This window comes from Lactuca serriola, chromosome 3 (assembly GCF_051521515.1).
Source record: "Lactuca serriola cultivar US96UC23 chromosome 3, Lser_US96UC23_V15, whole genome shotgun sequence".
Classification (NCBI taxonomy): Eukaryota; Viridiplantae; Streptophyta; class Magnoliopsida; order Asterales; family Asteraceae; genus Lactuca; species Lactuca serriola.
The window spans coordinates 303,026,852-303,088,233 of record NC_136410.1 but is presented as its reverse complement, the minus strand read 5'-3'; the positions used below and the strand labels follow the sequence as shown (position 1 = coordinate 303,088,233).

The window sequence follows — 61,382 nt, the reverse complement described above, 5'->3', positions numbered from 1 at the left end:
ACTTCTAATGACGTTTAGTATTTGTTGAAATCATATGTAGCTTAATGTTTGATTTTGATCAAATTTGAACCCATAAACTTAACTGTGGTTTACGATAATCTTAGTAAGTTTTGCAAAAAGGAAAATTGGAGATATATGTAAATTATCGATTACGTAGATTTGAACTAATCCCAAAGTAAGACATTTCGATTTGAAAGTGGGTCTGATACAATTCTCAAAATTCTCTATAATAAATGAAGAGTTTTTTTACCACTTGTTGCATTTTCATTCAATTTGACAAATGTTATTTTGAATTAATTTTTTTCCACATGTCATTTTATAAGTTTTTTTTTATTTTATTAAATTTTACATAATATATATATATATATATATATATATATATATATATATATATATATATATATATATTAACCCATATAATATATGAATTTCACTAACTTGTTGAAAATAAATGGAGGTTTAAGAGAAATAACAAGAACCGGAGAAAGAGACAAGTTGGATGAATTAAATGAGTAAATGAAGGTATATTTGTCTCTCTATTATTTTTTTCAATGGATAGATAAAAAAACTTCAGTGAAAATATGAGGTCTCTTAAATAAAATCAAGCAAAATAAGACACAAACTATAACAGTTCCGACTTTCTATAAAATCCTGCCTTCCAAAAATTACATATAAAGCATTTACGTTTAGTCATTCTCATACCCAGCAATAAAAGTACCGAATCATCAAATATTGTATCTTGGCCTTGCGAAATTCACTTTAATACACTGCAATAACAATAAATGTGTATTTAGTTAGATGTAGTCGAACTACATAAGTCTGATAAAAATTATTTTAAGGGCAATGTTTTGAGTAAGAAGAGAAATTAATTTGATTCCTATTTTTTATGCCTATAAATATTTATATCTAATAAAATTATGATAAGTGAATATATCAAATAAAATTAAATTGGATGATGAAGAATACTTATAGGAATAAAGTATGAGGTAATTTAATTTCTCTACCAAGAAATATAACTTACTTGTATAGGTATGCAGCGATCCCAAGAATTAAACATAAGAGTATGATATCCACACAAAAGTTTCTGCTAGATCTCAACTAAAAAATATTCACCGACACATGCAATTAAATAAAGAAATATATAAATAAATAAAAGAATCTCAAAAAAGATTTATATAATTTGTTACCTTTGTTACTGTATCCTTGAGTCTAACATTGGTGTTTCTCAAATCGGAAGCAGCCCTTTCGACCTGGAATTATGGTTGTGTGACACTGTGACTACAGAATTTTATTGTGTTTCTTACGGATAAAAAAATGGAAATCATGTAGTTTAGTTTTTAATTTTTATAAATGGCAAATTAGATAAAAGTGATTATATTTTAGCTATCTTGTGATTTAAACACTATATTTTTCTATGTCAGATCATTTTAACATTTATACCAAGTTAAAACGGTGACAACAAGAAAAAATTTAACAAGTTTAATGATTTTGATAAATATGTTAGACACTAAAGTTTGACACTAAATCCTAGCAAATTTTTTATCTATGTCAAAGCGATCGACATTAACAAAAAAAAATTGTCAAACTTAAATAATTTTCATTGAGAACTAAATATAGTAATTAAACCATAAAATTGACCGAAATATAGTAGCGTTTATTTATTTGTCATTTTAAATTGTAAAAAAGTCACTAAATTTCCCGAAAGTTTTGATTTTGATATCATCTTGTTTTTTTCTCAATTATGTCATTATTATTATAATTTTGTTGCATATCAATCAAATGATCGGTTCTTTCTATTCTCCAATAATCAATCTGCCCAAATTACAATAAAGTAACTTAGCTAGTTTACCGAAAATTTCGATTTTAACACCATGTTTTTTTCTTAATAATTTCATTACATTTAAGTTATGGGTAATATTTTCATCTTTACTTTATTATGCCTACCAACTTGAATTTATACTAATATCTTGAATGACACAATATCTTGAACTAGCTACATCGTGACATTAGCATCATATTTCTTGCATTGATCAATGCATGGTTAAAGACTTATTCAAAAAGGTACATGGTCAAAGAGAAGAGACGTTGAGTCCTTTAAAATGAACATTTCTAGATTATAGAGAAGATGTGTTGGATCTCCATCATGATAGCTTGGTCATAACATTATATGTGACTAACCATGTCAGAAGAATCTTAATAGATTATATTGGTAACTTGATGTCTCCAAATGTGTTCTTGGATTCTGTATTGAATCCTAAAGGAAGATTGGGAATCAGAAGACTAATATGGCTATCGGTCCAGTGCTAATCAATCATTTGAACACGATGGCATGAAAGGAGGGGGTTGCAATGCACCACACAACTGCCAACTAAGACCGATCTCTCTTCTCACGCCAAAAAAAAAAAAAAAAAAAAAAAAAAAAAAAAAAAGGTAATCGGATCTCGTCTTCCCATCTTATTTGATGTTCCGTTTGGTGGAAGCTTTGATCCGGATGTGTAAGTTTAAGATACGTAGATGTCGCTGCAGGAATAGATGCTAGTGGAGGTGCCAGTGGTGATGGAGTTGGAGTTTGGATGATGGTAATGGTGACAAGGAGGAGTGTCGAGGTATGTTCTATGAAATGGGTGGATGTTCCCTATCTGAGAATTTGTGGGTCTGATTAAAAACCCATGTTTCTATTCTAAAAAAAGGGTATGCATTTAAATCTTTATGTAGGAAATGGATTGATTACAATGTATGGAAAATGTAACCGGTTACTGGAAGGACGCTAGGTGTTTGATGAAATGTATAGTAAAAATATCATCTCCTGGAATGTTATGGTAGCTTCATACGCCCAAATTCGGATGTTTGATGATGCGTTGGAGATTTGTAAGACGATGATGCAATGTTCTACCTTAAAAATCTAATGTAGGCACCATGGCTAGCCTTTCCCTGCTGTAACAATTTCTACCCCGTCTACCAACGAGGTGTTTATGAAAGAAATGTTCACGAATCACGGTAAAGAGAGTTTAATTCCTTGGAATGTAATGATAGTTGTGTATGTCAATAACTCGATGCCTAGAGATGTAATTAATCTTTATCAATAAATGGAGAATTACGTAATCAACCCGGATTCAATCATAGTTGCTATGATCGGAGTGTGGTGGTGGTGGTGAAATTGGGAGAGAGAGAGAGAGAGAGAGAGAGTGTGAGTGTGTTTGTGTGTGTGTGTGTGTCATAAGGACCATTTGTATGCAAAAAATAAAGGGTATTTTTATCATTTACAATTACTTACCAGAATATATTAACAATTTAGTCATAAGGACCTTTTTCTTGTGCAATATTTGCTCCAAAGGGACCATCTCAAGGAAAAACTTTCCTAGGGACCATATCAGGAAAAAATTGTAAAGCTAAAGGACCACCCATGTAATTTACTCTAAAAATAAATAAATCACAAGATTAGTTTTTATCATATGAAATCAAGATTGAGTTTGATCCGATTAGGAGTTGTTTCTTTTATTTTTCGGTTAAATTTTTTATGCATAAGGTACATGAACGGGTAATGATGTATGTATGGACAAAATCTTGTATATTTCATTTTTAAACTAAAAAATTGTCTTAATAATACTAAATATTAGGTCTGACAATCGTATTGTGTTTTGGTTACCAGATCACGGGTTGGCATGTTGGCGTAGAAATTTTTTTTATCGATTTTAACATGAGAGAAGTAGAAAAAAATCGAAATTGGTATACGTAAACGGTTGGTGTCTAAATACATTAAGTCATATTCTTTTGGCTTAACTCATTAAGTCATGTTTTTTTAGCTTAACTCATTAAGTCATTATATTAATAAAGTCAAAATGAAATAGTCATATGTATTTATTAAAGAATATATATGAATCCAGATTAAGTGTTTAGTGGGATATTGATTTGGTAAGAAATTTTTTTTGGTAGAAATGTAAGAAATTTTTTTCGGCTTATTTTTTGACGAACAAAATAAATGAATCACTAGATGAATCGATAATAAGATGATTCACCAAAAAAAAATTCCGAAAAAACATTTCGACGATTTACTTTTACGATGATTTTGTTGATATTCACCAAAATTATAATAAAAGTGAATTTTTTTATTTATTTAAAAATGAATCATGAAGATGTTTTTTGGGAACTTTTTCTTGTGAATCATTTTACTTTTGAATCATCTAATTATTCATTTCGTTTGTCTGCTAAAACAATATGTATATAAAAAATTTGTTACCTTCCTACAAAAAATTTCCGTTCTTATTTAATCTTAATTAAACTATAAGAATCGTTAAATTAAGATACTCACATAATAAAACTAAGATTTAATTTGGTTCATTTCAACCCGAAAATAAGATTACCTTGTCATCAATTTCATCTATCAATGGCACTTGTCTATCAACTTCCTGTACCATTAAAAAACTTAAAATTTAAATTATTTTTATCATATATATATATATATATATATATATATATATATATATATATATATATATATATATATATATATATATGTAACTTTTTTTATTGCGTACAAATGATTGATATCACCATACCTCTTGCATGTCCTGAGCCATGTTTTTCAGAGTACCAAGTCCTTCTGCAATCACATCCAACCCTTCGTCCTACATATAATTAAATTCATTGAGTATTTGTCAATATTGATGTCTCAAGAGATATATTAAAGCATCCTTAATATGAGTTCTTTTAGAGAAAAAAAAATTTGTTTTGAAACAATGAAAAAAACTTCACATCTATTATGGAAGAGTTCAGTTGTTTTCATCCGAGATTCAAAACCCAATTTTGACAATCATCTTGTAATTTTTTTTTCTAGCTTATTGCTAGTTTATAAAATTCAATTGTTTCAAAACTAACCTTACGGAACATGTTTTAATTTTGTGGATGTTGTAATATATTTAGATATGAAAAAAGGCAAATAGTCATAAGGGAATAGTCAATTTTAGATCAAATATTGACCTAAATAGTAATTTCATGTTGTTATCTTGATAATTGACTCAAATTCAAATTAAGTTGCAATCTTCGCATTTCATATTCTTCTCTAAATTTATTGGTGTCATCAGTATGTTGGTAGTAGTTGTTATCAAACGTTTCATCTGATATTACCATAAGTCAGTAATCAAAATAAAATATCGATATATAATTAAAAACCAAACACAAAACATACACATCCAATAATCACCTTGCATTGAGTCAAATATGATTTTTCTATTTGAACTTGATGATTCCAAACCAGTTATCGGTTGAGTTTTGGTTGTTACACCATCAGGGACAACTTTAATTCTCTCTTTAAGTGCTAAGACCAACTCATTTCGTGCCTGAAGTTCATCCTTAGAAAGACCTTTTACCTACATCATGTATATTTTAATCGGTATTGATGTGATGAATTGAATTGTGTAACGGAAATTGACATAAATCAAACAATCCTGGTCCCATGATTTCTATAAATGAGAACGTACATAGGAAGAACCGTATATAAACCTAGAAAAGTATAAATCATATCATATCATATCATACTATATTATAAAGGAAACATTTTTTCTTTCACCACATTCATTTGAAACTCTCATTCATTTTTTCTTTCACCACATTCATTTGAAACTCCCATGACTTTTCAATTTCTTTCTAATAATGATTATAAGTTAGTTAATAAGATTAAAGAAATATCAAATCTAAAGTGTAATCATATATAAACTAAATTTCAATATTAAAAGAATATATTTACTTCTACTTATAAAGTTATTTTTTAAAATATCACATACTATATTATAAAGGAAACATTTTTTCTTTCACCACATTCATTTTTCCTTTCACCACATTCATTTGAAACTCCCATAACTTTTCAATTTATTTCTAATTATAATTTGGTTAATAAGATTAAAGAAATATCAAATCTAAAGTGTAATCATATATAAACTAAATTTCAATATTAAAAGAATATCTTTAATTCTACTTATAAAGTTAATTTTTAAAATATACTTAATTTATTAGTTTTAATATATTGTTGGATGTAAACCATTATCATTTTAAAGCTACAACTTTTGAACAATTTGTATAAAATATTTAAATTATAAACTTAAATATAACATTACAGGACCAAGCTAAATATAAATTTTATTTTAACTTACACAACTCAAATAATATTTTGTAAATAGTTAAGAGTGATAAATTATAATGTCATTCTAATAATGATTATAATTTGGTTAATAAGATTAAATAAATATCAAACCTAAAGTGTAATCATAAATAAACTAAATTTCAACATTAAAATACTATCTTTACTTCTACTTATAAAGTTATTTCTTTAACTTTTAACATATTATACTTAAGTTATTAGATTTAATATGTTGTTGTATATAAACCATTATCAATTTAAAGCTACAACGTTGGAACAGTTTGGACAAAATACTTATACTGTTAATTTAAATATAACATTACAGTGTCAAGTTAAATATAAATTTCAGTTTCACTTAAAAAACATAATGAATATTTTATGAATAGTTAAAAGTGATAAATTGTAGTGCTAAATGCAAAAACTAAATTATAATATCAATTTAACTAAATTATTTCCTAAAGATATTTCTATAATTGTTAAAAAATTTCAAATAAGTAGCTTAAAATAACTTACAATAACAATAGTTAAAAATAACTCTATATAAATGATTATATTGTTACTTTTAAAATAAAAAAACAATGTCTGATGTTTTAAATAATTATAATGACAGAAATTAAAACGTTAAAAAAATAAATTTTAAAAATTAATTAACAATAACAAAGACTATAAATAACATTAAGTCATACATTATATTTAATTTTATTCATGTGTAACTTGCGGGTAGAAGTCATTCAAATGGTTGAGATTATACAGTTATAATAAATGTATATATATTATCATATAATTCAAAATAATCAATATATTATATCAATTTAGTATATGAGTTATTATATCAAATTAACAACAACGTTATTGTTATATTTAAAAAAACATATATTTGTAAAGATTTCAATTATATAGATGTTTCTGCGCAACACGTGGGCATTCGTCTAGTATAATTAATAATCACAACTTAGAAAAGTACAAATACACCAAAGAGTATGTCTATTAAAAACATCAACAATAGGAGTTTATTATTTGTTCCATATATATATATATATATATATATATATTGTTGTAAGACTTGTCGAGTTGACCGATTACTCGGTACAGTACTCCCTATTCTGCCCCTTACGGAGACGAGTTATAGAATCCGAGTATTCCTCGATCTGCCCCTTATTGAAGCGAGAATGTTGTAAAATTCGGTCAACTCGGTGATTAATATGTATAATATACTTAATGATTTATTATTTAACACACACACACACACACACACACACATATATATATATATATATATATATTAATTTTTGTGTATTCATATTTATCTAATTTGTTATATATTTCAATCCATTTTATGATTTTAACTTATGATTTTGACATATATAATTTTCCTAAAAATATTTCTACATGAATTACCGAATCCGAATACTTTCTGAGCACTCAGTACTCGCAGTCAACCGAACAATTATCGAGTAGCGATGTCTACAACATTATATATATATATATATATATATATATATATATATATATATATATATATATATATATATATATATCAAAACTCTTATATTACTTTTATATTCATGAAAACCTTATATTAAGATTTACTTTTAAAATTAAAAAAATTACAGGGCTTAAAGAAAAATGGATGGCTCAAAATGTGGTGTGACATTTTGTTTTAGAGTAAATTACACGAATGGTCCCTATGGTTTGGGGTAATTTATGCGTTTAGTTCTTAACTTATTTTTTTAATTCGGAAAGTCTCTACTGTTTGTTTTGTTATGCAATTGGTCCCTATTATTTGTTTTTGTTATGCGTTTGGTTCCTGTCTTACCTAAAAAAACTATTATTTAAATAGGAAAAAGTGGTGGGATAGGTCAGGTAAGACCAAAGCGCCTTTGGCCTAGCGGTAAGGAGTGACTTTCTCGAATGAGAGGTCATGAGTTCAAGTCTCACTATGAGACGTAGGTGGTGTTTAGGGTTAGATTAGGACTAGATTAGTTTGCCGTTTCTAAAAAAAAAAGTCAGGTAAGGTGAGGGGGTGGAGTTAGGGGTGTGTCTATTTAACTAAATTAAAAAATCATGGGCAAAATAGTTTTTTTTAGGTAAGATAGGGACCAAGCGTAACAAAAACAAACAGTATGGACCTTCCAAATTAAAAAATAAGTTATGGACCAAACACGTAAATTACTCTAAACCATAAGGATCATTCGTGTAATTTACTCTTTGTTTTAATATGACATGGATATTATTAGGCTAATATCAATTAGTTAGGGAAAAAAATAAGATGTTGATTCCATACACATAAATGAAATAAGAAAGAAAAGTAGATGTAGGTATACACATGTCTTCAAACACATTAGAGTAAATTGACGTAACATTTTTAGTTGGATATTTCAAATGTTCTAAATAATGTGCGGTATGGACTTGACGGTAATGTCAAAGTTAAGTCATGTCAAACATTGATGAACCATGACGTTTTACAAGGCGTGATTATTTTATATAAATTAATAAAGATAAATAATATATTTATTGACTTTTATTAAATATATAAAGTTTTTTGAATTGTTATATTAATCTTTAATATAAAAAAAATTAACGAACACACAATTATTTTAGAGCTGATCAGAAAAAACAAAAAAAAATCTGCACTTTGAAAAAAACTCGCACAATAACGTGATATGACGCACTTTGACACGTAATTTGGATGTCACGCTTAACAAACTCATCATGGACATTTTCGTAACGACTATGTTATGCCTCGCGTTATGATGCGCTTTTTAGAATCATGGTCATTTCTTGCAAATGCGTAGAATTTTGTTATATATGAAAATTAAAAACTAATATAAATGTTTTTCTGAACATAAAATTGAAATGTATGAGTTTTTTTAAATATGAAATAACTAAATATTAAAAAAAATTAAAATAATAATAATTTTAAATATTATATTCGTGAATTAATTAATCCTTTGTTCGAAGCAAAAACGAGTGGCATATAGACTATATAGATCACGAATTGGGCTTTCGACCCAAGCGCTTTAACATGTCCCTAGTCGCATGCTAAACATGGCTCATGCAAAACTTGTCTTACGGCCATATCTCTTAATTCTTAAACCATGTTTTCGTTTTCTTTAAGCTATAACATATTTTTAATAATTTTTTGACTTCCATCAACTAACTATTTATAAGAATATACTTCTTAATAATTTTTTACTATAAGTTACGAAACTTAGTACAAATCAAAAAAAAAAAAAATATATATATATATATATATATATATATATATATATATATATATATATATATATATATATAGAGGTTATTTGGAAAACAAAAAAACCCTAAAAATCATAAAAATGCATAAAAAAAATACCTAGAGATCACAAAACTTTTTTTTGACATTTTTTAAGAAAAAATCGCAGCTTTTTAAAGAAAATCGCTGAAAAAAAAATTGAAAAAAAAAACTTTTTTTTATTAAAAAAAAAAATTAATACTTTATTTTTTTTCAGCGAATTTTTATAAAAAGCTGAGATTTTTTCTTAAAAAATGTCAAAAAAAAGTTTTGTGATCTCTAGGTATTTTTTTTTATGCATTTTTATGATTTTTAGGGGTTTTTTTAGGGTTTTTTGTTTTCCATAGAACCTAAACCTATATATATATATATATATATATATATATATATATATATATATATATATATATATATATATATATATATATATATATATATATATATATGATTTGTACTAAGTTTTGTAACTTATAGTAAAAAATTATTAAGAAGTATATATATATATATATATATATATATATATATATATATATATATATATAATACTTGCTAAAACTTTAAAGATACGAATTAAGGAATGTTAAGAAATTTAATTAGAAGCAATGACAATTTTAAAATATTAAATTTATGTATGTAAATAAATTTACATTTGCTAAACTAGATACCATAATTAATTAATTTACATCAATAGTATAAATATATAATATAAATAAAAGGTCTAAACATAAATATTTTATTTAAAAATGGTAGTTGTTTGTATTATTTAATAGCTAAGAATAAAATCTAATAGTTATTTCTTCGTAAAAAAACTAATTGTTAAAAGATATATATATATATATATATATATATATATATATATATATATATATATATATATATATATGGGAAATGTGAATATACCATTAAGGGTATATAAGCTTAGGTACCCAAACTCAATATAATTAATCGTTTTGTTTGATATATTTATTATAATGTTATTATACTTCAACCCTTAATTTGATTTACTTTGAAGATTTTCAAAATTTCAGTATTGTCTTCTTCTTATATCACATCTTTTTGTAGAACACCTCATAGGCTATATATATTATTGTTGAAAATGAAAATTATGTAAGAGGAAGGTAAATGTGAAATTTATAAAAATCTTAGAAGTAAATCAAATTAAAAGTTGAATTATAAGAACATTGGACAATTACAATGTATATGTATGATGCAAAACAATATAAAATAGTTAGTTTGAGTATCTAGGTTTATATACCCTTAAGGGTATATTCACTTTTCTCTCTCTCTCTCTCTCTCTCTCTATATATATATATATATATATATATATATATATATATATATATATATATATATATATATATATATATATATATATATTCTAACAATTTGTCAATCTAACCAAATAAGTAACATTAATTGGAAAATTGCATTTAACTAATAATAGTACAAAAAAAAATTACAGTACCTTAAAAACATATATTGATATTTGAAGAAACCATCTTAATACTCGAAGTTGCTTCGACAGATCATTCAAAGAGTAGTTTTTATATATGTGCTTGATCATTGTGGAGAAGTCTTTTCCAGGAGGGAGACAACTTTGTGATAATTACCTTTACCTGGAAGATCCCCTGATAAAGAGATAAAAAGTGTGTTCAACTTGTTACCGAAGACCCGGAGTTCATGCACTTGTTCTAAGAGTGGTCTTTCTTCGACTATTTAAAACTCTAATTATTTAGACACAAGATACTTGTTAGTACCTTCCTCGTGTGATTTGTACTTGAGCTCTAAGGTTTTTTGGAGCTCACTAGGATCTAGGAATGGTGCATATAGATCATAGAGGTGATTAGACAAGGAATTATTGATGTAACCAAGACATAAGTCCTTAGACTCTATATAGAGCTCGTAATTTTCCAAGTCAGAAATTGTTTTACAATCTAGAGCATCTCCTATTTCGGTGATCGTATTAACTGAAATTGGGGCAATTTAGGGTTTAGAACAAGACGAAAATAAATCATAACAAGCATAAACTTAACTTGTCAGGCCAACAGGAGTAGTTTTGACTCTCAAAACGGTCAAGTTTGACATGTTCTTGATTCATCAGTCTAAAATTTATAGAAGAAATTCCAATGGCTTTTTGTCTGAAAATTAATCACAATATATATATATATATATATATATATATATATATAAAAGATTTTTTTGTTTTAGACTTAATAGACAAAGAATATGATTATTAGAATTGTGAACTAATTCCAAATTGTTAGTAGAGTCCAAAGCAGACAACCCGATAAGTAATATCGAGAATTATATGTCAATTAGTCGCAAATAATATGTTCAGTTGTTATTATTTGTTTACTAAGTTTCGTCCATAAATCAATTCAATCATTGGTGATCAAATATAATTATAATAAAGGAATAAGGAGACTGCCTTATTGTCGAATGAATTAAGAAGATGAAATTGAAATTAAAACCAACCAGGAAGTTTCAAAATTTTAACTGTAACTACATCAAATAACTCTTGTACTTAAAGATTTTTATGCATTCTAAAGGTTGTAATCTACAACATAGAAGCCTAGGAGTTAATGATGTTATTGTTCGTTACAATAATAATGGAAGAACCGATATATGCAAAATGATTACTAAAAAATTGGAAGAAAAATGAATTGTGGAGGGGAAAGGAGAGCTGATATATATATATATATATATATATATATATATATATATATATATATATATATATATATATATATATTGGTTTTTGGTGGTGAATAATGGGACCTAAAGGGTCCGGTTAATAGTGGATTGATATCTTAGTTCGACTTCAAAAAACCTTGAAGTAATTTGAATTCAAATTCAAATACAAAGGTTATCTGAATGCAAACTTGAGGTTAACTAAATTCAAACAATGAGTTTATCCGATCTATAAAAACTTTTTGGAGGTTATCTACAAAGTCAACCATAGAATAACTTTTGTCGGTCGATCTAAACCCCATCCGACTCAAACCCAACCAAATTAAAGCTCTTCAGGTCTTAGTGATTGATAATCTATTGAAACTTCGTGGAGGTTATCCACGAAGTCAACCATCGGTCAACTCTAATCGGATCAGTCATAACCTGATCCGACCCGAGCCTAACCATAATCGTAAGCTCTTCGATTCTCAATGACTAGTAAGATCCGGAGACTTTCTAAAGGTTGTACACAAAGTCAACCATTAGTCAACTCTGATCAGATCGATCCAAACTCGAGTCAACCCAGACCTATGTAAATAGAATTTTATCGGATCTCAACGCCTAAAGTGCACCTTCTTGGTTAACCTCATGTTTCGTGTCCTCGACTCGGCTCGACCTAGCATGCATTTTGTCTTAGTTCATCCCGTAACCTTCACTAAAATATGTAAAGGCTTAAGGCAACGAAAGCCTTATAAAACCATAAAGTTTATTTTTCCCACTAATATGAAATAATAAAAAATTGTTAACTTACATATAATCTCATTAAATTTTCAACACAATTTCATAAGGGTGAGTAAGGGTTAGTTTGGGTCAGTTTTGACCAAAAACATAAATCGAAACTGATATAATCGGCTTTTAAAGAAATGGAACCGAACCCAAACCCAATCCATGGGTTTGGTTTCTTGGTTTCTCAGTTTTTTCGGGTTTATCCAGGTCAATTTTGGTTTATTGATACCAAGCACCTTAACCAAATTCTTGAGATGAGGAATACTTGCATAGTGGATTAAAGGTTGAGATGTTTCTTATATTAAACAGTCTGGGACTCCACTAATATGAGTTACCTTATGTGAACCGTTTAATGATACATTGAATATCCAAGGAACAAAGATAAGAAAATTAATGGAGAACGGTGTAGGAAAAAAGTTGAAAATAAAACGGAAAGCAAAAAATGAAGAAATTTTGGAGAAGAGCTTGACATGACAATATCACTTTTAAATGACCATGCATCTAGAGAAGTGCAAAAAAAAGCAACATATTTTGAAGTGAAACACCTCAGAACCACGTTAGAAAGTACAATGTTATAAATTTGAGTGGTATATACCATATCGTTTTTTAAGTTGTTAATCTCAGCTTGAATATTCGTTTGTGGGTGCCAAAAACTAACATGCCATTTGTTTTATTTGTATACAATAAATCAAATATCTTATGTACAAGATCAACAATCTTGTACATTGGTTCTCCCACTACATAGTTTCAATTTTTCAAAGGCTTACGCTAAGGTGATCTGCTTTCTCTCATTTTTTTTTATCAAGGAGGGTCTCCATGTTACTTTTTATAAAGCTATGGAGAATGGTCTTTTTTCGTGTCTGTCCATTGGTTTTACCATTCCCTTGGTTGTGTCTCATATATATTATGCAGATGATGCACTCTTTATTGTTGAGTGGAAAAACTCAAAAATTTCTAATCTGATCTGTATTCTTCATTGCTTTCACCTTGCTTCTGGGATTAAAATAAATTTGAATAAAAGTAAATTAGTGGGTATTAGTGTGTCTCGCGTTTTGGTTGAATAAATAGCTACTTTTATAGGTTGTACTTCTATAAAGACTTTGTTTCCTTATCTTGGTTTGGTTTTTGGTGCTTGGTTTGAAGTGATGAAAAGAGTCATTTCCAAACTTTCTAACTGGAAAGTTAAAAATTTATCAGTTGGAGGAAGATTGACTCTGTTAAATTCAATTTTGGGTGCTTTGCCTACCTATTATTTTTCTCTTTATAAGGCGTTGATGGGTGTGCTCTCCAAGTTGGAGTCCATAAGGAATAATTTCTTTACTGGGGCTGATTTGGGTGAAAATAAAATGATTTGGGTCAGTTGGAATAAAGTCATGACACAAAAACAATTTGGAGGTCTCGGTGTTAGTCGTCTTTTTGCTTTGAATAAAGCTCTCCTCTTTAAATAGGCTTGCCATTTTTTCAATAACACATAGGCTTTGTGGGTTAAGGTTGTGAAAATCATACATGGTAATGATGGTGGCCTAAGAAAGCATTCTTCTACTTCTTTTGGTTCTCCTTGGATTTAAGTGGTGAAATCTATGGAAAATCTTAAGGTTAAAGGGATTGATCTTTTGTCTCCGTGCAAAAAGAGAGTTGGTGATGGTTCTGGGTCAGTTTTTGGGAGGATATTTGGATTGGGAATTCTTCTCTTAAACAAGATATTCCTAGGATTTATTCTTTGGAACTGTATAAACAAATTATCATGAAAGACAAGATGTCCCATGCTGGGTGTGTGGGTTCTTTTCGTAGATTGAATAGAGATTGGGGAGCTGAGAATCCTTAGTGGCGCGATTTTAATCAACTTTTGTCTTCCATTATACTCTCTGATATCAAGGATAGATTGGTCTGGTCGTTGGATGGTTTTGTGTGTTTAGTTTTGCTTCTACTCGTAGTCATATAGACAGATTTTTGTTATCAGTGTCCTCTCCTACTAGTTGGGTTAAAATGGTGCCTATAAAGGTTAATGTTTTTGGTTGGCGGCTGAGACTGAATAAACTACCAGGTCTAATTTGGAGATGAGGGGAATCGACATTTCGTCTATTTTGTGTGATGAAGATGTGGAAATGGTAAACCGCATGTTTTTTCTTTGTGACATAACTTCTTTTAGTATGTCCTATATTGGTAGATGGTGGAATATTTATATTTTAGTGGTGGCTTGGTTTGAAGACTGGCTCGCTTGGCTTTCTTCTTTTTAGTTATAAGAGTCTAAAAAGGTTTATTTAGAGGTGATTTTTTTAACTACGTGGTGGACGATTTTTGATAAGATTGTTACTCAATCGTTCTTTTGGGTTAATTATAGAAGGAGAAGGGTGTCCTTGAATTGGGTTGGGTGGTTAAAAGATCCTATGACTATTATTGTTTAATCTTTTTTTCATGTTTTGTATTTTTTTTTTTGTTTTCCGGCTAGCTTCTTACTAGTTTGGTGTTTTTATAATATCTTTGTCGTTCAAAAAAAATTATACATAATGAATCCTTAAACATAATAATTTCCTAAAAACATAATTATTAGAATTATAAGAAAAAGCATGATAATTATAGTACTACTTTTTTTTTTAACAAAAATACTACATTTAAGAATCTATTATTATGTAAAATTAAAACGACAAATACCAATTATGTTCATGAAAGATACTTTTTTTAACAATTTAAACTAATAAATTATCATTTTATTATTTATGTAAAATTTTATTATTTAAGACATAATGAATTGGTTGTTTTTATGGTGGAGAATAAGGAATCAATAACAAAGAATTTAATAGAATAAGATTGATTGGCACTCAATTAAGTTAAACTCGATCATAACAGGATGGTGTCCAATGTCATTTTTGAATGGGAAAACAATAGATTTTTTAAAGTTTAAATTAAATATATTATTAAATTTAATTGTGTTTAATGTATTATAGGAAAAAAAAAATAACAGAGTCGTATGAAATACCACTAGACTGCTAATTGCCTTAGCAACAATTTGTAATTTGATGATTCACCAAATGGATGTTAAAACAACATTCTTAAATGGTGATTTAGAGGAAGTGGTGTATATAAAACAACATGGGGGGTTTTATTATGCCTGGAAATGAGCATAAGTTGTGCAAGTTAGTTAAATCATTGTATAGGCTAAAGCAAGCACCGAAACAGTGGCATCAGAAATTTGATGATGTTGTCTTGTCACATGGTTTCAAGTTGAATCAATCAGACAAGTGTGTATACAATAAGTTTGATGAGTCTGGCAAAGGAGTGATCATATGCTTGTATGTAGATGACATGTTAATCTTTGGTACTGATCAAGGGCAAGATGACATGACCAAAGAGTTTTTATCATCTCAGATCTCCATGAAGGATATGGGGGATGTAGAAGTGATTCTTGGAATAAGAATCAAGCGTGAACATCAAGGAATCTCAATTTCACAATCTCATTACATTGAGAAAGTGCTTAAGAAGTTCAATTGTTCTGATTGTTCTCATGTAAGTACACCTTTTGATCCAATTTTGGAATAAGAATCAAGCGTGAACATTAAGGAATCTCAATTTCACAATCTCATTACATTGAGAAAGTGCTTAAGAAGTTCAATTATTCTGATTGTTCTCCTGTAAGTACACCTTTTGATCCAAGTATGAAACTTATGTCAAATACTGGTGAAGCAGTTTCAAGTATTCAGATGTTATTGGGTGTTTAATGTATGTTATGGCCAAAATAAGGACTGATGTTGCATTTGTTGTAGGAAGCTAAGTAAGTTTACTAGCAATCCTAGTACTCATCACTAAAAAGCGGCAAGGAGAGTGTTGAAGTATCTAAAGAAAAACATGGATTTTGGTTTGACTTATGTAGGGCTTTTTTCAGTTATTGAAGTATATTCAGATGCTAGTTGGATCATTAATGTTGAGGACCATTCTTTTTGCAAGTGGTTGGATGTTTCTTCTTGGTGGAGGTGTCATTTTATGCGATTCTAAGAAAGAAACATGCATCACAATTTCAACTATAGAATTTGAATTTGTATCCTTTGCAACTGCTGGAAAAGACGCATAATGGTTAAGGAATTTGACATATGAAATTTCTTTGTGGACAAAGCCTATATCACCTATTTCTATACATTATGATAGTGCTTCCACCTTGGCAAAAGCATAAAATCAAGTGTATAATGGAACATCGTGACATTTGGGTGTTATGCACATTATGGTACGTGAGCTCATTACTCACAGTATCATTTCTGTTGAGTTTGTTCGTTCTCAAAAAAACTTAGTTGATCACTTGATGAAGGGGTTATCTAGAGACTTGGTAAAGAAGTCTGTTATAGGGATGGTTTTAAGGCCCACTTGATATCTCTATGGGTGAGATACCAAGTTCCCTTCTAATATAATGTTAGAAGTTGAATTCAATGTGGAAAGCTTACATATGGAGATTGAAGCACATTTGTTTACTACATCCCAAGGTATGTGCTTATAAACTGTATTGTTAAAGTAGGTTCATTAAGTTCTTAATAGTTCTTTTGAAAAAGTGCATTAATAGGTGCATGATATAGAAGGACTACATATGTGAGTGTGAAGTGATGTCGCTTCAAAAAGATTGGGCTAGGCTTTTATGTACTCATGAATGTATAGGACACATGGATGTAATAGTGTCAAGTATGAAACATTATATATTGTGTTTAACTTATGTGTATAGTATCTTCAGTTACTCAAATGAGTTGATGAGTTTAATCCTTCAGTTACTCGAGTGTTTGACATGTATATTATACTAATGTGAAAATTCAATTTCAAGATATTTTCATTTATGCATAAATTTGATTTTGTGTTTGCTTTTAGTTAATTAAGGATTATACTAAAATGGGGGAAGAATGTTGGTGATTTTAATGTTATCAACATAATTTGGTGTAATTATTACTAATAATGAGATAGGCAGAGTTTAATTTACTAACCAGGCTTGGAGGTGCGATGTACACACTCGATGTGATAATGAACTCGGGAATACAAGGGTCTGGGGGTAATGCCCCTGGGTGTAGGGTACCAAGGGGTTGTAGCCTCTTCGTAGAGTTTAGGGGCAGCACCCTTAGCAGGGTCCAATGGGCAAAGCTTCTAGCGGTGGTGACATCACTGTGATGTCAGAATTGGTTATGTCTTATAACCATATATCTAACCACTTGTTTTGGCTCCAAACTGCATGTAGCTACCACCAACTATTTTTCCTTCTTGTATAAGAGCATATTACATGTTCCAGAAAACGGGTTACAAAACTTACTCTTGAAAGTTATACTTATGGTTCTCTCTATCTCAAAAGAATACAAAACAACAAGGGATATTTTTCTGTGTTTCGAATTTGAAAGTGGCCTGATTTCCAAATTGCATCTATTGGATTATTCCAAATCAGATTTTGTGATACCTCAGACAAAAGGGTCGAAATCACAGATTTTGGAAATGATTGCAATCACGATCCCATAAATTATCCAAGTTAATTGATATTCTAAGACCCTGAAATCTTACATAATGGTGGATTTTTTTTCTCATTTTCAAATCATAACATTTACTTATTACTTCCTATTTAGCCTCAACGTTTTCTTTTGTTTCTTATTTGATATTATGTTTTGGATTATTTTTGATTTATTTTTAGTCATGAATTAGTCAACAATAGATATTTTAAAACGTAATAGTTTCAAATGAAAAATGAATGCATTGAAGGCAAGAATAAAACACACAACTTCTCCTTCAGGATGGGGTGTGTTAGTTGGTGAGTACACTATATGTATTTTATTGCTGGTTAGACATAAAGTTAGATCACGACTTTAATAAATATCTTAGATGGTGATTGGGTACAACTAGGAATATCTTTGTTATAGTACACTAGGTGTATTTTACTATTGATTAGACATAAATAGATCGTGAATTTAATAAATATCATAGATGGCGATCGAGTACAACTAAGAATATCTTTATTATAGGCCAAACTTTACTAAAATGTGTATTATTATATTTCAACATCAACAAAGAGGATACACCATCATAACATGGTAATCGCTTCGTTGCACAAAAAAAAAATCAAAATATAAAGAACAAAAATCAAAGTTGTTAAAATATTTAAAAAGCATATAACTAATGAGAAATTAAATAGCCTTCTACCTTTTGTTCTGCTATCTTGTAACTATTTTAAATTTATACACTTGTCATCATTTTAAATAGGTAGAAAAAAAAGTAAGAACAAAAAATAGGAAGCTATTTAATTTCTCATAAATAATTATTTTTGTGGCATTAACCTTTAACTTTAACTATAACGTTTAGTTTAATGTATTGGCCTAACCATATTGGAAATTTACAAAATGTTTAAATTAATATGTGCGAATGGAAGCCGTTTAAAAAGAAAAGATAAAAAAGAAACAAATAACGAATGTTCCGATAAAAAGTAAAATTCGCTTATTCCTTAATTATAAGTTAGAAGTAATGTAAATATATATGTCCTTAAATATTTAAGTTACGAGCATGTAAACCTTTTTGAAAGCTAAACGCTGTAATTTGGGAATTTCTTAGAGTAACCGAGCTTTCGTCCGTCGAATCTCGGCGTTCATCGCCACCGCCGTGGCCCTGTTCTTTTCCGCCGCAGCAACCTCCGATTTCTACACAAACCAAAAACAAAACTACATCTTAAACAACATACACAACGTGATAATAAAGTCTTTTGATATCGTAAAGATCTAATTACCTCCACAGCTTGATTCATATCGGATTCAATGGCGGTGTAAAGTCCGGCGAATGCATCGTTCCGATTGATATTGTTGGTGGCATCCTTTTGCTTGTCGACGTCGTATTTCTCGTACTTCTTGCATATTACATCTACTCTTGTTATCAAATCGATTACTCCCATCTATACCTGTAGAAACTTTGACTTGATTCTACAGATCGATTGTGATCGTATATCCGGTAATGTCTCTGGATACAAAGAGTTCGAATTGAGAAAATTTTGATCTTAAATCGACTTTCTATTCTTTTTCTCTCAGTAGATAATGGAGTTGAGAGTGAGGACAAAGCCGGCGATTTGGCGGAGGAGCGGGAGGAAACCGACGGAAAGAGCAAAGTACAAGTTCTCAAATGGCAAAAGTTTCATTTTTACCCCTACAGCTTTTTTGTTATGAAAATATATTCGAACATTATATACTCCTATACAATTTACATTATAATGCACAGTAGTTTTATTATTATTATTATTATTATTTAAATCAGGTTAAGAAAGATTTATAACTTATATGCTGCATTTTAAAGTAAAAAAAAAAAGTTTTAGCTTGGTTTATCCTAAATAGAAGGTCACTGTTCGATTCTCACATCTTTATTTTTTCAATTCTTTACAAATACTTTTATAATTTACCTTATTTCTTACACCTATTAAATAAGATTCGAAATAAGGTAATTCTGGTTATAGATGTTTCTAGCTTATTTGCTTTTGAATTTTCACTACGCTGCTGCTAATTTCTATCAATTTAGTTTAGGTTGGGTTTAATTTGGATATTCATAAATTGTTGGATACTTTGCCGGTATATATATATATATATATATATATATATATATATATATATATATATATATATATATATATATATATATATACTACCCGTGCAAAGCGGCGGGTGGCGAATAATTTGATCTCTTTAGAGTTAAAACTATTTTGCGTTCACTTCAAGAAATGGATATTAAATAACATCTATTTTTCAAGAGCATTATCATACCATATTAAGGGGGTGTTTGGCTAATCTTTTTTAAAACAACTTATTAGGTTCCACATCACTATAAGTTAAAAAAGTGTTTGGATTAAAATAACTTATTCCGGTGGAAACCTCTGATACGTCATTTTTTCATAAGTTACCCTACACTTACTTATTAACTTATAAGCTAATAAACTAATAAGCAATAAGCTTTTTTGCCAAACACCCCCTAAATGGTTATTACTTCCATTTATACATACCCAAACCACTTGTACTGTTTTTCGTACTCTTTTTTTTTTTTCGTTTTCCTTAATTCCTTTATTAATTTAATGTCCTACTAAGTAAAATGTTAAAATATATAAATAATAGTTTATAAAAATAAACCTTTAGAATATTAGGTGTTGTGATTCAAAAGTCGATAAATAGGCTTTTGAGAAGGTCAAAATACTCAGGTGTCAACTTGTTCATTGTGATTTTAAACCAAGTTTGGTCACAAATTAAAACATTTTCAATGATGGTATGTAATTCAAGGATTCATATTGATTTAGGTTCTCAAAACCTTAAAATATTGAACAAAATCTATATAAAACCTTATAATAAGGACAATAATCACCGTAATCAGGAAGTCAATGTGATGAAACTTGATATTATAAGGACCAATGATGAAAAAGGTTTCATTTTCAGACTAAACAAGATAAAAAATATACAAACTACCTTAATCATGTCAAATCTTGTGTTTGACCGTTCTTTATTGCAAAAGTAAGATGTCAAAATATACAAATTAATGATAATACAATGCTCTAACTGGTCCTCTTGGTTGAGTTCTTTGAACCTGCAAAGCCAACACATTAAAGAAACATAGTAAAAACCTTTTTAGGAACAAACCTGATATAATAAAGCCTTCACCCAATATATTTATAAGATAAAAATACAAAAAGTTAAAAATGATGAAATCAATTACAAGTAAGGATTAAAATAAAAACCTGTTAAGAAAGAGCCATCTGCAAGAGGGATATTTGAATCAACATGTATTTTCTGATGGTTTCAAATTTTGAATTATCCTAAATTTAGGGAAGGAGATAGAATTTGTTGAGAAATATAAGGATTCAAAACACAGGTTAAAATTTAATATTATTTTATTGATGACTACTTGTACTATTAGCTTATTGATTTGAACATCTTAAAAAAATAATATTATTATATTCAATCTATTTTTAGAAATAGTGAGATTTCTTTTATAAGATAGTAAAGATATATATATATATATATATATATATATATATATATATATATATATATGTAAATGTTTTCAACAAGTATTGTGTGCATATATGAACCAATCAGAATTTAGTACAAATTAAATTTTTAAATAAATCAATAAGGGTAAGTTAATAATATTGCATGTATATTAAATAAATTCCAAAATTAAAATCAAATTAAATCCTTATAAAATTGCAATCAGTTTTTTTACCTTACAAAATCCACCAGAACACAAAAAGGAATCGACATTTTTGTTTCATGTTCAATCACCGATCGCCGCCACCTACTCCTTCCCCTTCGTTGCCACTTATTATGTCGCCGGCTGCCTTCCTCCTTGTATCCACCGCCCACCTTCGGTCCTCCTAATAGCGATCATGGGGCTTCTAGGTCTTCTCCATCCTTTCCATCGTTTTATTGGAAAAGACATGATGGCCGATCTCAAGTATCTGATGAAGCCTAGCACCATCCCATTTTGATTTGTTCCAGTAACTTAATCTTCTCCATCTTCCACACACAAACACAATTCCAATGTTGATTTCTCTTATTTCATGTCCCTTCAAGTAGCTATATTCAGTTTTATTGCCAATTACTATCTTCCTGGAATTCTATCTTCATTGAATAAATGTTTATGATATTTACCATGTAGTGTTGAGTGATCAAATCTTTCAACTTCATTCTCATTATCCTCAATCGATTGAATTAGATTAATTTTATGTTCATGTGTTGATTAATTACCACAAGGATTTTGTTATCTGTTTTTATCGTTGGAGTTATAACAGAAGCTTTAAAAGGTGCAATTGGTCGATTTTTGGGATATTATTTTGAGATGATTTTCACATTAGAAGCTTTAAAAGGTGCAAACGAGCATAAACAAGTAGTTAAATGTTATCAAAAGGTAAAAAACTTTTTTTTTTGATCTAACTGTAGATAATAACTCCAAGATGAAGTTATGTATTCCTTTTTGCAGGTAAATATAGGTGTGGAGGTTGAGAGTTTAATCATATATTCTTTTATTCCTTTTTACAGGTTTGCACCATAATTTGAAGTTTTGAATCTTACTATTATCATTGGCTTTATTTTTTGTATCTATTAAATTTGTTCCAAGAGGTATAATTCATGCGTTTCTTTGAACAATCATGACTATTTTTCTAACATATTTGCTCAATTTATTATTGCTGATTAAGATTGGTTTAATTGGTTTTAGGTGTGAGAAGAAGTGCACAACAAATGTTTGTGGAAATGCCTGAAAGAGAGTCTGACCATGTGGCATGCATTACAACAGAATTACTAAAGTTTTTTTTTTTATTCGGGTATCATAATTTTCGACATGCCTAACTAAAGGAATGGTCATGAAATAAATTTATGTTACTTGCTAATTTACTATGTTGTATGTATTCTTCCAAAATTTATAATGTTGTATGTATTCTGCCAAATTATTCAGAATTACAACTTGTCATTTTAATGATTCTTTTAGAATCTTTTTTGCCTATTAAAATGTCATATATTTTGTCGGTTCATTTGGTGGATTAGTGTTTTTGTTAGATTTTGATGATTTTTTTTTTCTTTTTAGGTTTTGAAGAGTTTGTCATTCATGTGGAGAAGAAAGAAAATATGGAGAACAAGAGTGTCTTGTAGTAGAATGTATTTCGCCAGAAGTTATAAAACGAATCTTAGCAGCATTATTCTTTCAGAATGACTTAGTGTTTTTTGTTTGATTTTGATGTTTTGGATGCATTTGTGATAGGAATGACTGAAGACATTATAGGAATGACGTGAAGAATGAATCAAAGATTGATCACATTCAAAGTTTAAAAATGTTGTTTTTTTAAAAAACTACACTTGTTATTCTTTCAGAATGTTGACATTATTCAAGAATGTTCTTTTTGTATCAGAATTATAGATGTAATTATTTGATATATTATTAGTTCAAGAATCGATTTTGTATATTGTTTCATAATGTACTTATTCATGTTTTCTTTTTATTAATGTATTTTTAAAGGATGTCATAAATTGTTATTCTAACAGAATCGCATTCTGACAAAATAAAAATATTCTGATAGAATAAAATTGGTTATGTTAACAAATTAAGTTAGAATTAAAAATGAATTAATTAAAAAAATTTAGATTTTTAAAATTAGTAGAATTAATTGTCCCTAAAAATCCAAAAGTTTCCTTTTATAAATATAGTTAATTGTCCAAAATGTCATTTTGCTAAAATTTGTGTGATTATATGGTACATGTTATCTCATTGTAATATCATACACCCTCAAATCATGTCTATTGATTAATTCCATCTGTTGATCCAGATTTATGCACTCTGGCACACAATAGTTACTAAAAACAAAATAATATATATATATATATATATATATATATATATATATATATATATGGTGTGGTTCAATAGAGAACCATAATTAACCAAGGAACCAATTTTTTTTCAACTTTTAGAACTTATTTTTTATCAAAAAAAAAACTAAAAATATAGAAATTCATAACTTTTTATCTTTTTTCCAATGATATAAAATTCGATTTTTTTACGTCAAATTCACAATGTGAATCTTTGAAAATTCACAACGTGAATTTGAATTCACACGGTGAATCCGAAAAATATTTTTCACATTCACAATATTTATATATGAATTTAAATATTTTAAAATTTTCTTTATAAATTGAAAAAAATAAATATTTGGTTCCTTGAAGAACCAATATTTATGGTTCTCTATTGAACTTTTCTCTCTCTCTCTCTCTCTCTCTCTATATATATATATATATATATATATATATATATATATATATATATATATATATGAAAACGTTGTTTTCCTCCATCCTTTAAATTCAAATTTACATGGTTCAATACAAGACACGTAATCGAACTACAAAACGTCGCAATGATGTAAATTGAAACCATAAATCCATTCCCGTCACAACCGTAATTGAAACGACACATCGATTTCCTTCCCCTGTAACTATCACGATTCTCCTCCCCACAATAGTACCACCCACATCATCCACAAAGAAATAAAATTAATTGTTGTCCAAAAATCCCCAAATTTTTACTTTATCTCATCCCTCGTGATGAAAGCATGTAAAATTATCGTATATGGCAGTATCGGTCCCTTCTCTTCCTGTTAATCTTTCCAATCCCAAACATTTAAGATTGCGTTAGTCGATCCTCTGTACAAAAAGTAACGAGTTTCTTCAATCAACTGCATTCCATATCAGATTCATACTACATTTCTTTTACATCTTCTTCTTCCGGATGAGCAACGCGTGATCGATCATCTGTACAAAAAGGTAACGAATTTCTTCAATCCACTACTTTCCATGTCGGATTCATACTACAATCTTTTCCATCTTCTTCTTCGGTTCTTCCGAACGAGCATGTGTAACCCCGTAATTTAATAGGAACCAGTGTCTTCCCAGTTACGGAAGTGTTTAGTGGACGAGTCAGCAGTTGTACCCTTGGAAGACATTCAGGTTGATAGCATCCCGAATTACATTGAGAGACCGGTCGCGATTTTGGACCGGAAGACAAAGACCATGAGGAACAAGGTAGTTCAGCTAGTGAAGGTGTAGTGGCAGCACCGGAAGGGTTCAGAGTGGACGTGGGAATCCGAGGAGGAGATGTTTGAGCATTACCCGAAATTGTTTTCAGATTCAGTGGCAACGGACTTCGAGGACGAAGTCTAATTCAAGTGGGGGAGATTTGTAACGATCGTCTTCCGAGGTATAAATTTATTTAGATTCTCAAGTTTTATGTGGGGTTATAATAGAATTGTATATGGGATTGGGCCTCTTGTTTTGGGCCAAGCCATAGTATGCCCATAAGCCGTACGCGGGGCGTAAATCCGTTGTACGCTGGGCGTAGTGACTTAGTGAAACGCGGGGAGGAGAAGCGTATGCGCAACGTACCATATGGTACGCCCAGCGTACACGGCCAGAGGAAAAACCCTAATTTTAGGGGTTTAAGGATATATAAACCCCATTATAGCCACTTTCCTTGTTTTCCCATCAACCTCCTCACTCTCAGAAAACCCTAGTTCGTCCCTTTCTCCTTGTGTGTGTGTGTTTGATCTTTTGGGCTCATTTTTGTGAAGAAAAGTTGGAAAAAAGAAGAAGAGGAGTGGAAGAAGGAGAACTTGAGCACCTTGAGCTCATAGATCTGGGATCATTCATTCATTTGGCATTCAAAAGAGGTATAAAGCTACCAACTTTCCTTTTGTAAGCTTAGATCTAAGAGTTTTTGGAAGTTGGACCTTTTAGGTCCAAAGGAAGGACCTTTATCATACAGCTTCGTTTTTGGAGCTTGGGATTGCTATCCTTGAAGCTCAAGTGCCCCCATAGCAATAAAGTTTCGATTTTTGAGGCTCTCATGAAGCCATGCATGAGATCTAGCCACCTTCTTGGTTATAAATGGTTGTTTTTAGAAGTTTGAGCTTAAGGGAGTCTTGTAAGCCATCAAGTAAGCAACTTTATGGTTTCAGACGTGGGATAAGACCTGGATCTAAGATTTTAGCTTCTGACCCGGATTATTAAGCACTTAATGAGACTTTGGCTTAACAAGGCTGTACGCTGGGCATACAAGGAGGTACGCGCCGCGTACCAGCCAGTAGCCAGTACGCTCAACGTACCTCGGTGTACGCCCCGTGTACGCTGCCAGTTTGGGCTTCGAGCGTTTGGGCCTCGATGTGGGCTGAGTTTTGGGACCTAGGGTCTTTGGGCCTTAGTGGCCTTCAGAATTCTGTAATATAGGCCAAAGGTTAGTATTGGGCTTGGGTAAGGCCCAATAAAGGGCTTTGGGCCCAATGGAGCAAATTGGGCCAATAATGGGCCTTTAGTGGGGCCATGGACGGGCTTAGAAGGAATTGAGGGTTTTTGGGCCATGTTGTGACCCATACCATAACAGGGGTAAAATGGTCATTTTACCCATAGGAGAATCCCTATTCGGATTTAGTATTTTATTTCCCATGATAGCTGGGAAGCAGCAAGAGCAGCGGTCGGGGATTTCTCATTCAGGAGTTCAGCAGTTAGCATCATGAGGTGAGTTTCCTTCCAGTAGGAATAGGTCTACGGCCACAATGCCAGTCTGTTTAGCTAGCAGTAGTTCTGGACCTCAGTCCGATGCAGTAGTTAGATTGCTTGATGTCTTTGTGATTCAAGCATGTTTTGTGTTATGTGTTCCGGACCCTGGTCCGATGCAATATGCAGTATATGTGTTGATGCTAGTTGATATGTTTATGCTATGTTATGTTCAGTCAGTTCCGGACTTCGGTCTAATGCAGTCAGTTTCGGACTTCGGTCCGATTCAGAGGGCAAGGCCCTGGTTAGTTTCCGGACTTCGGTCCGATACAGAGGGCAATGCCCTAGTCAGTTCTGGATTTCGGTCCGATGCAGTTTCTGGACTTCGGTCTGATGCAGTTTATGGACTTCGGTCCGATGCAGTGGGCAAGGCCCAGTATGTGTTTATATGTTGTTGTATGATATGTGGTAGTTTGGGGAGCTCACTAAGCTTCGTGCTTACTGTTTCAGTTTTGGTTTCAGGTACTTTTGCAAGTAAAGGGAAGAGCTCGGGATGATGACATCGCACACACCACAGCTTCAATTTGTCCTGGGAGTTAATTTAGCTTTTCATTGATATGATTTGATTCAGTCTTGATACAGTTCTTGTGAAACTTGTTATGGTTTTGAGATATTGGCGTATGGATTTTATTTTATGGTATTGATACAATGATTTCAGTAATGATTAAACAAAAACTTTTGGGTTGTATTTTGGGATGTTTCATCAGGAAGTCTTACAACATGCCAACCAAATGTATGTTCCTATATCCAAAAATCAAGTTACAATTTTTGTAATAGCTTACGATTTTTAACAAACAATAGGCTATTAATGAAAATTTGAGTTCAATTTTGCAGGTCAATTATCACACCAAAATTTCAGGAAGTTACAGAATAATAGAAGCCACACATGCAATTTTTACAACACTGATGGTCAAACTTCAGTTCAAACCTAATTTATCTCCCTTGTTGGAAATCTATGAACCATAAAGAAGGTTTGTTATTATTTTACAAGTATTTATATTATGGAAGGTTAATGTAACATCAGTGTACTAATTCAGCAACTTTTGTACATATTCAGGATAGTGAATTGTAAAAAATTGCAGGGGCATGAATGTATCAAAAGAAGTGGTATAGAGCTTCCTGTCAAAGGGAATTGTCACAACCACACAGGTATCAACTAAGTAAGGTCTAGAATAGATTTAGTAATTATATTACATTTCATCCAACCTTAAATACCTTGCTATAATTTTATACAGGCTACAAATGAATGTGATTTTTACAGTAAATGACTTGTGTCGTGCATGTTTCACTTTCTTATTTGCACAATTAATTCTGCACTTAAAAGGTTTTTCAATCCGTTTTTACTAATTCATATGATTATTTATAGGGATTAAACAATGTTATAGATAGTGTTGCTATTGAAGTTGCAGTTGAACTGGCAGCATATCTAAGCCATCACATGATTACAATGCATCAACACCTGACATTTATATCATTTTTTGTTTCAAGGAATTTACATTTATTATATAAAAAATTATGTTAATTAGGTAAGAAAGAAAATGGTAAAAGGAATTGACTTCATATAAGTATTTTTCTTATCATTTTATTACTATTTTCTGGAACGCACATGTATGGTGTGAGAAAAGACTCAAGCATATATCAGGTTTACTTATATTAAAAAACAAATTCATTTCTTTTAGTCTACACTATCAAAATAAGGTTAATAACAGGCATAGTCACTTTAGTAGTCAAAATAGTTTTTTGCTTATCCGTAAAAAGACATTTCAGTTCACAAAAATAAAAGATAAACATTTTTTTTAATTAAGATCATATGACGACTTGATGGTTGTTTTTCCAATTTGTAGGGAAAGGAATGCTAAAATCACAATAATAGCCATGGACATTTTTAAGGACTTTTGGAGTGAAACAAATACACACAATGGACTCTTCAATGAACAATCGGGAATATGGCACAACTATCTCATCATTGATGGTATACGAATTCAGTAATATACCTAACTACTTAATTAAAAATTTCAATTGAAATTAATGGAAGTTTGTATATTTCCCTTTTTTTAGCGACACAAACATAACTACATAAATTATAGACAACTGACTTTATTTATGAAGTATATGTAGTACTGATTTCTTTTTTATTGGTTGAGAAAACTTAGGGGTCTTTGGATAGGAAAAAAAGAGGTGCTTATTGCTTATTCCCACAATAAGCTACTTTGAGTGTTTGGATTAAATCCAGCTTATTAGGCTAAATAAGCTAATTTTAATAAGCATCATTCCCCATGCTTATTGTTTATTGCTTATTGCTTATTCCCACCACAAATAAGCTATAAGCAATAAGCTAAAAATCTAATCCAAACACCCCCTTAATTACATAGAAAAAGGGTTTTTTCCAAAATAGACCTTATATTTGCAGTTTTTTTCTATTTAAACCAAAAACTTTATTTATTTCCTAAAAAGACCACACCTTTTGATGTTCCTTGTTATTTATTATGTATAACCGGTTGACTAGTCAATAGCTGGTATCACGATTCACGAACGTATCCTCCTGCGTACCCTTTCTTTTCTTGCGTACCTTTCTTTTCTTCTACACTCGCTAGGTTTCATTCGTTCACTTCAAGATACACAAGTCGATATGAAAGTCTAGGGCTTTTTCTGAAATCGCACAACAAGAAAGCCATAACATCCGATTCTTAGTTCCATAAATCGCACAAGAAGGCTATGGCATCCAGGAATCAATAAAGTAAGTTCTTTTCTCGGTCTCACGCTTTGTTCAGCCCGATTTTGTTTGACTTCTTAGCTTCTTATTGCTTAGATTCCCATGATTATAAATCAATTTAATTAAAAATCTAGATTTGTGCATACTAAAAAAATTGATTTGTAAAGTGGGTTTCTTCTCCTCTATCTGCGAAGGAATTCCCCATCAACAACTATTTGGATTTTATTTTAACCAACAAATTCCACACTCCTTTCAAGATTGTTTTGTTTCTTGCGAAACATGAAATACAATTGCTTGAAACAGATAGAACTACAGAATCAGGTTCCTGGCGCTAGAAACAAAGTTGATTCCACACTTCTTACGAATGAGTTATATTTATATTACCACTTACAATATAATTTGAATGCCAAAATCAGGTTCCTTACAATATAATTTGAATGTCAAATTCAGTTTTTTTTTGTATGCACAAGTCTAACAAAAAGTCTTTTTTAGTATGCACATATTTGTAATGTGTTGAAAACTTTGTTATATGAAACCGAATTGATGTTTATTGATGTTAATTCAGGTTTATAAAACTGAATTGATATATGAATATAAACCTGAATTGATCATTCTTTGCTTGATTCACCAACTTGTTAGTCCACAAAAATGTCATCTTCTTCAAGTATCAAGAGCATCAGAAGTAGAAGGATAGTAAGGAATGGTGAAGTTGAATTGTGCAAGTGTAATGAAGAAGCTCCTATGTTTACATCATGGACTGCAAAGAATCCTGGTAGAAGATTTTATGGATGTCCAAATTACAAGGTAAAATGTTTGTAAAATTTTTTTTGGATGTCCAAATATAAACCTGAAGCTATACCATGTAATGATATGTAAATGTTGCTTCTTTTGCAGGATGAAAGTATGAATTGCAAGTATTTCATGTGGATTGATGATGAACTTACAATCCAAAGGTACAAGGATCTACTCTTCAATATGCACCATGATATGAAGGGTATGGAAGATGAGATCAAAGAATTAAAGTTAAAGTTGAAGAAAAAAGCGTGTTTAGAATGTGAAGAACGAAGAGTAAAGTATGTTAGGATTGTGGTATTCTTGGTAGTTGTCTTGACATTTATCATCTTAAGGTTGTGTTACTTTTGATGAATTAAGGTTGTCTTGACATTGGTCATCTTAAGGTTGGTTATGTTTTGTATGACAAAATAGTTGGTTATGTTTTGTATGAGAATATAAGTACTTTTCTATATATGTTATTTTCAGTTTCCAATTTTACCCTTTTAAGGTTTACATTCATTCATTATTAAATTTTGTAGTTTTTTATATACAAAATAATGTTGTTTCAGAAAATGGTGTGGGGGCTGTTAAGTTAAAAATTGGTTTTTCCTAAAAGCGTAACTTTATTAAAAAAAAAAACCTGTTAATATAAGGGTTGTTAAGTTAAAAAAAAATTGTTAATATGGGGGCTGTTATTGGGCCTTTATTATAAACTAATATGATATAATTTGATAGATATTTGAAAGTAGAATGTCCTAATAAGAAAAAGACAAAAAGGAATGTAGAAAATAAACAAAGTACACAACATTTCATAAACAGTTTACAAAGGGGAATGTTAATCCAAAGTGGATCAGTTTCTAAATAACATGTGGGTGTGAACTTGGCCATCATTAACACTTACAAAAAGGCCAAATAATAAGTTGCAATAAAAAGACCAAAATGGTCATATTAATGGTACTATACAAAAATACCCCCACCCCCTCTACAAAAATACAATCACCTCTACTCTATTAGTCCAATGTCATTGGTTCGGCCGGGGTCGAACCAGGTGCAATAGTTTCAGGTACAAAAGTTACATCATCCATTTGTGTTTCTTCAATGCCTTGTGCTTCAAATGCGACATCATCCATTGTTGGTAGTTGCACAGTTTCTTGGGTAATAGTTTCTTGGGTAACATCATCCCTTGTACCCATTAGCTCCTCAATTTCTTGGGAAATGTATCCAGACTCCCTCAAATCAGCAACTGCTTGTGAATATGCACTTAGAACTTTAGTTTTTTTTTTTTTGTTTTCTTGGTCATTTTGAAGTACCTTCAATCTTCTCCACACTTGGCCTTCCTATCTTCTTTTTTGGTTTGGGCTCAGGCTCCTTTGTAGGATTCTTACATGACTTTTTATTATGTCTAAACTCTTGACAATTGTTACACTTAACAGTTCTTTTCCTAGATCCGTTGTCTCCTTTCTCACTGGCATGCTTCTTCCTGTTCATAGTAGGCCTCCCAGGCATCCGCCTAGACATAGGTGGCAAAGGTTTTTCATAAGGAGTTGTTGGCCACAGGTTGCTACCATTCATAGGTTGTAAAAAAGTAGCATAACTCTCCTTGAATCTTTCACTTGAAAACCAAGGACTGATGAAATCCTATGGATTTTGCTGATTGTAAAACATTGCAGCTATTGCATGAACACAAGGAATCCCTGATAATTCCCATAGCCCACAAATTATGTGTTACAATCCTTTATAACCAAAGCCCACAAAAAGGATTTACATAACCTAATTGAAAATTTAAATTATCGCAATTAAATACTGCATACCTTATAAACTATTATTATATAAAATAAGATTATACCACAACTCCTTTCATATATAATTTTTATAAAATGCAATAATATAATAACATAATAGATTTTTAAATATATGTCACTAACAGTAAATTTACTTAAAAAATAATTTAATAACATAATACTTTTTTATAAAATGCAATAATATAATACCATAATAAATGTTAATTTTCCTTTCTTAATCAATATAAAATACAAAATTACCAAAGTACCCTAATCTGAAAAAAATACCCAAATTACCTTGTACAGTAAGTCACTTGTAACATCCGGATCCCCAGGTATATTATTTTATTAATTTATTTTGGAGTTTGTGGAGGGACTCGGCGAGTTGGTGCTTAGACTCGCCGAGTAGGGTCGCGAATTTCTTATCCGGATCATGACCAGACTCGGCGAGTCCGCGCTGTTTAATGAAACCCTAATCTCTCGGATTTAGGGCCTATTTAAAGGCCCTTAGGGCCGTCATTTGCGGCTATCAATCCCTTGAGAGAAACCCTAGAGTGCTTGAGCGTTTTGAGAGAGAGAGGGGGAGTCATTTTTGACCTTTGGGGTGTTGTTTAGCAAGAAGAAGGAGGTTCTAGCCAAAAGGAAGCAAAGGAGGTTGCCATTCTGTGGATTTGGAGCTCAGGGCATCATATTTGAGGTAGTAATTCGGCTTCCTGAAACATCCCAAAAATACAGTCTGAAATTTTCGTTTTAAAATTAGTAATAAAACCATATTCATCAATCGTCATATAAGAATCATAAAGAATGTATCTCAAAATATCTTAACAACAGTCAAATATATCATAGTATAACATCCCAAGCTGAACAAATGGTGTGTGTACTGCAATCTTCCCGAGCTCCTCTTTTGAAAACTGAGTACCTGAAACCAAAACTGAAAACCGTAAGCACGAAGCTTAGTGAGCTCCCCCAAACTACCACATACCATACAATAACATATAAAGCATCTACTGGGTCTTGCCCACTGCATCGGACCAAAGTCCGGAAACTAACCAGGGCCTTGCCCTCTGCATCGGACCGAAGTCCGGAAACTGCATCGGACCGGAGTCCGGAACTAACCAAGGCCTTGCCCTCTGCATCAGACCGAAGTCCGGAAACTAACCAGGGCCTTGCCCTCTGCATCGGACCGAAGTCTGGAAACTGCATTGGACCGGAGTCCGGAACTAACCAGGGCCTTGCCCTCTACATCGAACCGAAGTTCGGAAACTGCATCGAACCGGAGTCCGAAACTGATTGGGACCTTGTCCCCTGCATCGGACCGAAGTCTGGAACTGACTGAACATAACATAGCATAAACATATCAACTAGCATGAATACATATACTGCATACTGCATCGGAACAGAGTCCAGAACACATAACACAAAACATGCTTGAATCACAAAGACATCGAGCACTCTAACTACTGCATCAAACCGAGGTCCAGAACTAACTGAACATAGCATAACATAATCATAGCATATAATATAAACACATATACTGCATACTGCATCGGACCATAGTCCGGAACACATAACTCATACCATGTCTGTATAACAAAGACACCAAGCATACTGAACTACTGCATCGGACTGAAGTCCGAAACTACTGCTAACTAAACGGGCCGGCATTGTGGCCGTAGACCCGTTCCTAATGGAAGGAAACTCACCTCACACTGCTGAAGTCCCGTTGACACAATCCCACACTGCTGAAGTCCCGCAGACTCCACCCCAGCTGCTGGCTGACAGATTCCCGAACTGTCAACACCAAATAACACCCAATTAATAATTGGGTTCTAACACATAACTAAAAATACATGCTTTGGATAATTACTACATTACCCCTAGCTTGGCTTACCCAATCCCAAGGCCCAATCCATAGGCCCAAAGTCAACTAGGGATCAAAGTCCAACATATGGCCCAATTTTCCAAATTGGGCCCAAACCTCTACATGGACTTCCCTTAAGGCCCAATTGATCAATCCAGTCCAACATGTATCATTCTAGGGCCCAATATCATACAACCATCTAGGCCCCAACTATGGCCCATCTATGGCCCAATTTTCCAAATTAGGCCCAATCCTTCATATGGGCCTTACCCTAAAGCCCAACTAATTACTCTAGTCCATTTGATTATTCTCGGATGGCCCAACACAAAGCCCGAGTGAAATTAGGGTTTCACATCAAATGATAACTAGGGTTAAGTGTTTCTTACTTAACCCACTAAGGACTTAACACACTAGGGACTTAATCCATTAAGTCCATTATTGCTTTGATTAATTTATGCTAATAATTATTATTTAATATTCACTTATTAAATAATTCTCGCGTGCTGATAATCTCTCAAATATTAGTATTTTCTCAATTAGCCCATTAAGGACTTAATCCATTAAGTCCTTTAATCTACTAGATAAATGGCATGGAATAGTTTGGGCTTAATTCACAATCCAATCCCAATGGCCCACAAGTGGCCCAATTAGTCTAAGGCCCAAAACTCATAATTAGGGTTTTCCACCCAAACATGGCCCAATAAGCCCAAAACTAATCTCTAGGCCCATTAGGGTTTGTTAGTGGGGCACCACTCACTACCACCTCGAGTAGTGGTGGTAAATGGTGGCACACGGCGGCGGCCACCACCCTAAGGTGGTGTTTTTCCATATCTTTTCATTAATCTTTTGGAAATTACAATTACAATGCTTTATACACACACACACAACCACCCTAGTGGTGGTTAGCGGTGGTACAAGGCGGCAGCCACCATGGTTGGCGGCCATGGTGGGCATCTATTTCGTTTTCCGACCATTAACACCTTTTACAACAAAACACACACACCTACAAGATTTCTATTTGCACAAAGGTCCAGCCACCCTCCCTTGGTGGCTCACGGTGGCGGCATCACACTAAAAAGGCAGCACAACGGCGGCTTTCGCGATAACAGCCACCACCTCACGGTGGTGGCAGCGGTCCTCTTGAAATGACCCAAGAACCAAGCTCTAAACATCCGACTAGGAGGCTGCTATCGTCGGAGCAATCTGAAACGGTGGTTCACGGCCCACCGGTGACCACAGCCGCTATACATGGCATCAACCCAACAAAAGGAACGAGAGGGAAAAAGAGAAGAATTGACTGAAGGTTTCTCGGCAGCCCAATACTTACACAGCGACAGAATAACGGCAGCCAGCGCCTCCGACAGCCAGCGTCGCAATGGCGATGTTCGTATGACACGACAGCAGCGACCACAACGACTGAAGGTTTCTTCCCGGTCTTCGATAGACTCTCGGTGACTCACGTTGTTGCTGGCAGCTCGTCTCGATGGTAGCAGTTCCATGGCATGGCGGCGACCTCTTATGACCGGAGATGAGAAAGTAGGAGGGGTGGCGGCTGGAGGCATATCCCTTAGGGTTGAAGATGCGATGTGGGGGAGATAAGGGATACGAGTATATCCCGTGTCCATTCAAACTTCCGTTCCTTTATCCAAGATTAGTCCCTCCCCACCAAATTCATTTCCAACTAAATCCGAAACTTACCCATTAGCCCCCATTATTTCAAAAGCTTTACAATTTAAATCCTAATAATTACCAAGCATACCCTTACTTCTAAAATTCTTCTCAAATAAACTCTGTAATTTACTAAACAACCCCCAACTATCAAAATTCTTCACACATTAGCCTGGGACTCATATTTATTAATTTATTTAAATAAAACGGGGTGTTACAACTCTCCCCCACTTAAATTAGATTTCGTCATCGAAATCATTCCTTTCGCTTCAAACCACTCTAGTAACCCGGTCACCATCCTGGGCACACCCTAGCCTTTCTAGGGTAACTGTAACCAACCCTCGCGACAAGATCACATCTATTCCGGCTGATATCTGCTGCCTTGAGATGGTCTGATTCCCTGACAGACCACTCATACCAAAATTATTATCGATGAAACCAGCCTGCTTATCTCTCAACTGACTACTCAACTTCTACTAGCTTGAAAATTCCCACTACAAAACAGGTTCACAAACTTAATTATCCATGTAGATCACTTATACTTGGCCAATGCTCAGCTATTTCCACTGTGAGTGACTTGTCACTTCCCAATAAACCAGCTATCCTGTCTGTACTTGCAACTTAGGGCACAATTACTAACATTGCACAAAAGTTGTAACTGCCTGAAACACTGAACTATCTGAACACTGAACTGCTTGAAACACTGAACTGCCTGAACACTGAACTGCCTGAAACACTGAACCGCCTGAAACATTGAACCGCCTGAAACACTGAACTGCTTGAAACTATATGTTGCCACATGGCTGCTTCCCAACATCTACCGAGACCTACCTGGTCTCAATTTTCCACCAATCATCTGAACTATCACGTTCCAGCCCAACTACAGAGCCAAAGGACTCCCTACTTAGCCGCCTCGCACGACTTCTGAACGAAATCCTTCTATGGATCTAGCTGCTACTAGTTATCTCGTCACTGTGGCCCTAACGGCCTTCTGCTCTAACTGATTGGTTCCATGCGTCGAATCCTGACGTCACCAAACCCAAGGCTAAACGCGATTTCTACATCACCAATTGTAGCCTTATGTCATAAATGACCTTAAGCAGTCCACTGTTTCCTTGCTCTCATCTCTATAGCGACGCTTCTACAATCTTATCACTGGATTAACCAGGTCTCATCCGTCTGGGAAATTCCGAAATCCAATCCGTGGATTTCCATTTCCTCACTGCTATACCCAAACTGGTGGGTACTACTGATCTTTCCGCGTCCTAACAACACACTCACGCTATCTACCAACCTAGTGAAGGCTGCGGCTACACCCACAGACTTACATCACTCTAGCACTATCTGCTAATCTTGTGAATGCTATGGCTACACCCGCAGACTTACAACACTCTGATACTATCTGACTGCTAGTGAATGCTATGGCTACACCCGCAGACTTACAACACTCTGATACTATCTGACTGCTAGTGAATGCTACGGCTACACCCGCAGACTTATAACACTCTGATACTATCTATACTGGGTCGAATATGCGCTTGACCCGCACTCAGCTGAACTCCTGTCCTGACTGGAATCCCCAACCGGATTCCCTAAGGCTTGCTAGCAACCATTCCGAGAATGCGATTTCCTTATTAGCAAGCTTTTCCGAACTTCCATCTCACACTATCCTCAAACCATACAACCGCTTGGGCTATCTTCCTTCCCAATAAAGATGTGAAACTTATCCTAGTCTCGAAACTGCTCCCGCTTCTGAATCCTTGGGCGATTCTCCACCACTTTGATTCAGCTAATGCCCTATCGCACACAAAACTGGAAGAATTCCCGATCCTTCTCACCACCCATGACCAATCTGCTAGAAACCACACTTACCATTGCTAGTGTTTCAACACTAGCTAATCCAAAAGATCACACAACTTCTAAAAAATCAAATAAATCTCCGGTAGTAACCCGCTAGACCTAGGAAGCTCCGAATCTCAATTGGAGACCTCGGAATCTCCCACTGCATCACGGCCTCTATCTTGGCCGGATCGACTAGAATATCCTTCTGATTGACAAGGTGCCCAAGAAATTGCACCCCGCGCAACCAGAACTCACAATTAGAGAACCTTGAGAAAATTCTCTCCCTCCTCAAAGTCTCTAGCACCTCCCTCAGGTGCTTCTCGTGCTACTCCTCAGTCTTGGAATAAACCAAGATGATGTTGTACTCCCTACTCCTGCAAGTGCTACACCGAATCTGGTCCTACTAGTCTCTCGAAAGCTAATCCGAAATCTTGGGTCTCCTCTCGAGACCCTTCAATATGAGCAACTGATCTGGTTCCCTCTTACCAATGTGCTCCAAGTCCTTATCCCGTTCTCAAGCTCTAGAAGTCATATCATTCAGGGTCTTGCACCCCGAGATACTCATGATCTCTCCGCTATCATTCTACAGTATGTTTTGATAACTTACCTTCTTTATTTCCTCATCTGCTGCATACTGGTACCATATAAGCTCTTCCCCGAGACTTGGTAGTGATCTCTGCCACAGTCTCAGTCTTCTGGTGGAGATCTAACAACACTTGTGCCAACTGCTGCGCCTCAATCGCCTGGGTACACTCTGCCCAGAATCTGGTCTAAAAGTCATCCCATGACATAGCATTAACCGCATCATCACTCAACTCACTACCAACTTCTTCCTATCTATCTCGTGCTCTATCCCTTAGGAGATAGGAAGTAAGTTAGATCTTGTCTCCTTTCGAGACAATGTCTGGTACGAAAAGCGTTGGTGACATCCGCCAACCATCTACTACTAACAATGGGTCCGCTAACCCCCATGACAATTTGAAGCCTCACAAACTCTAAATTCTCAAAACATCAACGTACAGGTCTCTATCATGACTGTTATCTCAGTGCAAAATGCACTCGTCCTCTCATCACAAATCTCTATAATGCCCTCCTTGATCACACTGAGGATCACAGGAGTCTAGTCAATGATACTGCGTGAAATTCTCAGATGAAATGAACTCCCTCATCTGATCATCAATCTGCCCGGCTCCAGAGTCCGAGCCTGATCCCCTGTCGACACCAGAACTACCATCTGGTCTACCACATAGCGTCACTATACTCGACAACATGTCATCACTAACATCACAATACTCATCCAAACTCGAGGGATCTCACACACTACAAGTTCCCTGGATTCATCTCAGTCTTCCTTGATTCGAGTAGGGATCATCTGCTTTCAGTAGTATGGGCCCATACTACCTTCCACATCTATCCGTACTTTCCTCAAGAACTGCCTCGACTCCACCAAGTCACTCTACTGCTACTGATCTCTGCTACTACCTTCCTAGGCTTGCCCTAGGGAAATCTCTGCCTCCACCCAAACCAGTCCTCAGCTGCTAAAGGTCTCCTTGTAATGCCAATTAGCCATTACCTGAATACCATCACATCTGACGAGGCTCAGATAATCCTTCGAGTAAAAGACTCGTCCCTACAATGGTTAGACTCAGACAAGAGCTACGCAATAGGGCCAAATCCAGCACTCTGAGATTATTCAACCCTGATCACATGTGACGTAAAGTATTCACCTAATGGCTAACTCCCATCACTCAGAGTCCCACAAAGCACAAAGCAAGCAACATTCAGACACAGGAAACCACTCAAGCAATTCTATTCTCATGACAAGAAACTGTACTAGCATACAATGCTAAGTTCATACTATCAGGCATAACCTAAACAGGCTATCCTACAACTCTCTACTCAATACTAGCATGCAATTCTCATAAAGCTGGAACATATAAAGCAAGCACATAAGGCATCCTCCCAGATCCTTAGTCCTATTCTAACATGTTGTTCTACTGAAACTGAAACTGACAATCATAACATAAACTTGTATGGGTAATTTGGGAGTACTTACTTGAGCTCGGCTGATTGCATGCACCACACCCTTTTCTCTTTTCAAAACTCTTTTCACTTTTTCTAAAACTCTTTTCTTTATACTTTTTCTAAAATTGTTTTCTTTTCTCAAAATTCTTTTGTAACCATGGTTTTTCTCTTGAAAACTCTATACCACTTCCTTAGTTTGAGTTCAGACACACTCGGGAGTGCGCCCGAATCCCTCAAACCAAGGCTCTGATACCAACTTGAAACATCCCAAAAATACAGTTTGAAAATTTCGTTTTAAAATTAGTAATAAAACCATGTTCATCAATCGTCATATAAGAGTATAACATCCCAGGCTGAACAAATGGTGTGTGTACTGCAATCTTTTCGAGCTCCTCTTTTGAAAACTGAGTACCTAAAACCAAAACTGAAAACCGTAAGCACGAAGCTTAGTGAGCTCCCCCAAACTACCACATACCATATAATAACATATAAAGCATCTACTGGGCCTTGCCCACTGCATCGGACCGAAGTCCGGAAACTAACCAGGGCCTTGCCCTCTGGATCGGACCGAAGTCTGGAAACTGCATCGGACCGGAGTCCGGAACTAACCAGGGCCTTGCCCTCTGCATCAGACCGAAGTCCGGAAACTAACCAGGGCCTTGCCCTCTACATCGGACCGAAGTTCGGAAACTGCATCGAACCGGAGTCCGGAACTAACCAGGGCCTTGCCCTCTGCATCAGATCGAAGTCCGGAATTGATTGGGACCTTGTCCCCTGCATCGGACCGAAGTCCGGAACTGACTGAACATAACATAGCATAAAATATCAACTAGCATGAATACATATACTGCATACTGCATCGGAACAGAGTCCGAAACACATAACACGAAACATGCTTGAATCACAAAGACATCGAGCACTCTAACTACTGCATCAAACCGAGGTCCAGAACTAACTGAACATAGCATAACATAATCATAGCATATAATATAAACACATATACTGCATACTGCATCGGACCATAGTCCGGAACACATAACTCATACCATGTCTGTATAACAAAGACACCAAGCATACTGAACTACTGCATCGGACTGAAGTCCGGAACTACTGCTAACTAAACGGGCCGGCATTGTGGCCGTAGACCCGTTCCTAATGGAAGGAAACTCACCTCACACTGCTGAAGTCCCGTTGACACAATCCCACACTGCTGAAGTCCCGCAGACTCCACCCCAGCTGCTGGCTGACAGATTCCCGAACTGTCAACACCAAATAACACCCAATTAATAATTGGGTTCTAACACATAACTAAAAATACATGCTTTGGATAATTACTACATTACCCCTAGCTTGGCTTACCCAATCCCAAGGCCCAATCCATAGGCCCAAAGTCAACTAGGGATCAAAGTCCAACATATGGCCCAATTTTCCAAATTGGGCCCAAACCTCTACATGGACTTCCCTTAAGGCCCAATTGATCAATCCAGTCCAACATGTATCATTCTAGGGCCCAATATCATACAACCATCTAGGCCCCAACTATGGCCCATCTATGGCCCAATTTTCCAAATTAGGCCCAATCCTTCATATGGGCCTTACCCTAAAGCCCAACTAATTACTCTAGTCCATTTGATTATTCTCGGATGGCCCAACACAAAGCCCGAGTGAAATTAGGGTTTCACATCAAATGATAACTAGGGTTAAGTGTTTCTTACTTAACCCACTAAGGACTTAACACACTAGGGACTTAATCCATTAAGTCCATTATTGCTTTGATTAATTTCTGCTAATAATTATTATTTAATATTCACTTATTAAATAATTCTCGCGTGCTGATAATCTCTCAAATATTAGTATTTTCTCAATTAGCCCATTAAGGACTTAATCCATTAAGTCCTTTAATCTACTAGATAAATGGCATGGAATAGTTTGGGCTTAATTCACAATCCAATCCCAATGGCCCACAAGTGGCCCAATTAGTCTAAGGCCCAAAACTCATAATTAGGGTTTTCCACCCAAACATGGCCCAATAAGCCCAAAACTAATCTCTAGGCCCATTAGGGTTTGTTAGTGGGGCACCACTCACTACCACCTCGAGTAGTGGTGGTAAATGGTGGCACACGGTGGCGGCCACCACCCTAAGGTGGTGTTTTTCCATATCTTTTCATTAATCTTTTGGAAATTACAATTACAATGCTTTATACACACACACTAACTAACCAACACACACACACAACCACCCTAGTGGTGGTCGGCGGTGGTACAAGGCGGCAGCCACCATGGTTGGCGGCCATGGTGGGCATCTATTCCGTTTTCCGGCCATTAACACCTTCTACAACAAAACACACACACCTACAAGATTTCTATTTGCACAAAGGTCCAGCCACCCTCCCTTGGTGGCTCACGGTGGCGGCATCACACTAAAAAGGCAGCACAACGGCGGCTTTCGTGATAACAGCCACCACCTCACGGTGGTGGCAGCGGTCCTCTTGAAATGATCCAAGAACCAAGCTCTAAACAGCCGACTAGGAGGCTGCTATCGTCGGAGCAATCTGAAACGGTGGTTCACGGCCCACCGGTGACCACAGCCGCTATACATGGCATCAACCCAACAAAAGGAACGAGAGGGAAAAGAGAAGAATCGGCTGAAGGTTTCTCGGCAGCCCAATACTTACACAACGACAGAATAACGGCAGCCAGCGCCTCCGGCAGCCAGCATCGCAATGGCGATGTTCGTATGACACGACAGCAGCGACCACAGCGGCTGAAGGTTTCTTCCCGGTCTTCGACAGACTCTCGGTGACTCACGTTGTTGCTGGCAGCTCGTCTCGATGGTTGCAGTTCCATGGCATGGCGGCGACCTCTTATGACCGGAGATGAGAGAGTAGGAGGGGTGGCGGCTGGAGGCATATCCCTTAGGGTTGAAGATGCGATGCGGGGAGATAAGGGATACGGGTATATCCCGTGTCCATTCAAACTTCCGTTCCTTTATCCAAGATTAGTCCCTCCCCACCAAATTCATTTCCAACTAAATTCGAAACTTACCCATTAGCCCCCATTATTTAAAAATCTTTACAATTTAAATCCTAATAATTACCAAGCATACCCTTACTTCTAAAATTCTTCTCAAATAAACTCTGTAATTTACTAAACAACCCCCAACTATCAAAATTCTTCACACATTAGCCTGGGACTCATATTTATTAATTTATTTAAATAAAACGGGGCGTTACACTTCCCTTCTGTTGTTATGATGATCATATGGATTTAGGGTTTCTTGGACCCTTTTATTGGTTAGATTTGATGTCCAATTAGTCCCTTTTTGTGATGAGGCTTTAGATATGGATCCATAGAGGTCCAAAGAGCATTACTCATCAAGCTTTATGAAGACCAATGGGGGTATTAACCTTGGGTTATGATATTTGGGGCTAAAAAATCATATAGGATCAAGTAGATGATGCATGTGCATCAAGATATAAACTTTACGTGATTATCATGCTTGGGAATGTCGAATCTATAGACTAATGGAACAGATCTGACCTCAGGAGGTCATTTGGGTTTGTGCATGACATGGACTCGCCGAGTCCAAGAACAGACTCGACGAGTAGGTTTAAGGTTTCCCTGTAAATCACACAGTTGGTGACTCGTCGGGTTGGGGAATGACTCGGTGAGTCAGAAGGGATCTAGAGGTCGTAAGTACGCGATAGAACTTGCCGAGTTCAAAATTGGACTCGACGAGTTGAGTCGAGGTGGCCCCACGATTCAAGACAGGTGTCACTCGTCGAGCAAGGGAAAGACTCGACGTGTTAAGCAGGACTAGAGGAGTACGGGTGGACACGGGTGAACTCGCCGAGTTGCCCGAGGGCACTCGACGAGTCGGGTCAAAGGTTGACTGTTGACCACCGTTGACCAGGGTTTGGATTCGTATAATTGATTCTATAAATTATTTTCATGGCACAAGGGATCATTCTTAATTCATTTATGCAGAGTCAAGTTGGCGATGGATCTACCATTTTTTTTGGAAAGATTCTTGGTTAGGGGAGGATTCTTTGCTCACTAGATTCCATAGACTTTTTATTCTAAAAAATAATAGGGATTGTTTGGTGAAATATAGATGGAATGGTAGGATGTGGAGCTAGAACTGTGGCATCAGATCACGTGAAGGACTGAGTTGAGCTTGTTTCGGGAGCTTAAGGAGTTTCTCAATTCAGTCCAGATTACATGCCAAAAGGATAGTTGGAATTGAAAATTGGGAACAATCTGATTTTTACAGTCAATGAAACACGTAAGTATATTGATGATGTCACTTTGCCACATTCTAATATTTCTACTCGTTGGAACAAGTGTATCTCCAGAAAAACTTAATACTTTTTGTTGGAGGCTTTAGTTTGGATAGACTTCCAATTTTCTCAAACTTGGCTCATAGAGGTGTTGACTTGAACTCGTCTTTATGTCTAAGTTGTATGCAATTTCTAGAAACAAACAATCATACGTTTATCGGGCCGATTTGAACATTCATTTGTTTTCAACTGTGGAAGACATTTTTGGATAGGTGGATACATAAAATATTCAGGCTTCCAAAAGGCTTGTTTTGGATTCTATCGTTATGGCGTTATTATCAGTGATCTGGAGATATCGTAATAATACCATTTTTGATGCTAAAAAAATACCAAGAACGTGTTGTTTGATGTGATTCAAAGTTGGTTGTTTCAATAGATCATGTATAAAAATAATAACATAATTCTTAGTTGGATTTCTTGATTAAAAAAGTTAGTTATAGGTTGAATTTTGTAATTGATTTTTGCTAGCTTTGTCTGGCACTTTTATTTTATACATGCAAAAAAAAAAGTTGTATTCTCCAATATAAAATGATTTTTTCGAGAAAAAATGTGTTAACATTTTTATATTATTCATATAATACTCCAAAGAGTAATTTAGAATTTTAATACGTACCAAAATGTTTAGAGTTACAAAAAGATAACTTTGATTGCAAGTCAAACTCAGTCAAGTTGAACTTTATTAAGTTTTAGTTCAAAGACAATTGACACCGAAGCATATAATGATATGTATATTTTTATTTCCACATTTAACCAAACTTGCTCATGAATTTGATTCCAGGTCAAACTCGATCAAATTGAACTTCATTAAGTTTTAGTTCAAAGACAATTGAAACCGAAACATATCATAATATGTATATTTACTTCCACCTTAAACCAAATTTGCTTTATTTAACGTACTTCCTATACCTTTTCCCAAAAAGAAACATAATTCTTCAAACTATTTTTGTATTATCCAAATTTCCTAGCTAATGAAGCTACATTATTTAACATCACATTGATACAATATTTTGTATCACATGCAACCCATAATTATTCCTGAACCAAACCCAATATATGAAAAGGACTCAGTGAGTTAAGTATACAAATCTCAGTTAATATTAATGTCCGGTTTCAAAAAGACAACATCGGTTTCGTGGTGTAGTTGGTTATCACGTCAGTCTAACACACTGAAGGTCTCCGGTTCGAACCCGGGCGAAGCCATTTATTTGATTCATTTTTCGGTTCACACCCGGTTGAAGTCATTTCTTTGTTTTTTATTTTTTCCGTGTTCTTTTAAGTTATTTGGATTTTGTGGATAACATATTCATCGGTTTCGTGGTGTAGTTGGTTATCACGTCAGTCTAACACACTGAAGGTCTCCGGTTCGAACCCGGGCGAAGCCAATTTTTTTTATTTTTTTTGGCGGCTTGATTGAAAAGCAGCCAGCAAGAGGGACCCAACGTTTTCACTTTCAGAGTTGTACTGTATAACACAGTGAGCGACAGTGCCAACATTCGCCCTGAAGAATGGCTATCAAATTCCGTCTTTTTGACTCGATGTTTGTCTTTCTCTAACCCTTTTTTCCACCGAAAATTTCCCTCTTTTTATTTATTCCTTTTTATTAAAATTAAACACTTCAAAACCAGTAGTGGGATTTCGTTAACAAAAACCCTTTGCTTTACCCTTCTCATCGCTTCACTACCCTCTTCTTCGCCGTTTTCATCAACTGATACATAAAAGGTAAGGCCTTTTGTTAGGTAATTATGATTTTTGTTTATGGAAGTTTAAAATCTTACTGAAATTTGCGCTGGGTATGTTTTGTTTTAGGATTTTGATTATCTAAACTTGATGGGTAATTCTCGTATGGTGTTTGAACGTTATAAGTTTTTTTATTAGTATTATTCAGGTTTCGAATGCTTATGAGCTGAGTTATTGACTGAATTTTGAATTAGTATGTTTGATTTTGGGAGATTTGTTCTTCTAGTGTTCTTTGATGATTTTTCCTGATGAGATTTTATAATTTTAGTTAGAAATGTTTGTAGATTTGAGATTAATTGTTCATGTAAAAATGATCTATGTGTATTCATATGCCAAATGTTTATGAGGTTTAAAACTTTGATTTTTAACTAATGGTTGTGTCCTTGTGAGTTAAATTCTCAGAAATTTTGTTCCTTTTAGATCGATCTCATTGGTGTCTATGTGTTTATGTATGTAACTCAAGGTGTTTTCTGATGAAATCTAGCGATTTTTATTAAAATCTTTATGTGTGTTTTCTTGTATGTTTTGATTATATGTTGGATGTGTTTCTTTAAAATGATTATTCCCACTTCAAGATTTAGAATCCGATAATTATGTGTTTAGGGTTAGGGGTAGTTAAGTAATTTTATATGTATTGCAATAATAAGTTTCTTTACCCATTGTAGGTTTGGAAAATAGCAGGAAAGATTTTATGAATTTATAAAAGAAAACCAAAAATGGGAGGTTGTTGTTCTTCATCTAGGAAATTCCAATTCCAAGGAACACCTGTCTATTACTACGTATGGATCTTTTCTCTTTTCTTTATACTTCAAAAAGGCACAAATGTCACCATTTTATCTCATTTAGTCATTGAATATTTTATTTTTATCGATTTGCCACTAAAGGAATAGTTAAGTGGCTAAATCGATAATGGGAATGTCGAATTCCATTCCACAACTAGCTTGGTTGCCAAACTAACGGAATTGAATTCCAGGAGATTGCTTAAAATATCCATGTTTGAGGATTTTACCATTCGAGTTGAGGAATTCAATTCCATTATTTCTTTTTTCTTATATCAAAAGACGAAAATACCCCTATTATACATATTTAAATAAACAAAAACTAAAAAAGATAAATTACAAGTGAAAGTTTTAAAATTATTCAATAGTTATTATTGATTTCCTTTTTGCAATTCCTTTGAAAAATTACATTCCTCTGAAAATCATTTTGCGAATCAAATGTTAAATTCTACTAAAAAACCATTCTTTTTACTCCAATTGTAGTGTCCACCACCTTTAGAGCAAAGTGAAACATCATCACCCCACAATGGTCCATTTCCTGGGAGACTACATATCGATGTAAATCTTGACATGTCAATTCCGGACACTTATCGATCTCCGCCAACACCAATTCCGTTCGATGTGGTCTTAGGAATTCCACAATCAACAAACAACGCCCCTGATGACCAATCCTTTTGTGATCTTGCTTATCAGAAACCGATTCCGATTCCGATTCCGGTGAATGTTAAGGAATTAGACCGTGAAGCCGAGGGTGGCACCCCTTTTGTCGAGTCCACAAAGAAGGTTGATGTTGGATTTCAAATATCGAAAGGTCTTGATGCTTCGAAAGTAGAAGAGGAGGATGTTTGTCCCACTTGTTTTGAAGGTATATTGACTTTGACTTTTTAGGTCAAACTAGTATTTACTCTGTTCCATATTGCTAAAATCCATTTTTAATCCGGAAATTTCAAGACTGAATCCCACAGTCTTCAACCTTGGGATTGCCTGCTGTTAAAAAATTTGAAAAAAAAAATATATCGGTTGTTTTCATCTAAAAAATGGAGCTTGCTGATTTTCAAAGTCAAAGAGTAATAGGTTTGACTCTTGAAAGTCAAAATGGTTTTCGATTTTGGGACAAAGGTTGTGTGTTTAGGGTTAAAATTCAAGAAACAACGATGTAGTTCTCTTGATTTGTTTATTGTAGCATCCTACTATTGATTACTCCTATTACAATGTTAGACTTTGAAAAATCTACCAAATTATAGCAATGTCATCCAAATACAGAAAAATTTGAAAAAAATCGAAGTTTAATGTTCTAATTATAAAGAAATATGATGTACAATACTATAATTGAGTAGATTTTTCAAAGTACATTGTCTTGATAAGAAAAAAAATTCATAGGTATAGGTATAGAAAGAAATAAAATCAGGATGCTATGATACACAAATAGATGAAAGTATATTTGCTATTTCTGAAAATTTTAAAGTTGATAATATGTAAATTTGAACTCAAACATTGATGATATGCAGAGTATGATGAAGAGAATCCAAGAATTATAACAAAATGTAACCATCAATTTCACCTTTCGTGCATTCTCGAGTGGATGGAAAGAAATCACACTTGCCCATTTTGCAGTCAGGTATTATCACTTTTAAAATTCGAATCAGATAATCATTTTATTAAAAAAATTATATAAAACCACATATGTTAAACACACATTCATTTTTTTTTCAATGGAAACCATGAAAGCATTATAACTATTCTAATTTTTAGCATAATTAATCATTTAAATTTATACATAAACAACATTGCTTTGAGTATTTCACTTCGGTTCACGACTTCGTGTTTCTTAAATATTTTTTATTCAGACAACACTTTATCTAGAAAAAACCAACAATAACCGACTAATAATAAAATGTGACTTTCTTATATCAGGAAATGGACTTTGAAGTTCTATAGAAGCACTCTTTAAAAAAGAAATGTTCAAAGCAATTCTCCTTCACCATTGAAGGTTGCTAGATTGATTGGTCATGAAGATTTGTACTTGGGTTATCATAGTTGTTTTGTTTCTACCATTTGGTAGAGATTAGATAAGCGTTTAGTTTTATCCTCATACAGCTGAAGTGGCTAAAACTGAACGCTTACTTAATCTGTATCAATATTTATGGATTGGCTATGTAAATTAGTCGTTGCGTGTTATTGGCTTATGTATGTAAATGATGTGCACAAGTTGTAGTAATGTGATCCTTCATAACTACAATTTTTATTGCATAATGTATGAATTACTATAAGCAAGATTTTGGTCAACTACTTATTTGACTTGTAATGACCTTTGAAAAACACTTGGTAACGAAAAAATATATTTAAAAAAGGGATAATGACTTGAAAGGGTAACGAACTTTGAATTTTGAAGAAAAAAAAAAATTAAAAACCTTATTTTTTTTTAAAATGGTTATTTAAATATGAATTGTTTTTTCTAAAACCTTTTAAAATTATAAGTGATTTTTTTGAAAGAAAAAAATAGCGTTGTTTTAATTATTGAATATATAGCTGTTTTTTTTTCTAATTTTTCTGTAAATGTAATATGGATGGGGTGGTTTGGGCACAACATTTCATAAAATATGTTAACAGTTTTACTTAACTTTATATGTCTAGTTAAATAATCATAAATTTCAATAATTATTCAAACTTTTTAAGAAAATACAATCTCCAATATAAACAATTGTCCGGGTAAATTAAAAATGTCTAAATTCTAAACAACTTGACTTTCATTTCGATATCCTTGTTAATAGTAAATATACTAATATAATGTATGTCGATACATGAAGTATAACAACATATATAATGTATCAATCTATGTATGTATTCTTTTATAAACAACATATATCATTTAATGTATGTCAATTTATATGTTGCATAATTTATAACACAAAATTCATACATATAATATTAGGATAATTTTTAAGCATATAATATTACCTAGTGTAACAACCCAAAAAAATTTCGAAGAAATTTAAACTTTCCAAAACCATTTTTATACAAATAAAAGTTATTCAAACATCAACAAGTTCTAATCGCTTTCTAAATGTTTTCATATCAGAGTTCCCAGAAATCCAAAATCATAAAATCGGGGATGTGCACGTCACGTCTTCGCCTTGCCATGGTCAACTGAGGTACCTGAAACAATAACTGATAAAATGTAAGCTCGAAGGCTTAGTGAGTTACCCCCAAAGTATCAACCTCTAGCATCCAATAATAAAAGTGATGACAACAATAACAACAACATGCATAATGAGCCTTCAGCATGACTGGACCGCCTCCTACGGACCTACAGCCTATCTGGACCGCTACTGAGCCTTCGACATGACTGGACCACCTATTACGGGCCTACAGCCTATCCGGACCGCCCCGGGTATGTTGGTCTCAACCGCACAAAGCAGGACACCGCCTCAACCCAACCCATCCACGTATGTCGACATATAAATAGCACATAATTAAGCAATAAGCACAGATCATACTAACTGCTGCGCATAACATCATTCTATCTATCAAGGTACCAATCCAACAGATCATAACCGCCTAATGCCATAAGTACCAGGGTACCAATCTAACTGATCATGAATATGAAACACATACTAACTCCGGGATAAAATCCCACGGGACTGACCTAGTGCCGTAGACCCTGTTGGTATAGTGAAGAGAACTCACATAGCAATAGTGCAGAACTAAACTGAGAGTCTTCAACTGCTACGCCCGACACCCTTGACTGAGAGATAAAGAATACGAATTACTTAACAAGACCTTGAAGATATCAAGAGACCCAAATTGTCCAAGTCCATTATTGGCCCAATTTAATAAATTGGGCCCATCATCCTATTAGGCCTAACACAAGACCTACTACTCCAACCTGGCCCAAACAGGACTATATCCATAGTCCATTAAGGGATTAAACTCAATTGACCCATAACCGGCCCAAGGCATTAAGCCCACGAGCCAATAGTCCAACAGGGAGCGTACGCGGGGCGTACCTCTCCGGTTACGTTGGGTGTAGCGTAGATCTTCGTTGACCATCACCGGGGCCGCTGACCACGTACGCTGGGCGTACAGATCTTACGCGGGGCAATGCATGGCATTACCAAAATCTTAATAAGTGCTTAATGGGTTGAGCTCTTGAACCCATATTCCAGATCCATCGACCAAATATGCCATAGAATCATAAAGTTCCGGACTTTATCACTTTGGACGTCCAGAAAGTCCTTAACTCATAGTCTTGACCCATTAAGACCTTCTTATCACATCCATGGATCAAGTCTAGCTAAAAAGGACCGATTTTTATCACTTAGGGCCTGTTTGTCTTAGACTTCACATGCATCATCTTGGGAAATCTAGGGGCCATAAGACCTTCATAAAGCTAGAATGTATAGATCTAAAGCATATAAGCATAAAGTTTCAATCTTTTTACCTTGTGGAGCTCTAATGGTATATCCCAACTTCATATCTAAGGCCTTGCTTTCCTCCTCTAACTTCTTAGTGCAATACCTCCACTCTCCAAGGCTCAAGATGCACACTAACACACTCTTCACACACAAACTAGGGTTTTGGGGCGCTCTCTGAGGTATGGAGGCTGAGGTAGGGCAAAAGAATGAGCCATAAGGGTGTTTATATAGTCCCAACCCCGAACATTAGGGTTTTTCACCTGACGTGAGTACGCCCAGCGTACTAGGGCGTGCCTAGTACGCCCAGCGTACCCTTATGTACGCTTAGCATACTCCCTCCTTGGCCCAAAGTTTCAACTCTAGTCCTTATACTCCCCGGGACTCAACATACTTTTCCGAGGACTATCAAAGGAAATAATCAAAAGAAAGCGTGTTTCGAATATACCTGCTAGGTTCGGGGTGTTACAACTCTCCCCCAATTGATCTAGACTTTGTCCCCAAAGTCGGATGTTGCGATAAGATCTGGGTAGTGCTCCCTCACTTCGGACTTTGGCTCCCAAGTCCACTCGGATCCCTTACGGTGCCGCCACTGCACCTTGACCAACGGTATTTCCTTGTTACGCAAAATTTTTATTTTCCTTTCCAAAATAGCCACCGGCTGCTCCACGTAGTTCAGGTGCTCATCAACCTGAACATCATCCAGCGATACCACTGCATCCTCATCCAAAATGCACTTTCGCAATTGGGAAACGTGAAAAGTGTTATGTATCTGACTGAGCTCCTCCGGAAGATCCAATCTATAGGCTACTTTGCCAACTCTGGCTATCACTCGGAAGTGTCCAATAAACCGGGGACCCAATTTTCCACTCTTCCTGAAACGAATCACACCCTTCCAGGGTGAGACCTTCAGGAGCACCATGTCTCCGACCTGGAAATCCAACTCCGATCGGCGTCGGTCAGCGTAACTCTTTTGCCGACTCTGAGCAGTCTGAAGTCTCTGTCTGATCTACTGAATCCTCTCGGTAGTTTGCGGAACTACCTCAGTCCGACCCATAACCTTATGACCCACTTCACCTCAACAGACCGGGGTGCAACATCTCCTCCCATACAAGAGCTCAAAAGGCGGGGCACCTATACTGGAATGAAAGCTGTTATTGTATGAGAATTCGGCGAGAGGTAGGTAGGAGTCCCAGCTCCCACCAAAATCGATAACACAGGCCCTCAGCATGTCCTCAAGTGTTTGTATGGTCCGCTCACTCTGGCCATCTGTCTGCAGATGATAAGATGTACTGAGGTGCAGTCGTGTGCCCAGTTCCTCATGGAACTTCTGCCAAAATCGAGAGGTGAAACGAACATCACGATCCAAGACAATAGAGACTGTAACTCCATGCCGCGCGACAATCTCGCGAACGTATAACTCAGCTAACTTCTCAGCTGACGATCCCTCCCAAATGGCGAGAAAGTGAGCACTCTTGGTCAATCGATCTACGATGACCCATATAGTGTCGACACCCCTTGCCGTCCTCGGCAGCTTGGGATGAAATCCATCGCGATCTGCTCCCATTTCCACATAGGAACCTCAAGAGGCTGCAACTTCCCGTGCGGCCTCTGATGCTCAGCCTTGACCATCCTACAGGTCAGGCATCTCTCCATGTACTCAGCGATTTCTCGCTTCATGCACGGCCACCAATAGCTCAAACATAAATCCCGTTACATCTTGGTTGCCCCCGGGTGAATGGAGAAACGAGACTTATGAGCCTCCTCCAATATAATCTGCCTGACTCCACCAACCATCGGAACCTAGACCCGACCATAATGGGTGATCAATCCCCGGCTGTCCTGCTCAAACCGGGCGTTTTCACCCTTTATCTTCTTTGATTTCCAGCTTTCTCTACGCATACCCTCTAACTGAGCTCCTTTAAGCAAGCTCACGAGTGTGGAATCCAGTGATACCCTCATGCATGATACTGAGACAGATGGTACGACCGCCTTACGGCTTAAGGCGTCTGCAACCACATTCGCTTTACCAGGGTGGTAAAGGATCTCACAGTCGTAGTCCTTGACTACATCCAGCCACCTGCGCTGCCGCATATTCAGGTTCGGCTGATCCATAATATACCTCAAGCTCTTGTGGTCCGTGTAGATGGTACAACGGACCCCATAGAGGTAGTGTCTCCCAATCTTGAGAGTGAATACTACCGCTCCCAGCTCCAGGTCATGTGTGGGGTATCTCGACTCATGCGGCTTCAGCTGCCGCGATGCGTAGGCGATAACCCTACCTCTCTACATGAGGACTGCTCCCAATGTTGTGGTGGATGCATCACAGTACACCACAAAATCCTCCACCCCTTCGGGAAGGGTCAAGACTGGGGCTTCGCATAACCATTGCATGAAGGTCTCAAATGCCCTTTGCTGCTCAGGGCCCCACCGGAAATTCACCCCCTTCCTCGTTAGACGAGTGTGGGTACTACAATCTTGGAGAAATCCTGAATGAATCTCCGGTAGTACCCTGCCAAACCCAAAAAGCTCCTGATGTCGGAGGGGCATCTCGGGACCTCCCACCGCATAACGACCTCGATATTGGCTGGATCGACCAAAATCCCATCCCGGTTAACGAGATGCCCTAGGAACTGAACCTCTCGTAACTATAACTCGCATTTCGAGAACTTAGCATAAATCCGTTCTCGCCTCAGAACCCCCAATAACTCCCGTAGATGCTCATCGTGTTGCTTCCGGGTCTTGGAATATACCAAGATATCGTCAATGAACACTATGACCAAGCGATCAAGCATCGGTCTACATACCCGATTCATCAGGTCCATGAAAATCGCCGGCGCGTTGGTGAGCCCAAATGGCATCACCACAAACTCTTAATGCCCATACCGAGTTCTGAACGTCGTCTTCTCCACATCCTCCTCCTTTACTCTGAGCTGATGGTACCCGGACCTCAAATCAATCTTGGAAAACCAAGATGCCCCATGTAACTGATCAAACAGGTCATCTATCTTTGGGAGTGGGTAACGGTTCTTCACTGTTAACTTGTTCAACTCCTTATAGTCTATGCACATCCGATGAGATCCATCCTTCTTTTTTACGAAGAGTATCGGGGATCCTCATGGAGAACTACTCGGACGAATGAACTGTTTCCCTAGCAGCTCCTGCAGCTGTGACGACAACTCCTGCATCTTTGGTGGTGCCAGTCGGTACGGCGCCTTAGCCACAAGGGCTGCACCCGACACCAGGTCGATCCTAAACTCGACTTGCCTCTCCGGAGGTATTCTGGGTAACTCCTCCGGAAACACTTCGATGAACTCCCTGACTACTGGGACATCTAAAACTGGAGAGGGGCTGCTGACCCGCGTATCCTCTACGTACGCAAGATAACCTGAACACCCGTGCTGAATATACTGCCGAGCCTTGGCGGCTGAACAAAATCTGAAACCCGATCTGGTGCCCTCACCATAAACCACCAGTTCTCCCCCACTTGGTCTTCGAATTGTAACCCGCTGACCTTCACAGTCGATCATGGCACCGAACCGACTCAACCAATCCATTCCCACAATCACACCGACATCCCTCATGGGGATGGGAATCAGGTTAATCGGAAAAAGGTATCCCAATATCTCCAATGTGCAATCCCTATAAACTGAAGAGGTAGAAACCCTAAGCTCGCTGGCAATAGAGACTAATAAGGAACACTCGAGCTCTCCTAAAGGCAGACCGAGTCTGCTACCGAAAGTCTGAGAAACGAACGACCGACTCGCACCCGAGTCGAACAATACCAAGGCAGGAAAAGAATTCACTAAAAACGTACCTAATACAGGTACACACAATGGTTTAGAATAGAAAATCATATGTATTCAGCAAGATAGAGTATAGAAACATATCGGCCACCACATCTGGTGCTGCTCTGGCCTCCTCGGCAATGAGCTGAAAAGCGCGCCCCCGAGCCTTCGGAGGCTCTGCACCACTCTGTCTCCCATCCGTGATCCTCAAGGTAGCCGGCGTTGGAACCTGCGCCGGTTTGGCAGCTAACTGTGGACAATGGGTCTTCACATAACCCACCTGATGACAATGATAGCAAATCCTCATATCAGGAGTAGGAACAGGCTGGCGGCACTCCCGTGCGCAATGTCCCTCCTTGCCACACTTGTGGCATCCAGTACTCAGTCGATATACTCCCGAATGAACCTTTCTGCACTTCCCATAAGTGCGGGCTTGCTGCCCTCCCGACCTAGAATCTGCGGCCTTGAACCGCTTCGGCGCCGGCTGCACCTGACCTGGGGCCTGCCTCGCCTCACGTAACTATAACTCAATCTCCAACTCGCGTCTCCTCGCTGCCTCCTGGAGCTCCAATAATGTACTACACCTCTGTGTCGCGACAAACTGCCTGATATTCGTCTTGAGCATACCCAGATAACGAGTCATATGTGCCTACTCTGACGCGAACTCCGGGCAAAACATCGCCCTCTCAGTAAATAGCCTGGTAATCTTTGCCACTGACTCCTTATCCTGTTGCAGGTCTAAGAACTCCTGCGCCAGTCTCTCCCTCTCCACCCGTGAAACATAACGGGTACTGAACATGTCTCTAAACTAATCCCAAGAAATCGCAGCTCGCTGCTCCTCGGTGTATGATCCAGTAACCAATCTCTACCAATCTTTTGCCCCAGACCGCAATAGGTTCAGAGCACATCTCACCCTCTGATCATCAGGGCACGAACACGTGAAGAAACATCCCTCCACGTCGGTCAACCATCTTATAGCAATAATCGGATCCTGAATCCCATCAAAAGTCGGGGGCTTAGTGTTGTCGAAATCCCGATCCTGAAAGGCTCAAACAGCTCCTCCTCTCGCTGCTGTTACAACCAATGTAGCTGCAGCAGCGGCCGTCTCAGCCAAGGGCGCATAACGCTCGTCAAAATACTCCACCATGGTGGTCTTAATAGACCCAAACATCTCCGGTAACTGTGCCCGAAACAGAATAGCAACCTCATCATGCAGGATCTCCCGAATCCTAGCATCCAACTCATCCGTCCCCATCTGAACAATAACCTCGGGCGGTAGTGGTTCCCCCTGCCCGTCAACTCCTGTCCCCGATCCTGATCCGGATGCGGCTCCAAAGCGCCTCGTCATCACCATACTAAAAACATACCAATAAATACATAAGATAATCCCAAGAAATGGGAACCAACCCCCAACTAACCTAAGGATTACGACTTCCTTGACACGTATATGGGTCCTGTGCTTTCAGTAGTACGGGCCCATACTACCTTCCACACCTACCCATATTCGTCTCAAGTATCATCATAATACCCTAGTATACACATACATGATAGTCTTTCCATTCTCGACCCTTGAGAAGAATAATCACCCATAACTGACCTCATGCAAACTACTCATGAAACTTCCACCAACCCTTGCAGCACTAGTGTATGCTAGGCATGCATAACGCTAGACCCTATAGACTTTCGAATATTTGACTCTACCCTAAGCCCCCCCCATCAGACAAGAACAGAACAGAACGTAGGGCCAAATCAAGTATTCTCAGGCTATAAGATCTTAATTGTGCATAACCGTGATGCATACACCAATAGACTGCAATAATGATGTCAATCTCATATAAGGAAAACCCTAAGCTAGCAGGCATCATATAATCAGGCAATTCTATCATGCAATTCCTGAAGATCCATAGCCTATCTCTAGCATGCGGTTCTAACACATCATAACATCAAATAACAACATGGTATTTTGGGGTCTACTTACTGGCTCCGAGTGACGGTACACATCTCATCCCCTTCATTTAAATTGAATTTTAGTTTGAAAATCATTTTGAAAAAAATTCTTTCCTTGATTTGAGACTGGATTCACAAGAATGTTCCTCTAATTCACTCAAACCAAGGCTTTGATACCAACTTGTAACAACCCAAAAAAATTTCGAAGAAATTTAAACTTTCCAAAACCATTTTTATACAAATAAAAGTTATTCAAACATCAACAAGTTCTAATTGATTTCAAAATGTTTTCATATCAGAGTTCCCAGAAATCCAAAATCATAAAAACGGGGATGTGAATGTCACGCCTTCACCTTGCCATGGTCAGCTGAGGTACCTGAAACAATAATAGATAAAATGTAAGCTCGAAGGCTTAGTGAGTTACCCCCAAAGTACCAACCTCTAGCATCCAATAATAAAGGTGATGACAACAATAACAACAACATGCATAATGAGCCTTCATGTAACACCGGAAATTTCAAAACAATTTTTCATTTAAAAATAATCGTTTAATTCTTAAAAACACTTTGCTTAAAATCTCATTCATAATCGAATTACAAAACATAACTCCATTTTCACTTGCATAATAAACCAGGATCCTCAAAACATGACTCTTTCTCTGGTGTGTACAATCAAGCCGGTGCCGTCCCGTGATCCTGAGAGAAACCTGAAACACATAACACAAAACACTGTAAGCACGAAGCTTAGCGAGTTCCCCAAAATACCACACATAACACATATTAGCCACTCGAGGCTATAACTCTGTGGGTCCGTGGACCCTACTCTGTGAACCTTCCGGTTCTAACTCTAGGAACCTTCCGGTTCTAACTCTCTAAACATGAACAACATAAATCACATAGAAATAATGCAGTACAACACGTAACATACACAGCATACAAATACTTTGTCACATAACTCTGGTTACCTACTCAAGGTAAAGTATAGTGATAAGACTCACCTGGAAATCAGAAAGCAATTATCTGCACATGCGAACCTCGGACTTGCCACCGCCTAACACATAAGGCAAATATCTCTAATTAGTACTCGAAGTCCCAACTCTAATTAACCGGCGATTACTCTTTCCCTCTCTAGTCAGGTAATGGGTAAAAGACCATTTTACCCCTCCCTGACCTCTATTACCTCTGTTGACCAAAACTCCCAAAGTCAACATAAGACAACTCAAGTCAACGGTCAACACTGACCAGACTCGGCGAGTACACAAGAGTAACTCGGCGAGTCCATGCGGGTTCTCTAAATCCTTTTTAAACCTCTTAGACACGACGACTTCCCTCTCCACCCATCGAGTTACTCGACAATGAAACGCGGGGCAACCCCGACTCGACTCGTCAAGTTTGCCTATGGACCCAGCGAGTTGCTCCCATGACAACCCTCATCTGACCTTCTGAGGTCAGATCTGCTTCAGCAAACCATAGATCTAACTCCCTCAAAGGCAATAACCACGAAAAGGTCGAACCTTGGGCACTCATGCAAGGTTCTACAAGCTCATTTGGGTGAAACCCTCCATTACATAACAACCCTAGCTCAAAACTCCAAATAGAATGCATAAAGCAGGATGGAAGGGACTCTCTGGACCTCTTTGGGTCTAGATCTATGGCTTCACACTCAATGGGACACTATACTCCACAAATCAAGCCATAAAAGAAGCTAGAAAACCCTAAAATCACCAATCTTACCCAAAACAGAAAAGGGAGAACGATTTGATACCTCAATGGTGAAGATGCAAGCTCAGAAGCTCTGAATCGACACCCCCTTGACCTCCCTTTGTTGGAAATGACTACTCCATTGCACAACCACCTCAAGAATGCTCCAAAATGGCTCTTCTTCACTCTCTCAGCTCTCTGGTTCGATAGGAGTCTCTCAAAGGTGTAGGTGGCCGCCACTGAAAGCCATAAGGGCCTTTAAATAGGTCCCAAACCCGAACAATTAGGGTTTTCCTTGACAACGCTGACTCGGCGAGTCTAAATACCCGACTCGTCGAGTCCCTTCATTAAACTGGTCCCCAAAACGCGATCCTACTCGGCGAGTTGAGGCGTCAACTCGCCGAGTCTCCTCATTCCCCAATATAAAATACTCAAATTCCCATACCTGGATATCCGGATGTTACAATTCCCCCCCCCCCACTAGAATCAGACTTCGCCCTCGAAGTCTCACTCTAGAAACAACTCCGGATGCTGCTCACGCATCTCGCGCTCCGGCTCCCAAGTGAGCTCTGACCCCTTCCGGTGTTGCCACTGGACCTGCACCAGAGGCACCTCTTTGTTCCTCAGAACCTTGATCTTTCGATCCCGAATATCCACCGGTCTCTCAACGTAGTTCAGGCCCACATCCACCTGAATATCCTCTAATGGCACTACTGCTGACTCCTCGGCTATACACTTTCGCAGCTGCGACACATGGAAAGTGTCATGGATCTGACCTAGCTCTGCAGGTAGGTCCAACCGGTAGGCTACCCTGCCTACCCTCGCGATCACCCGAAAAGGACCGATATATCGGGGCCCCAGCTTGCCCCTCTTCCTGAATCGGATCACTCCTTTCCAAGGAGAGACCTTTAGGAGTACAAAGTCACCGACCAAAAAATCGAGCTCGGACCGGCGCCTGTCTGCATAACTCTTTTGGCGACTCTGAGCGGTCAACAACCTCTGCCTGACCTGTTGTATCTGCTCTGATGTCTGAAGCACGATCTCTGTACTTCCCATCACACGTTGCTCTACCTCTCCCACGCAAATGGGGTCCGATACTCCCTTCCCTACAACAGCTCAAAGGGTGGCATACTGATGCACTAATGATGGCTGTTGTTGTAGGAAAACTCTGCCAAGGGCAAATACGGGCCACAATTCCCCCCCGAAATCTAATACACATGCCCGGAACATATCCTCGAGCATCTGAATCGTTCGCTCGCTCTGAAGTGTCCGCAGACATCACCATGGTAAACTCTAGCTCATTTCTCATATTCATCTTCGATATCGAGCACCAGGTCAGCTTTTGGCCCCACAGCTGAACCCCCAAAGGTCACACATAACATGATCCAAAACACCTCACTAACTTCCTCCCCGTGACCACTATCACGGCCCAGTGACACGCAAGTCACGAAATTCCCTTTTTCCTCATAAAAAAAATACAATCCAATCGAAGATCGACTCAGCTCTAACCTCTGGCATCTGCTGCGCATATTCTCCCGCGCGCCTCGCTGACCCTCCCGACAGAGACGGAGACCCTAGTCTCGCCCCGGTTTAACCACTAGGCTCCAAAAACTCAACACTAGGGCTACTCAAGTCTGAAACTCTTCTGCATCATGCACTTATCGGAGAACACTCCATCATCACACTCTCTTGCCGTCTAGTGGGTACTATGGCTTCCCACAACATTACGACAGCCTCTGACTAGTGAGTACTACGGCTCCCCGTAGTATCACAACGCCAACTAACTAGTGAGTACCACGGCTCCCCGTAGTACCACGACTCCCTCCCTCTGATTTGTGAGTACTACGGCTCCCCGTAGCATCACGACTCTCTCTCTCTCTCTCTCTGTGACTTGTGAGTACTACGGCTCCCCGTAGCATCACAACACCCTTTGACTGGCAAATACTACGGCTCCCCGTAGCATCACGACTCTTTCTCTCTTTCTCTCTCTCTCTCTCTCTGTGACTTGTGAGTACTACGACTCCCCGTAGCATCACAACACCCTCTGACTGGCGAATACTACAGCTCCCCGTAGCATCACGACTCTCTCTCTCTGTGACTTGTGAGTACTACGGCTCCCCGTAGCATCACAACACCCTCTGACTGGTGAATACTACGGCTCCCCGTAGCTTCACCCTATACTCTCATTCTCATTACAACGCCACACTATGTTCACTAACTCATGCACCGAAGACTATCATAGATAGTTACACACACACTTGCCCCGATATGCATTACAGACTCTGGCGACAACCGCCATAACACAGAACCTACCTCTGCGGAGATCCACTTCCTTAAATAATCCCTCTTGATGACAATACACGAAGGGCTCCCACTGGAACCGTGGATGCATGATACATCACTAGTCATCTTAAACCCAAGACTCTAAATAACTCTGAAATCGGGACGCTATACGCGGAAACCACGGAACACCCTAATAGAGCATCACAATGTCCTGCCTCTACCACTGATTCCCTTACTCCCAGCACCATACACATACAACAATACATTTCCTCTGAAACCCATAATAATTTCCTGTTTCACTCAATGCGCAACTACAGTGCATCCAAACACTCAATTGGAATACAAGGAAGGCGATAACCCTTCAGAACACACTGATGATCCTTCGAAACCCTTTCCACTACTGCTCAAAATCCAAGCAAGAATACACATCCCAGCCCGGGAGTTGGCTACTCGACAATCTTCTACCCATATTTCAACCCAAAAGTTCTCAACTGGCTATACCATCATTACGAGTCTTCCACTTGAAATGACTCTGACCACCACCAGATTCCTGACCATTGACCACCCGCCGTGGGGACACCCATCCTTCTCTCAGACATATACCACATGCATTATCTCGCCCTGCACCTTTCCTTGATCACCAATGACCCTGATCTCATGAATTCAAGCCGCAGGTTTCTGTATCCAACCCCTAACCGCTCTTGCACAAATCTCTAGTTCTCTCAATAAACCACCCGGTTCTCCCCCACTTAGGGTTCGAACCATCACTATCTGACACATCAACAACCTCACGAACTATTTTC

The 61,382-nt window shown here is 36.3% G+C and overlaps 1 protein-coding gene, 1 long non-coding RNA gene, 2 other non-coding genes and 1 pseudogene across 4 annotated transcripts; 4 read left to right on the top strand and 1 right to left on the bottom strand.

Annotated features, from left to right (window-relative positions):
* Positions 1–1,017: 1,017 nt before the first annotated feature.
* Positions 1,018–19,752, bottom strand: LOC145094951 (syntaxin-71-like; annotated as a pseudogene).
* LOC145094952 (uncharacterized) lies at positions 19,693–20,086 on the top strand. Its single transcript, XR_013703664.1, has 2 exons — positions 19,693–19,808; positions 19,886–20,086. It is a non-coding gene; the product is annotated as an uncharacterized LOC145094952 (long non-coding RNA).
* A 24,973-nt stretch (positions 20,087–45,059) lies between these two features.
* On the top strand, positions 45,060–45,133 carry TRNAV-AAC (transfer RNA valine (anticodon AAC)). The gene has a single exon. It is a non-coding gene; the product is annotated as a tRNA-Val (tRNA).
* Positions 45,134–45,241: 108 nt separating this feature from the next.
* Positions 45,242–45,315, top strand: TRNAV-AAC (transfer RNA valine (anticodon AAC)). The gene has a single exon. It is a non-coding gene; the product is annotated as a tRNA-Val (tRNA).
* Positions 45,316–45,425: 110 nt separating this feature from the next.
* Positions 45,426–48,735, top strand: RHB1A (RING-H2 finger B1A). Its single transcript, XM_079032411.1, has 5 exons — positions 45,426–45,652; positions 46,336–46,449; positions 46,933–47,314; positions 47,958–48,067; positions 48,364–48,735. Exons 2-5 carry the CDS (start codon positions 46,387–46,389, stop codon positions 48,385–48,387), a joined length of 579 nt encoding a protein of 192 aa, XP_078888537.1. The 5' UTR covers positions 45,426–45,652; positions 46,336–46,386; the 3' UTR covers positions 48,388–48,735.
* The last annotated feature ends 12,647 nt before the right edge of the window (positions 48,736–61,382 follow it).

Bases quoted from the DNA above. Each gene is read 5' to 3' on its own strand.
- RHB1A (XM_079032411.1), top strand. From the start codon at position 46,387: ATGGGAGGTTGTTGTTCTTCATCTAGGAAATTCCAATTCCAAGGAACA. The intron at 46,450-46,932 runs GTATGGATCTTT...CTCCAATTGTAG, and splicing joins GAACACCTGTCTATTACTAC to TGTCCACCACCTTTAGAGCA. The intron at 47,315-47,957 runs GTATATTGACTT...GATGATATGCAG, and splicing joins TTGTCCCACTTGTTTTGAAG to AGTATGATGAAGAGAATCCA.